Source organism: Pinus tabuliformis, chromosome 2_1, assembly GCF_031772625.1.
Source record: "Pinus tabuliformis cultivar Carrire ecotype Pingquan chromosome 2_1, CPIR1, whole genome shotgun sequence".
Lineage (NCBI taxonomy): Eukaryota > Viridiplantae > Streptophyta > Pinopsida > Pinales > Pinaceae > Pinus > Pinus tabuliformis.
This window is the reverse complement of record NC_142299.1, coordinates 246656549-246728637: the sequence shown is the minus strand read 5'-3', so window position 1 is coordinate 246728637 and position 72089 is coordinate 246656549. Positions and strand designations below refer to the sequence as shown.

General features: G+C 37.2%; 1 protein-coding gene across 1 annotated transcript; it reads left to right on the top strand.

Annotated features, from left to right (window-relative positions):
• Positions 1 to 13054: 13054 nt before the first annotated feature.
• On the top strand, positions 13055 to 16362 carry LOC149199608 (uncharacterized). Its single transcript, XM_089399419.1, is given in 2 exon segments — positions 13055 to 15297; positions 15300 to 16362. Coding segments are annotated over 2 exon segments (2877 nt in total). The 5' UTR covers positions 13055 to 13131; the 3' UTR covers positions 16011 to 16362.
• The last annotated feature ends 55727 nt before the right edge of the window (positions 16363 to 72089 follow it).

Here is a 72089-nt window from a genome sequence, read left to right as displayed (position 1 = left end):
TATATATAGAGCTCTTCTATGAGGTCTAAGGAGGCTGGAATTTTGTGCAAAGAAAGGAAGTGCTGTTGGTTTACAGTTAGAGCTATTGGGTGATTGCTTTTATAGAGGTGAAGAGGAGATTTCTTGCTGCTAGGGAGGTGCTGCTGGATTGGAGCCATTGATGGTTGTAACCTTCTCAGAACCCTTTTACTTCTATCAATAAAGCTTTGAATGTTCTCCTATATACTTGTATTGCATTGATGTATTGTATTTACTTGTATATCTGATTCACTCTAATCCATGCATCAGTTATGAGTACATGTTTCTTGTAGTTTCTCTCTTGTGTTTGTGCAGGATCTGTGTGTAGCTGGACCGGCAAAGGAAGCAGGGAGCTGGGAACAAGAGACAAAGAGAGAGGATAGGATCGACAAAAGCGAAAGACAACGGTTGGTCAATCTTTTCTTCCTTCTCTGTACTTTCATAAAGGAAAATAATCAAAGCTTTACTTTCAGTTGTTGCTAAGGACTGTCACCCTTAGAGTAGGGATAGGGTCATCCGAGTCGGATACTTTTCCCCACAACAGTCCCACTCTGTTAACTAAAGGAAAAATGCGGAGATGCCCACACTGTCTATGAAGAGAAAGTGCGGTCCCCTGAAAACTTTGAAAAAAACAGAAAATACTCCCAGATTTAAAAACTTCCCAAGCCAATCTACATCAATCAAAAACCAGAAATGAAAACAATTTTCTCAAATCAAAACAAAGGAAAACCAAAAAACCAAATTCATTCCCCAATGGAGTCGCCAATTTGTTGGCCGGATAAATCGATCTTGCGGACAAGGCCGATCTCCCTAGTATCAGAAGATAGTCTAGCAACAAACGGAGAAACAAACCTATCTTTGTCTAGACATATGCGATTTATAAATAAATACTACAGAGGTGTTAAGATCCTACCTTAGATCCAATGCTTGTTTGTAGTAGTCATCCTTCAATCATTCGAAAGAGTTAACCTCCAATCATTTGAAAGAGTTACCTTTAAAGACCTGCAATCAAAAACAAGCAAACATTAAATAGCACCTGCATAGCAAATATCATAAATCATGTCTATTATGGTGATTAAGGAATCCATAAAATAAACCATAAATAAACAACTTATTGAGAGAAACGAATTTATTTGTATTAACTTTGAAGTAGAAGAACCTTACAACCTTTTTAGCCTTGATGTTGTACAAGCTCTTCCTAGAGTTCGAAACAAGAATTTCCTTTACTCTGACAAGCCTTGCACTCTTCCAAATGAGATCTTAGATGTATGTAATCTCTCGTCATAAGAACTCAACTAAAGAAGACTAAGTTCCAGCAGCATTTCACCTCAAAAATATTCAGCTTTTCAACCTCTCAAGTAACCAGCGCAATGCTTCTTTTTATAGTGCAGAGGAGGAGTTGACAGGTCCACCTATGAAGGGATAGAATCCTCCTTCAAAGGGATAAGCTCCTCACATCAAGGGGTTAGCTCCTTAAGGTATGGGATGCATGAACCTTAAGAGAGCAAGCTTGCCACCTCAAGATTCCTTCCAGAAGCTTCTAGAAATGACTGAAAGTGAGTTTTTTAAAATGTACTCGCGCCTTTTTAAATTTTATAGGGGTCCGCACCCATAACACAAATTGGTGCACAGTGGACATGACCATTAGGTGTGGCACTGCAGGTAATGCAAAGAGAAAGTGCAGAACCAGAGTTTTAGAGACTTTTGAGGGCTTTCTCTTATTTTCAAGGCTTGATATGAGGAACTGAGGCTTAAGACTTGCAAAGGAGGAAAGTATGAGTGGTAATGGACTCACATAGATTTTAGGATGTCAAGGTGACAATTTTTAGTGCAACAAAAAGGCCATTGTAAACTCATCTGGACTTGGTGCCTTATCACGGCGGAGGTTCCACATAGCTTCTCTTACTTCTTCCTCAGTAATTTCTTTTTCTAATTCCCTGTTTTGTTGGTCGCTTATTTTTTTTTTATATGCTACAAAATTTCTTCGTTCGCTGCCTACTGGTCACTTGTTGAGAGGAGTTCTTTAAAGTGTTTATGGGCTGTGTTTTTTACTGCTTCAGCTCCTTTTATTTCTTGACCATTTACTTGAATCTGTTTTATCTGATTTTTTGACCTCCTTATTTTCATTGTATTATGAAAGAAGGTTGTATTTTTGTCTCCAGATTTTGGCCAAACACATCTTGATTTCAGTTTGTTTTCCTCTTCTTGTTGCCTATTTTGTTTATATATTTCCAGATATATTTCCTTTTCTTGTATTTGATCTTGCTTACTTTCTTCCTTGTTCTCTTTTTCCTTGCAAAGATTATCCTTTTTTTTTTGCAATTCGATCTTCCTAGCTTTGTCTCAGAGATCATTTTCTCTTGCCCATTTTTTTAAGTGCATCCTTAGGTTCTTTAGCTTAGTTTCCCAAACATACTCAAGAGATCTTGTGACACTTTTTTTCCAGCGGTCCTTTATTTGTTTGCCAAAATCTTCCTTGTCGTCCCAAATTGGATTATATCTGAAGGGAAGGGGTCCTTGATTTTCCAACTTTCCCAAGGTTAGCACCACCGGCTTGTGATCTGAAGCTGAGTTGTGAACAATTTTACTTTTCACAAGAGTGTAAGCAGCTTCTATGCTTTCATGAATAAGAATTCTGTCCAACCTTTCTTTTATGTTGTTTTTTCCAATTCTTTTGTTGTTCCAAGTGTATTTTCCATTGCTTGGCGGAATGTCTATTAATTTGTATTCTTCTATTATTCCTTCAAGAGCTTCTCTTGATAGATCGTTGTGGAAGGTTCTGCCAAAATTTTATTCTGTGTTCCTTATCAGATTTAAGTCCCCTCCAAGATTAAGTGCCCACTTTGTCTCTCTGTTATTTCTTCTTTAACTGATTTCCAACATTGTTCTTTCTCTCTATAGTGATTTGGAGAATACACATTTATAATGTTATACTGTTCTTTTGTATTGAGATTCCTCAACTCTGTTCGAATCCAGTGTCTACTGATTTTGTGGGTCATTAATTCCCATTTTCTTTTATGCCAAATGATGTTGATTCCTCTTGATGCTCCTGTGGCTTCTAATGCTACCTCTTCACAATTTTTTTATTTTTTGAATCATTTTTTGATTTTATTGCTTGTTTAGTTTGGTCTCTTGGATCATATATATGTCTGGTTGTTCCTTGGCTAAAATGTCTCTAGCTGCATTGACTTTAAAGGAGGTGCCAAGGCTGCAACAATTCCAAGAGACCATTATCATTATTTATTGTTGTGTTGGTGTAGTCCTCTCTTTCCTCTTTGCTGAGTTTTTTCATGACTTCCTGTTTGTTTCCCAAGGAATGAATCCATTGGCTATTGCGTTCCTAGCGCCATTTCTTTAGTTGCTACCTCATCTCTAATTTCTTTATTGGATTTCCTTCCCACTTTTTTTTTGTTGATCCCAGGTTTGGGGGATTTCTTTGGCTTTGTTTCTAGTTAGAATACGGTCCACTAAGGGAGGAGGTGGGGAGGATATAGGGTTGGGGTTGAATATGAGAGCTAAAAAGATAGGGTTTGAGGGTAGGGATATGGGAGAGGGTGGATCAAAGGAGTCGTCGAATAACTCAAGAAGGATTTGGAGTTGTGTGATCAGGAGGAGTAACCTTCGCTGGAGGCTGAGAGGTTGTTTCATTTGCTTCTTGGTACTAATAAATATTTGATGTAGTTTGCTTATTGGTAGGTTTTTTCCTTTTCACTTGTTCCCATGTAGGTTCTTGCTCTTCTACATTTTCGTGCTCTATTTTTTTAAGACACCTATTTGCAAAATGACCATACTCGTGACATACCTTGAATTTAAATGGTATTTTCTCATAGTCCAGCTACTGAATGTGTGTCCACTAGTTGACCTTGATCTTTATTGCCTCTGGGACACCTTTTCTGAGATCTACTTCCACACATATTATTGCACACGCATTCATGTTGTCTTTTAGCTTACATCTGTCAATATATTTTCCCACTACGTTTCCTATAGCCTTTACAGATTCGTCTCCCCAACAGAGAAGAGGAAGATGCAGGAGCCTGACCCACACAAGCACTGCATTTGGGACATCCATCTCTAGATCAAAATCTGGTGTCCACCTGTTCAGGTATAAACCTCTGGAGTGTTGGCATTATGATACAGATTTGGCACTATGACACAGGTGTTGTCCTTGATGGCAACTCACACAGATGACATATTACATGTCAGGCCTCACAGAATGAAGAAAGAGAGGTATATGCAAGTTCCCCATTGACAAAAATGCGTGTACACGTGGGTTCGAAGACCACAAGGTGTGTATAGGATACACACACACTTTCACAGAAGGAAAGGCGCGTACATGTTGGAGAACTTAGTTTTGGTCTGTGGTATTTGGTCCATGGTATTGGTCGATGGTATTTGGTCCAAAGTGTTGACCCCAGGTATTTGGTCCAAGGTATTGATTCTAAGTGGTTTTGGTCCATGGTATTGAGTAAGCCCTAAGACTATAAAAGGAGAAGAAGAGAGCATGATCACCAGCTCTGATTTCCCAGAAACTATTTTTTTGAACTAGGCTTCTGTTATCACAGGCTTTATTCCAGATGTGAGAGCCTTTTATGTTCCCTGACATTCTAATGAGATCGCTTGTTTGCCAGGAGCTGGCATATTTTTCTTTCCAGGTTTTAGCCCATTGTGCCTCTGGTTCTTTAACCCATCTCCACCAAAGTTTGGCTCCTAGAACCTTACTTAGAATCTCCTGATCATCTAAGCCAATGCCTCCATGATTTTTGGGCTTGCATATTTTCTCCCAGGAAATGAGGGTCCATTTCCTTTTTGTCTCCGCCTTGCCCCAGAGAAAGTATCTCTGAATGTTCTTGAGTTGCTGTAAAACTCCTTTGGGAGCTGGCAGGGTTGATAAAAAGAAAAGAGGGATGGATTGAAGAACTGCCTTCGTCAAAATCAATCTGCTAGCCAGGTTCAATGCTCTAAAATTCCATCTTTTGATCTTGTTGAGCATTGGTTCCCAAATACTCTTGCGCATTGGTCTTTCCATGAGGGGGATGCCCAGATACTTGGAAGGGAGGTCCTTCCTTTGGAAGCCGAGAATTCTGGAGATGTTCCTTTGTATAACAATGTTAGTATTAAAGAAAAAAAAAATTGATTTAGAAAGATTGACTTCCATACCTGAAGCCAAGGCGAAGTCATTTAAGATTTTTTTGTACTCTGTAGCTTCCTTGACTGTCTGGAAACATTAAAAATAATTAAAATAAACATTAAAAAAAAATACCAAAAAAAAAATTACAAATCCCAACCCCATGAGCCTTAGGTAGGCAAGCCCATTTCCGGGAAGCAGGCTTGGCTCGCCTAAGGCTCATTGGGCTGCAGACTTGGGTGGGGGGAGTGCTCCCCCCGGCCCACCGAGCCCCACGACCCACAAGTCATAGGTGGGTTAATCCTAATTCCCATAATCGGGTTTGGCTCGCCAAGGGTCCGTGGGATTACGGGCCTGGGCAACACGAAGTTGCATGCATCCCTTGCCTGCCTAGGGCCCGTGGGTCGCGGACCTTAGGCAAGTGAGGGCTTTGTCCAACCCCTGCACGCCCAAGGCTTGCGGCCCACTGGCAAGCGAGGGCTCCGTGCCTGCCTAGGGCCCGTGGGTCGCGGACCTTAGGCAAGCGAGGGCTTCGTGCAGCCCCTGCCTGCCTAAGGCCCATGGCCCACTGGCCTTGGTAGGCCAAGTCTAATTCTGGGAATCGAGCTTAGCTTGCCTAGGGTTCATGGGGTACGAGCTTGGGCATGTGGGAGTTGCAAGAATCCCCTGCTTGGCCAAACCCATGGCCCACGAGCTTGGGTGGGCGAGGGCTTTGTGTAAATCTCACCCACCCAGGGTCATGGGTTACGGGCCTAGGTGGGAAGGGGTTGCATGTAGCAATCGCCTGCCTAGTCCCGTGACCCATGTGCCCTGGGTAGGCCAAGCCCAATTCTCCTAGGGCCCGTGGGCTACAAGCTTGGGTAGGTGGGTGCTACAGGAAGTCCCCACTCACTTACGCGCTCGACCCACAGGGCCTACATGGGCACTACAAGAAGCCCCCACTCGCTTAGACGCTTGGCCCACGAGCCCTAGGCGGGCCAAATCCAATTCTAGGAATCAGATTTGGCCTACCCAAATTTGCGGCCCATGAGCCTTGGGCAGACTAAATCTTGATTTCCGGAATCGGGCTTGGCCCGCCAAGGGCTAGTGGAGTCGCAATTTTTAAATTTATTTATTTATTTTAATTTTATTTTACGTTTTTTTATTTAATGTTTCTTTTTAATTGTTTTTAATTTTTTTTGTATTTTTACTTTAACGTTTTCGCTGTTTTTAATTTTATTTTAATGTTTTTTTAATTGTTTTATATGTGTGTGTTTTTTTCTTTAAAATTTGTTTGAATGTTTTTCCTTTTTAGGTTTTTATTATTTTTCATATTTTTTATTTTTATTTTTAAGGATTTTATTTTGTTTTGTTCTCTCTTTTTTTTTTAATTGTATGTTTTATTTTTTATTTTGTTATTGTTAGTTAAAATTTTATTGATTTTTTTTTTTAAAAGTAATTCAAAGATCATCATTTTTAGATATAAAATTCATCAAAAATCTACAAAAATTTCTATTTTCCAACTTTTTTTATTCAATTTTATCATAAAGATCTTTTATTTGCCATGTAATTTTTTACGAAAAGGTTATGAAAAATGTGTATTTGTTGTCCAATGTTTAAAATTATTATTTTTTGGTGATAATTTTTGTAAATGCATTAAAGTATTAATTAATGATATATAAATATATAAAAAATCCTAACCTCAAAATATTAATGTTACTAATTTTTTTAAACTTTGCAAAAGAAATTAAAATTTTCATTATAAAAAAACATTGCAAAAAAAAAAACGAAAACACATGTTTGGAAAACCCTTAAAAAACAAACATCTTAGAACGAAAAACAAGATAAGGAATAATACAACTTGAAAAATAGTTAAATAATGAGTATTTAAAAAATAAATTGTGCATACGTAGGACATAAGAAAATTTAAAGTGTCAAAAAATATACCTTAATAAAAAATGTTGATGCTTTTCAAAATCCACATGAAAATCACCAACATTTAAAAAAATGATCTACACTTAATACATTAGAAAATTTAAAGTGTCAAAATAAGCCCTCTAAAAAATGAGGTTGATACTACATCAAAATTATTCAAAATCAACATGAAAATCGCTAACATTTAAAAAAAATGTTCATACTTGATACATAAGAAAATTTAAAGTGTCAAAAATATGCTCCCAAAAAAAGGCACTCGGTACAATTCCCGTTTGATAGTTTACTTTGTTAATTGCACTAATCAAATCAAAATAAAATTAATGAATGGAAGAAAGTCCCATTCAATATGGCGAATCTACTAAATTTCATATAGAATGAATGATTTTCCACACTTTTTTTCATGAGTACATACCAAAAAATTGAGCTACCAACAAAATTCAAGGTAAAGACAATTAGTTTCCTTAACTTGTTCACCTCTAAGTACTAGTCAATACCATAGCCAACCAATTTCTCGATAAAATTCATAAGTTTGCACAATTGTCTTCAGGAATATGCATCACTTGATATGAATCCCCACTAAATTTCAGTTAATGGGAATTAGTTTCCACAGAAATCAATCAAATGTCTCAATGAAGTGGTCAATTTCTTAGAAAATATTGGTACCAACCATTTTTTTTGTAGATAGAATCAATGAATTTGCATGACTTTCTTTACCATATGTCACATTGGACATACTTCCCACTAAATTTCATTTTGAATGAATGATTTTCCAGACTTTTTCAATGGTATATAGATTATACAATTGACTTACCAACTAACTTTGAACAATAAACAAATAATTTCCCTAAATTTCCTCAAATCTATTATCTTGTCAATATTTGCACTAATCAAATTCAAAATAAAATCAATGAGTAGAAGAAAGTCACATTCAATATGACTAACCCACTAAATTTCATATAGTGGGAATAAGTCCCCACAACATTCATCAAATGTCCCAATGAAGTGGTCAATTTCCTAGACAATATTGATATCAAACATTTTTTTGTAAATATAATCAATGATTTTGCAGGAATTTCTTCACTATATGTCACATCGGACCTAAATTTCCACTATATTTCATTTAGAATGAATGATTTTGCACATTTTTTCAATAATATACATATTATACAATTGACCTACCAACTAACTTTGAACTAGAAACAAATCATTTCCCTAAATTTCTTTAACTCTATTTTCTCATTAATAATTGAACTAATCAAATTCAAATTCAAATTAATGAGTGGAAGAAAACCCTATTCAATATGGCTAACCCACTATATTTCCAATAAATGAATAATTTCCCACACTTCTCTTTAATAGTACGTACCAAAAAAATAAGCTACCAGCATAATTCAAAGTAAAGGCAATTAGCTTCTTAACTTGTTCACCTCTATGCACTAGTCAATACCACTGCCAATGAAATTCCAGATAAAATCCATAAGTTTGCGCAATTGTCTTTGTGATTATGTGTCACTTGATATGTATCTCCACTAAATTTCATAGAGTGGGAATTAGTTCCAACAACATTCTTCAATTGTTGCAAAGAAATAGTCAATTTCCTAGACAATATTGATACGAACCATTATTTTGTAAATAGAATCAATAATTTTGCATGAATTTATTTACAATATGTCAGATTAAACATGACTTCCTAGTAGATTTCATTTAGAATGAATGATTTTCCACATTCTTTCAATACTACATATATATATATATATAATTGACCTACCAACAATCTTTAAACTAGAAACATAACATTTCCCCAAATTTCTTCAACTCTATTATCTCATCAATATTTGCAATAATCAAATTCAAAATAAAATTAATGAGTAGAATAAATTCCAATTCAAAATGGCCAACCCACTAAATTTCATATAGTGGGAATAAGTTCCCACAACATTCTTCAAATGTCCTAAAGCAATGGTCTATTTCCTAAACAATATTGGTACCAACAATTTTTTGTGATAGAATAAATTATTTTGCATGACTTTCTTCACTATATGTCACATTGGACATGACTTCCTACTAATTTCATTTAAAATGAATGAATTTTCACACTTATTTCAGCGAGATATATATATATATATATATATATATATATATAGATATATATATATATATATATAACCTACCAACTAACTTTAAACTATTGTATTTTTACTTTAACGTTTTCGTTGTTTTTAATTTTATTTTAATGTTTTTTTAATTGTTTTATATGTGTGTGTTTTTTTCTTTAAAATTTGTTTGAATGTTTTTCCTTTTTAGGTTTTTATTATTTTTCATATTTTTTATTTTTATTTTTAAGGATTTTATTTTGTTTCGTTCTCTCTTTTTTTTTAATTGTATGTTTTATTTTTTATTTTGTTATTGTTAGTTAAAATTTTATTGATTTTTTTTTTTAAAAGTAATTCAAAGATCATCATTTTTAGATATAAAATTCATCAAAAATCTACAAAAATTTCTATTTTCCAACTTTTTTTATTCAATTTTATCATAAAGATCTTTTATTTGCCATGTAATTTTTTACGAAAAGGTTATGAAAAATGTGTATTTGTTGTCCAATGTTTAAAATTATTATTTTTTGGTGATAATTTTTGTAAATGCATTAAAGTATTAATTAATGATATATAAAAAATCCTAACCTCAAAATATTAATGTTACTAATTTTTTTAAACTTTGCAAAAGAAATTAAAATTTTCATTATAAAAAAACATTGCAAAAAAAAAAACAAAAAAACACATGTTTGGAAAACCCTTAAAAAACAAACATCTTAGGACGAAAAACAAGAAAAGGAATAATACAACTTGAAAAATAGTTAAATAATAAATATTTCAAAAATAAATTGTGCATACTTAGTACATAAGAAAATTTAAAGTGTCAAAAAATATGCCTTAATAAAAAATGTTGATGCTTTTCAAAATCCACATGAAAATCACCAACATATAAAAAAAGGATTTACACTTAATACATTAGAAAATTTAAAGTGTAAAAAATAAGCCCTCTAAAAGAAGGGGTTGATACTACATCAACATTTTTCAAAATCAGCATGAAAATCACTAACATTTAAAAAAAAAATGTTCATACTTGATACATAAGAAAATTTAAAGTGTCAAAAATATGCTCCAAAAAAAAGGTGTATTCTAAATCATCAGTTTTCAAAATCGGATGATTTTTTGCTACCTCAAAAAAAAGGCACTCGGTACAATTCCCGTTTCATAGTGTACTTTGTTAATTGCACTAATCAAATCAAAATGAAATTAATGAGCGGAAGAAAGTCCCATTCAATATGGCTAATCTACTAAATTTCCTATAGAATGAATGATTTTCCACACTTTTTGTGAGTAGTACATACCAAAAAATTAAAGCTACCAACAAAATTCAAGGTAAAGACAATTAGTTTCCTTAACTTGTTCACCTCTAAGTACTAGTCAATATCATAGCCAACAAATTTCTCGATAAAATTCATAAGTTTGCACAATTGTCTTCAGGAATATGCATCACTTGATATGAATCCCCACTAAATTTCAGTTAATTGGAATTAGTTTCCGCAGAAATCAATCAAATGTCTCAATGAAGTGGTCAATTTCCTAGAAAATATTGGTACAACCATTTTTTTTGTAGATAGAATCAATGAATTTGCATGACTTTCTTTACCATATGTCACATTGTACATACTTCCCACTAAATTGCATTTTGAATGAATGATTTTCCAGACTTTTTCAATGGTATATAGATTATATAATTGACTTACCAACTAACTTTGAACAATAAACAAATAATTTCCCTAAATTTCCTCAAATCTATTATCTTGTCAATATTTGCACTAATCAAATTCAAAATAAAATCAATGAGTAGAAGAAAGTCACATTCAATATGACTAACCCACTAAATTTCATATAGTGGGAATAAGTCCCCACAACATTCATCAAATGTCCCAATGAAGTGGTCAATTTCCTAGACAATATTGATATCAAACATTTTTTTGTAAATATAATCAATGATTTTGCAGGAATTTCTTCACTATATGTCACATCGGACCTAAATTTCCACTATATTTCATTTAGAATGAATGATTTTGCACAATTTTTCAATAATATACATATTATACAATTGACCTACCAACTAACTTTGAACTAGAAACAAATCATTTCCCTAAATTTCTTTAACTCTATTTTCTCATTAATAATTGAACTAATCAAATTCAAATTCAAATTAATGAGTGGAAGAAAACCTTATTCAATATGGCTAACCCACTATATTTCAAATAAATGAATAATTTCCCACACTTCTCTTTAATAGTACGTACCAAAAAAATAAGCTACCAGCAAAATTCAAAGTAAAGGCAATTAGTTTCCTAACTTGTTCACCTCTATGCACTAGTCAATACCACTGCCAATGAAATTCCAGATAAAATTCATAAGTTTGCGCAATTGTCTTTGTGATTATGTGTCACTTGATATGTATCTCCACTAAATTTCATACAGTGGGAATTAGTTCCAACAACATTCTTCAATTGTTGCAAAGAAATAGTCAATTTCCTAGACAATATTGATACGAACCATTATTTTGTTAATAGAATCAATAATTTTGCATGAATTTATTTACAATATGTCAGATTAGACATGACTTCCTAGTAGATTTCATTTAGAATGAATGATTTTCCACATTTTTTCAATACTATATATATATTATACAATTGACCTACCAACAATCTTTAAACTAGAAGCATAACATTTCCCCAAATTTCTTCAACTCTATTATCTCATCAATATTTGCAATAATCAAATTCTAAATAAAATTAATGAGTAGAATAAATTCCAATTCAAAATGGCCAACCCACTAAATTTCATATAGTGGGAATAAGTTCCCACAACATTCTTCAAATGTCCTAAAGCAATGGTCTATTTCCTAAACAATATTGGTACCAACAATTTTTTGTGATAGAATAAATTATTTTGCATGACTTTCTTCACTATATGTCACATTGGACATGACTTCCTACTATATTTCATTTAAAATGAATGAATTTTCACACTTATTTCAGCGATATATATATATATATATATATATATATATATATATATATATATATATCACCTACCAACTAACTTTAAACTAAAAACAAATCATTTCTTTACATTTTTTCAATTTTATTTTCTGGTCAATATTTGCACTAATCAAATTCAAAATAAAATTAACCAATCTACATAAATTTCTTCATCAATATAACAACATATTCAATATAAATTTCCCATTAAATTTAATATAAAATAAAAATATATTGAATTAACGCATTTCTTCACAACTTTAACCTACAAACCAAATTCAAATAAAAATAATTAGTTTTCCGAACTTCACCTCTATTTCCCAGTGAATAACGGAAAAAAAAAAATTGCCAAATTCCCCACAACAAAAAAAAAAATTCCAAATTCCAAATTCCGAAAAAAAATTGCCAAATTCCAAATATATTAATGAATTTGGACATTTCTCTTCACCAATATAATATCCCCCTCAATAATTCTTGCCCACTTTCCACGTTTTTCTTTATTACGTATGAGATTGATGTAACTAATGCAGTAGTTACCAGAAGTTAAATTTGTGGTAACACACGAAAGCCACGTATAAAAGTGATTCTGTACGTTATGACCTATTTTCAAGATTTGTGCAATAACTTTCTCCAATAAAATATATGTCCAAGCATCATCAAGAATGCAACCGGTACGGTTGATTGTGTAACGTGCAGTAGTTGCAGCGACTTAAATGAGCCAAATACTGACTAATTTCGTGGAACCCAAAAAACGAAAGGGATGGTTTGACTGTTCACGATCCATTACCACACAACTCCGTTGGGATGTATTACTTCCTTGCACAACTTCTCCATGACTTTGTACCAGTGAATTCTATGATTTAGACGTTTCAACCTACTCTGCATCTTCAATGACTCTATAAGACCTCCAATATTTATATGTGTGCCTGCAAACAAGAGAACTCACAGGCAAGTCGTCGAAGTCGTTAGCTTTGGGATAAAGAGAGAAATGGAGAAAAGTGCTGTGTCCATGATGATACTAGTGTGGCTTCTTCTCCTGGCAACTATTAGTTATTCCATGAAGCCATATCATTACTCACATGTTCACAGGGGCCATGCTTTACACCATGATCATCTGTATGAGCGCATGGCTGGTGGAAGTGCTTCTCTTCAATCTCTTTTGAAGGACGATGAAGGCACTGTGGAGCAACCTGAATTTACATCATCATCATCATCCATGGACGCTGACGATAATAAGGACGTAGAAGCGCTTTTGTCATTCAGAAAGGCCCTCACATCGGATCCGGCTGGATCGTTGATCAACTGGACCGTAGCAAACTCTGATGACATGTGCTCCTGGAATGGCATTTTCTGCAGAAAGCGCACTAAGCGAGTGATTGCCATAATACTGCCTGGTTTGGGATTGCAAGGTACCATTTCATCCTCTCTTGGCAACCTCTCATTATTACGCACTCTAAACCTTTCTCAGAATAATTTGACAGGAAGAATTCCAACGGAGTTTGGGAAGTTAAAAGGGCTGGGAGTACTCGACCTCAGCGATAATTTGCTCGGTGGTTATATTCCAAAAACGCTGTGTAACTGTACAAAGCTGCAATGGATCCGACTGTCAATGAACAGCTTTATAGGGAGTATACCAACAGAATTCGGTCGTCTTGGCCAGTTGGAACAGCTCCGCTTGAGCAACAATAATCTGAGTGGAAGTATTCCAACTTCTCTGAGCAACTGCACTTCTCTCCAGGTGTTGTCCATTGGATACAACAATCTCACTGGTCCAATCCCTTCAGTTTTGGCTCTGATCAGGTATTTATCTGTTCTCTACTTTGAAGGCAATTCACTAAGTGGTCGCATCCCTCCAGATTTTGGTAATTGTACTCAGCTATTGTACATCGCTTTTTCTCACAACAACTTGAATGGAAAAATTCCTGCTGAACTGGGCTTGCTGCAAAATTTACAGTACCTGTATCTACAATCAAACAAGTTGGAGAGCACCATTCCTCCGTCTCTAGGAAACTGTTCCTCTCTTCAGGTTTTGTTTTTGGGAGACAATAAGGCATTGACAGGTAATATCCCACCTCAATTTGGTCATTTGAGAGAGCTTGTTCAGCTATCCATTTATGGCCCAGCTAATATTTCAGGTCTTATCCCTTATGAAATAGGAAACTGCAGCAATCTTGTATGGCTGGATTTAGAATACAATAGAATTCAAGGCTCCCTGCCTATGAGTATATTTGGGCTTCCCCTCTCCACCTTGAGCCTAGTTGGAAACAACATGACCAGTAACATACCTGAAGCCATTGGAAATTTGAGTCAGATTACCTACTTAAATATAGGTGAAAATAGCTTCACGGGTGACATACCTAAAGGGCTTGGAAAATTGAAGGAATTGACCTTCCTCAATCTTGGTACGAACAAGCTCAGTGGCAGAATCCCAGAGGAAATTGCTGGTTTGAACAATCTTCAACACCTTTATTTAGATACCAACTATTTTACAGGTACAATTCCAAAAAGCATAGGAAAGCTTCATTCTCTTACAAAATTCTTCTTGAATTCAAACAATATTTCTGGTGGCATTCCCGCAAGTATTGGTGGTTTGGTTTTGCTTCAACAATTAGATATATCTGAAAACAATTTGGAGGGACCGATCCCTGATCATATTGGCCAATGTGTGGAATTACAGGTGTTAGATTTGTCTAAAAACAAGTTGAATGGAAAGATTCCTTCATCCCTAGGCAATTGCAAATCTCTGCAGAATTTATTATTGCAGAGCAACTTCTTGTCAGGGAAAATACCACTTACTTTAAGCAAATGCACAGTCTTACATAGGTTGAAGGTGTCTGACAACAAACTTAGTGGAAATCTAGACATAGGATTTCCTGATTCTATGGAAGTTCTCTCTGCTTATTCTAATAACTTCTCTGGGACTTTCCCTGATTCTTTCGCCAAATGTACCAAGCTTCAACTATTAGACTTGAGCAAAAATGAAATAACCGGTCAACTACCTGATTACCTTGCAGCCCTTCATGAATTGAGAGTTTTAAGTGCTGGTCATAATAAGCTTCATGGTAGCATTCCTTCAAACATCACAAATCTCAACAAATTGCAAGTGTTGGATTTGTCCAACAATAGAATCAGTGGAAAGATACCATCCAATCTAGAAAGATACCATCCAATCTAGAAAGGCTCCAAGGATTCAAAAATCTTGGGTCTTCCAAACTCACTAGTAATACATTGTATGAGGATCTGGACATTGTCATCAAGGGATATGAGTATACTCTAACATATGTGTTGGCTACAAACACAATATTGGATTTGTCTAGCAATAATCTTATGGGAGAAATACCTCCAACTATAGGGAATTTGAGCAGCCTGAGATTGCTGAATTTATCAAGTAACAAACTGGAAGGGCACATACCTGCATCTCTTGGTGTTATATCTACTTTGGAACAATTGGACTTGGCCAAAAATGATTTAAGTGGAGAAATTCCTCAAAAACTCTCTATGCTATCCATGCTAGCATATTTAGATGTTTCATCCAACAAACTTTGTGGCAAAATCCCACTAGCAACACAGTTTGATACTTTCAATATTACTGCATTTCAAGGAAACCCGTGTTTATGTGGTTTTCCTCTACAGGCATGCAATGACAAGCAAAACAAGACTCACAATAACACAGGGGCAGGTGTTAGTCAAGGATGGTTGAACCATTTGGAAAAATATGTATCATTGAATGCAGTGGGTTTAGGAATGGGGATTGGATTTGCAGGAAGTATCATTATAATGATACTATGGAATAAAACTAGGGATTGGATAATGTTTCCCATAACAAAACCAAAACCATTTTATGGGCTGTACAAATTTCCTAAATAATTTGTATACCATTTTATGGGCTGTACAAATTTCCTAAATAATTTGTATTAATGTTACTGTCACATCATTCTGTAATGAACCAGTATTTATGTGGTTTTCCTCTATAAAAGAAAGCTAAGCTCGAAAGAGCACAGAGGGAGGTGTTAATCAAAGATGGTTGATCCACTTGGACAAATATATATCTTTGATTGCAGGGAGTTTATGAATGGAAAATGGATTGGGTGGAATTATCAGTGCAATAATACTATGGAATAAAGTTAGAAATTGGATGGTGCCTCCAATAAGAAAACCGTTTTATTGACTCTACAAATTTCCTAGATAATATGTGTTGATGACTTGCTGTAACCCCAATTTCTGAGATGAAAAATAAAGCATATATAGTTTCAAGTCGTTCAATCATATCCTTGATATTCTCGTGTTATTTGAATGTTTGATGAATACTTATCTATCGATATCCTTACATACCCGCTATGATGCAATTTTACTCACGGCCAACGTCTTGTTATAACCTGATGTCTGGGTATCTCTGCTCTGTGGTAAGATTTTGACAAACTATATGAATTTCAAAATGCAAAATTTTATTTTCTATCAAGGAAGACGCAATTCAGTTGAATAGCTTATACTTCATTTGAAATCGACCAGTTTCTCCCCTGACATGATTAGTTCTCATCAAAGCTTTGCTTCTACACAGATTTTGCATTCAGTTCTACCCAGTTAGTTGCTTGTGGTTGCTGTTATTATCCAGCTAATTTTTTGAAGGAATATTAATGGCCATATACAATTATTTATGGTTCTTTTTGGCAAAAGGAAAATATATGAAACTAAAAGGTGGTCTATATATTGATGGTATACTATTTTTATAATGATAATAATGATATTTTATAATAAAATTATAATTTAGTTAAATTTAGGTGCGTTTATTTTATTGTGAAATGTTTAATAAAATAATTGCTTTAATACTTATTATAAATTAATGTAATATTTATTGATATTTACTGATTATTTAATATTTTGTATAAATTAATGTAATATTGGTTGATTATTTAAATAATTTATTATATTAGTATAAAAATAAATATAAAATGGCAAATGAAATATACATATTATGAAAGGCTTACTATATGCTTATATTTTTATTTTACATTTTTGTAATTCTTTGGAATGTGAATTGTGTGTGCAAAAAAGTTTCTGGTTCTAAATTCCATGCTGAAGCACTATACAATGTTGAAAGAATCTAGCCAAAACTTAAATTATAATTCAAAAGATTAAAGGGAGATTGTAAATTATAGTAAAAAATTTATGTAATTGAGGTTATTATCAATTGTAATATTAACAAGTGTTGTAAGGCAGTTTACTTCCTTTCACTCTAGTTACAAATTATGTTTTCAAATAAATTGCAAATTGGTATATGAAGTGTAAAAATTAATGGTTTATTAAGGAATAATGACTTGTACTTTACATTTTTATTCATATTTAATAAAATGTTGAAGAACACATAAATAATGGTGGGAAGTAATTCTTGGTAAGTATATTTAATTTAATATTGTTCCTATTCATTTTTTATGCAAATATTTGCTTAAATTAAATTATGGTGGACACTATCTATTAGTAAATAATTATGAAAGAAAAATGTGAGGCAGTTATTCACATGGCATTGTATTGTGTTAAGTTGCAATAAGACCTTCAAATTATCATTCAATTAAATGTTTCAAAAATGTTTTTTTTAATAATATTGAAAATTAAATATTTATTTTTTAAAGTTAAACATTATAAATTGCATTGGTCAATGCTAAATTAATAGTGGTTAATTGTCAAGAGTCTTTGATAAAAACTTATTTTATTATCTAAATGGCTCTCTAGGTGAGATACTTGGAGAGTGCCCAAACACTCATACAATACTATTACATTACATACATACTCAATGGAGAACAACCTAGTAATATAGGCTTTCACACAATGAGGGTCGTTTCAACTACTCCCTCGATAGTAGGACTTGAGACCTAATCTTAGAGTCTCAATCCTATCCTTAACTAACTCTATCTTTCTTCATTAATTCTAACACTCCCCTTTAATGGAGAAAGGGTACTAAATAATAACATACGTCTGCTGGTCTCAGCCTCAGCTATGCTTACAATGGTAAAAGACAGAGCTTTCATTTTTGTCTTCTTGTAGTAGAGCCCATGCTTGTTCATTTGTGGATGAGGCTTCATCTTCACTTTCCTCGCCATGAGGTAGTGATATCTCTTCACCTCATTTCTTCCCTGTGAAGGAAAACTTGAATTCTAATTCTCGACCTTCTCAGAATTATGGCAGGATAGATAGGAGAATTTTATTTCTCACTATTTCTGGTGTCAATCATCTGAACCCCAACAATGATGTCTTCACCATTCATTACTGCAACTTCTGTGTTGACTTCATAAAGACATGGTGTTTCTAGCCATGCTTCAAGAAACTTCAATTCTTCTTCAAAATTCGTTGTTGTTTCTTGCCTCCCAATATCTGCACACAAAAAAAAAAATTGTTAGATTTATAAAGAGGACCACATTTACTTTCATCTTCATGTTCCTTTAGGAGAGCTTTCATTTCACCATCTCTCCCTACTTCATCCCTTTCTGCTATCATAATTATGCCTTCATCCTCTTCACCCAGTTCTATTGCTACAAGCATGTTCTGCATTTGATCTGTTTGTGAAGATAGGCCTTCCTTCTCACCAAATAGTAATTCATCAATAAGATGTTTTCCAATCATCAAATTGATCCACTCATCATGAGGTATATAAGTCTCATCAAGTTTGATTTTTGCATCTGGACAACTTTTAGGTTCTACAATAAAGGATGTGTTTTCATCATTACAAGTTTAAGTTACAAACACACATTCATCACCCATCATTACCTCTTCAGTTTCACAATCAAATATGGGATCATTTTCAAGAGCAATATCTTCAGCAACATTGCCATCATTCAAACAATATTTCATCTCTAAAACATCCCATAGAAATGTTGTACTAAGAATCTCTCCATATTCATATATTATGTTGGGTATGATGTTGTCATCTACTGTAGATGTTATAAGACTTAATGCTAATGCATCTCCACTATCATTAATAACGTCTTCAACATAATCCAATAAATTTACCTTCCATACTACTGTTTTCATTTCATTTGCCCATATTTCATAATTCATATCTGAAAAAGATAGTAAATCTGGCATTAACTATTTAATAATATCACCAAATTCCAAATCTACATCTTGATCAGCAGTTGGTCCATCACCGTCAACCTAAAACACATCACAAAATTCAGCAAAACAATATTTTGCAATTCTCCTTTGATGCTTTCTCCTAAATTTTCTTCGAGACTCTTTCAATTTACTTTGAAGACCCATTTTCTCCCCTATCAATTTCGGATCAGGAAATTGATCCACCACGCTCAAATTCTCCCCCTGCACTCAACTATCTCCACCGGCTCTATGACTCCACTGACAAGTCAAACAGTTTCCTCTTCAGGCAAATATGCCTCTTTAGAGGAAGTCTATACGCAGACACCACTCCACTCACACAAGGAGATTTCCTCACACTGCTGGCAGCATCCCATGGCTCTCACCAGCCCCACACAGATCACTTCACATGTAGTTCCACAACAACATCCACAGCTGCTTTAGAGCAATCCAGCAAGCACGTAGCTCGATCACCAGGTTACGCAGATCTCCACCAAGCACTCAGATCTTCACAGATCTGCACAATCTAGATACACAATGCACGTTGCTTCTCCACGCAGTGCACAAATCAAGCAGCACTCAAAACACACAGGTCCCACTTCCACCATTCCTAGCATATGTGAACCTGTTGTGTGGTTGAAATTGAATCACCGTCCTGAGATTTCTGCACATGGTGCACGTGTTCAAGTTCCCCTCGTTTTTAGTCATGCACTCATCGCAAACCCAACCGGATTCCTCCATCGCTCCCTTGCTTCTCCTGCACTACCATATGACCTCCAGGCCTAAATATAATTTCAACAATTTTCTGGATGTTACAAGAAATATTCGAAAAAATAAATTGGGTGTTCACAGGTTTTAATATCGTTCAAGCAGGAAGTTGTGTCATGACACCAAAAAATTCCACGCGGCCTCCTACAAGCCAGATAGCGAGTAACTCCTCCATGTGGCCTCCTGAATGAGGATCACACTACTCCAACCTCCAGCATGCATCCCTCACAGCTCAATTTCGCCACCACACAGTGAATTTCGCCATGCTCTTGAGTGATCATTGCCTCCTCACTACCGACTCCTCCTCGACTTCGATGCAAGCTCCTCTATGCAGACCTCAATACACGCCGCCACCACTATTGTTGATTTAGTAAACCTTGATATGTTGAGGGGAAGTAGAATCACCAAGAAGAATCACCACAACTAGCAACACGTCAATCGAAGCCATAAATTACTTAGGCATATTTTTAAGACAAGTCGTTAAATTCCTCGATCTCCTCTGCCTCATCCCAATTTTAGCAGTGATTTGGCCTCTAACATGGAAACCTCACAGATTCGTGGTCAGAGGTACCTATCAAATAGACTTCAAACAAATTCGCCTTTGCTATTGTGACCATGGGATTCACTTCCTCACAAGTTGCGCTCAATCCAACAGCCAACCTTGTTGTGCTCCACAACGACGGCTTCCTCTGGAGGCAACCTTCTATTCTCCACACTGGGCCACTGATCAGCCTTCAAAAAATGCAAGCAGATCCACGATCTCGATGTTAGGCAGCCTCCTCTACGCAGTTCCAGTTCTTAACTGATCAACAGATCGACACGCAGATCTGGGCCTGCCGATTTCTCCTCCACAATTGTTTGACCTCCACTCTATCAAATGATCGGGCCTCCCTCAGGCAGGTGCGAGCTCCTCTTTGCCTCTTCTTCTGTCTGTAAATCCATACAATCAGCCAATTTGGCCTCCATAGTTGCTCCTCCTGGTGCGAGCTCCTTTCACCCTAGCAGACTCATACAACACGCAGTGTTGTCCTCCATGCCCACCGGCTCCTTCACGTAGAACGGCTGGGCTCCTCGCGTGGCAAGGCTGGGGCAATCTCCCCCTTCTATAGGCAGCCTCCTCAAAAGAAAACGCAATCCATCATTTTCCACATAACTTCCAGGTACACACAGCCTTAAAAAAATGCAGTAGCACATTTGTTGCAACTACCTTTCCTCGGATCCACAACTCATCGCTAATGTACACCTGAATCTTGAGACGATTCATTGCCGAGGTGCACCAAAATCTTGCGACGATGCAACAAATTGAAAGTGCGTGAAGTTCACAAGAGACTCATCATGGCTACTCTTTTCGGCTCCCTGCGATGACGACGCGATTACTCTTCAGCTCCACAGCGACGATGTCGCGTTCCTCAACTCAGCGTACAGGTCTCTCCTTCCTGCAACTCCAATACCATGATAAAAACTTATTTTATTATCTAAATGGGTCTCCAAGTGAGATACATGGAGAGTGCCCAAACACTCATACAATACTATTACATTACGTACATACTCAATCAGAAGAACGACCTAGTAATATAGGCTTTCACACAATCATAGTGGTTTTAACCACTCCCTAGATAGTAGGACCTGAGATTAACTAACTATATCTTTCTCCATTAATTCTAACAGTGTTGCCTTGGCCAAATTGTTAGTTTTTATGGACTAGGAATTCATATTTAATATTCTTATTCAATTTATGAATTATTATTGGGTCATTAGAATATTATAGTATAGTAGAATTGAGATTATCTTTAAATTTTTTATTTTAGGTTTTTTTGAATATATATATATATATATATATATAATTAAATTAAAAGAAAATGTAAATTTGTGATTTTTGTTTATGAGAGTGTAAATATAATTTCAATGCAAATTCATGTAATGCTATTGCATACTTAACATTATTAATAACCAGTGCAGTCATATAAATTAAATGTTATTAATAACTAGGGAAATCATATAAATTAAATGATTGATAAATATCAAAATAAGTTTTTTAGAAGTATAACTTAATTAATAATATAATATTCTAGAATATTCTTAGTGGTATACACAAGTTAAAGATTTAGATTTATCTCCATGGTACTTACATCTTTTTTCTTTTCTTTCTACTTTTTCTTTTGCTTTTAGGCATATATTCATAAGCCATGATATTCCTCGCAATATTGTATGAAATCATAATTAATAATAATAAATAAAAAAATTAGTTAATTTTTATGTTTTTTTTAATTTTAGCAATATGATATATATCATGAAGTTTTTTTGTTGTTTATTATGAATGGATCACATCCACATTTATGAAGAAATAACCCTTTTACATAATTAATAATAATAATAATACTAATAATAATGATAATAATAATAAAATTTAGTTAGTTTTTATGATTTTTTTTAGTTTCAGCAATATGATATATATTATGAAGTGTTTTTGTTGTTTTTTATGAATGGATTACATCCGCATTTATGAAGAAATGACTTTTTTACAACTATTTTTCTGCTTAATTTTAATCAAAATATGACAGATATTTTTAAAAACTTGAGTTTAAATTGTTTAATTTACATAATTTGAGTGCCCAAAGATTTTCAAAAGTGTTACATCCATTTATACATTCAAAAATGTATTTTAAATAATAAAAAATCTTAAAATTATTTTACCAAATTCTAATAAATTACAATAAAAATATATATTTAAATAAACCAACCAAATTTTATATATTTCACACATTTATTAATTTACTTACTTTAAAATTTCTATATTATCTTAATATTTATTAAACTTATAGTAAATTTTATTTTAGGAAAAAAAACAGGTCATGAGAGACTAACATAATTACTTACCAACCATGCATATCTATATATAACAATAATGGCTTACCGACAATGCATATCTATATATAACAATAATGGCTTCTAACAAGGAAATGGTAAGTACACATTATCTTGTGTAACCTAAAAGTGTCATCTAGGAAAATACATTATTATTACTTAGTAATACAAATACTAAAAAATATTAAGGAATATGAAAAAGGAAAAAATTCTACCTAGGTTGGAAAAGTATTTGAAATGTAAAGGCATTAGGAATAAAGGTTAAGTTGATAACAATTTGAAATTAGTGAAAGGATAAGAAATTAACTTAAAATCTATGTTTAAATTGATAATTGCAATTTTATATGAATGCATATTCATAATCTTAATATATCATCATTTGTATTGGTAAAATATTAACCATGTAATAAGAGTAGTATAATAGATTTATAATTATTGAAAGATAATCAACTAATATTTAGTAAAGTACAGAGGATGTATACATCTACCAAAGTAAATTGAAAATTAAAATAACTGTATGGTAATTATTAATTAATTAATTAGGTTTATAATTATATTTTTAATATTATATTAAATTATAAATATTATATAAAAATATCTATATATTTTAAGAATAATATTATTTTTTTAAATTAAATTTTTTTATTTCAGAAAATAAGTTAAATAAAGATGTTATAAGTTTTAAAAAGTTTTTTTAGCATTTTTTGTGTCATACACAATAATTGTTAAGGGGTTTTCTCTTTTTCTTTTTTACATCTATCTAATCTATGGAGCTATCACTTACAATTGGAGATAAGGCTAAATTTTCATTTTTGTGAAAAAGCTCCACTGCTAATGGCTCAACAAAGCATGTGATCTCTTTATCACTATTGGAATGGTGAGACTAGTGAGAGCCCTTATGCCCATTCATTGCAGATACAATTAGAGTTGTTTCTCCTTCCTTCACCTTAGCCTGAGGATTCTCCTCAACAAAAGGATGAGGCAAACCCTCAGGGGGTTGTATTGGATCTTGAAAAGTCAAGGTGTCAGAATTTTTCTTTTGCTGTTGAGATTAATCCCTCTTTTGTTTTTCCACATTCATTTCATTAGATGTTTCCTTGTGATCCCTCCACGAAAGATTGGGTTTTCTCAACTTTGGGGAACTAGACAACCCTTTTGAGGCTAGACATGCATTCTGGAGATTCCCTAGCTACTGACAAACTCTGCATCTAAAAGCGGTGTTTTCATAGTCCAATGGTTAAAGGTACTCCTTTCTGTCCCTCCTAAGACTGATTTTATCTAGGAGTCCCATGCTTAAGTCCAATTGCACACAGATGTAGATGAATTAAATGAACCCATTTGCCAATATTTCACAAGCAATTGTGACAAGACATCCTAATGTGTTTCCAATAGCTTTGTGGAAGTCTGGCCTAATCTACTGTAGGGGTAAGTTTGGGAGTCGTAGTCATACCAGAGTAGCCAAAGACTTCATGGAAAGGGGGTTGAACTCTAGAAACCATGGTTGGATTGAAATACATGCATGACCTCACAACTAGGTTCCTTGCTCAAAAATCTTCTATCAATATTCAAGGTCCTTGAAGATAGTTACAAAATAGCAGATTCAAAGTTTGGGTCTAGTTCTGATGAACCCAAGCCTTGAGGGCAATAGCTAGGGGCCAAAATCCATTGAAATTGAAAACAATAGCACACCATTGATAACCCCAAATATTGATCTTGGTAAATAAATAATTCATCTAAAGCGTTGGGGTGATTGATGAATGATCCACCATAAAAGCATGTCTTGAAAGAGCCTTCAAGGGCTCAAATTTGGAACCTGGCTTAAGGGCATATTTGAACGAAAAGGGTTTTGATGTCAATGATGACCCATTTCCTTTGGAACCTTCACTCAGACTTTCATTGAGGGAAATAATGAAGTCCCTAATTCCATACTCTTTGAGTTCATCTATTCAAATTAATTGCCTCACCTATAAAGGGAGTCACATCTCCCCTGACAAGACTCTTGTTTAGTGATGAATATTGGTAGTGAGAAAGGAAATGACAACTCCCTCATTGACTAAGAAGCATAGGTTATTCGTATACAAAGTTTAAAAAAAAAATGGAATTTTTAGGAGTCCAAAACTCCCAAACCACCCAGATTTGGGAGGGGCTTAGAACCTAGAGACACAAAATCCATGTCAAAATAAAACCAAAAACAAACCCAAAAATCTGGCTTTAGAAAGGACTTGTTACACTAGAGCTAATCCTGATCCCAATCCACCACAAGTGTTTGAGAACCCCAATCTAATCCCCAGAATTCTTAGGAGACAAGAAAGTTCTGTTAGTCCTCGACCCACATTCAGATCCTCATCTTGTCCTGTTAGGTGGATTTATCTCGAAGATCTACCCTTTGATGAATACTTTGGAAACTCTTTGTTTAGGACTTCATCCGATTCTAAATTAGCAGACCTAGTCCAAGACCCAGAGTTCATCCGAGAATTAGAAATCCAAGCAGCCAATTTGTCAATTGATAGATATTTGTAGAACTCACCACAATCTGATCTTACCACTGAAGGAACCCCTAATCCCTCTGTAATCACTTCTATTTCTGCAAGCTCATTATCATTCCCTCATATCTCTCAACCTCAAACCACTCCACATCTGACCATCACCTCTAGCTCTCCATCCACAACTCAAACATCCACTGTTATTCCAACCCCAGCTTTTGTTTCACCATTACCAACAACAATGGCCAACAAATATGCCCCCCTGGTACTACCAACAAACTTAGGTGCCATGCCCCAGGACTACCAAAGTAAGATCACTACTTTTGATGGCACTAGAACCTATACAGCCCAACAACACACCAAGAAGATGACTGATTATTTTGAAATTTATGAAATAGATATTGTTGATGTGCAAATGAGAATATTCGTTCAAAGTTTATCTAGGGAAGTTAGAACCTGGTTCAGAGCCTTAACAACAAATAGTATAGACAACCTAAGAACTCTCTATCAGCAATTCCTGAACAGGTGGGAGAAAAGGAAAGACCCCCTTCAGATTCTATCTGAATACGAAAACCTAAGAAGAGGACCACAAGAAACTGTGCAGGACTATTGCACTAGATTCAACAGTGTGTATAATGCCATCCCACTAGATCTTAGACCCCCACCTGGTTTAGCCTTAATCAAATTCCCAGATGGATTTGATTCTGATATGGCTTTCCAGCTAAGAGAATGAAACCCCCCTACTTTGGAAGATATGCAAAGCATAGCAGTCAGTGTTGAAGCCAACCTGCTATCTAAAAGAGCCAAGGCCAGGAGTGAAAGGAGGATACCATTAAAGGAAGAAAGCTCACCCTTTGAACAAAAGCTAGATGCCATAATTAAAGGAATGGATAGACTAGGAGACAGAGTGGAGACAATTGAAAGGAAATCTCCTTGGGATAGCCAGCAAACCAATACAGGGAGAAATCCTAATTTCAGGAAAAATCAAAACCTGAACACTAGAAAGAATGGTCTTGACCAAAACATTAAACCCCCTTTCCAGGAGAACTATGCCGAAGCTTCCCACTCTGAAGGCCCGAAAGAAGATACTCAAATTAATTTGATGGGGCTTGATGATGAAGGAGAAGTTTTCTTAACCCAAGATGATCAAGAGGCCCATGTACTTAAATAGTTCCAAACCTAATTAGGGGAATCGTTCGACTTTAGGGAAGGATATGACACAACCATCTTTGAGGTGCACAAGTAATACAATCTAAGAAGTAGGAGAATTGATGTCCCTGAAACGAACAAGCAAATGGTTCCAAATTAGCCCAAAAAAGGTAAGACAGTAATCAAACATGTACAAATTCTTTCTAGATTAAACACTAATCCTTCTACCCCATAATTGGAGATGTCTCTAATAATCAACCAAACAATAAACAACCCTCCACTTCCCTTCCTTCCAAGGGAACTATGGAAGAACCTCTAGAGGTTGATCTAGGAGAATTAGTAAATCATGATTCTACTCCTGAAAAGGAGAAAAACATAGAAAACACTGAAAATAGAGAGAATACTGTTGTTCGAAATCCAAAGGCCCAAATAGAAAAACCCTTTAATCTAGAAACAGAAGTAGGTAAGCTAAAAATTTCTGTCCCATTATCTGAATTAGCTAAACATGATGCCTACCAAACTCAAATCAATAGATCACTGAAAATTACTAGAACTGAAGACTCAGTTAATCTTTTTGATGACCAACCCGAATTAATCTTTGGCCCAGAAGTGAATGGAAAACCATTGGAAGGAGGAATTCCTCCCTTCTATGTGAGCTTAAACATACATGATAAGATTCTTCACAATGCCATGTTTGACTCTGGGGCATCTCATAATCTCATGCCCAAGTCTGTAATGGAAAAGCTAGACCTAGACATCACTAGACCATACAAAGATTTGTTTTCTTTTGATTCTAGTCAGGTGAGATGTTTAGGACTGATAAAAGACTTGTGTGTTTCATTGGTTCAATACCCTGCAAAAAAAAATTTAATGGACATAGTGGTAGCAGATATACCACCCAAATATGGCATGTTATTTTCCAGATCCTGGGGTGTTAAGCTTCAAGGATCTCTTCAATTGGATATGTCATATGCCACTATATCGGACAACCAAAGAAACTATACAAAGAAGCATTGTAAGTAGTCAGGAAAGACCCCAAAATTTCCCCATCTACTTAGTACACTCTGATATGGATTTGTTCATTCTTTACAATGCAGAAACCAGTCCTTCCAATACTTTGGAGGTTGTGGTAGCAGAACCAAAAGAAATTGAAAAAGAAAAATCAAGGGTTCATATTCAAGAAATATCAGATAACAAAGAAAATTCAGAAGAAAACGAAAACCCAGATCCCACGGTTAAACAAGTTCCTACTACCCCAGACAAAAATTATGAGCATGAAATCCTTTAACATTTAGAATTTGATGGCTCAATCAATAAACTAGGAGAAAGAGCAGGAGTTTGGGTTTACAATTTGGAAAATGATCATGTTGAAGGCCATGCCTACAGATGAAATTTTAGATGCACCAATAATATGGTAGAATATGAGGCTCTCGTGTTGGGTCTTAAACTTGTTAAAAGATTATGAGCAATTAGGGTGTCTGCCATAGGAGATTCAGAATTAATAATTAAACAGATTAAAGGAACATACTTAAGTAGGGATCCTAGGCTAGGATATTATAGAGGAACAATCATAGAAATTCTCAACACTCTTTTGGAAACCTAACTTGCAACTATCCTTAGAAAACACAACATGCAAGCCCACAGCCTGGCCATTTTTGCCAGCACCTGCAAATTACCTTTTCAACCTAATCATCAATATACTGCTGATATTAGGCACATACCAGCCATCCCTGATAATCTGAAGAACTGGCAGGTTTTTGATAGTGATAAGCAGATCAATAATTTTTTAACTTTAGATGAAGAATTTTCTAATATTAACATAGATGTTGATACAATTATTAGTTCTAATCAAATAAATGAGGTAGAAATTAACATTTCAGAAAAAAATTCAATAAATATGCTTCATCCCACAAAATTCACACAAAAAGAAATTCAAGACCTGAAACGAATGGACCGAGATGAAATAATTGAAGAAGAAACATAGGTTATCAACCTAAAGGACAATCATTTACCCAAAGGATTAACTCCTCTAGAAGATTTGTTTGACTCCATTGACATTCCCAAGAAACCCAAAATGGAGCCATTAAAAGCAGATATCGAAGAGTACAACTTAGGAACACAGGATAATCCAAAAATGATAAAATTGTCAAAATCTTTACCTCCTAATCAAAAGCTAAAGTATGTTGAACTTATGAGGGAATTCCAGGATGTCTTTGCCTGGAGTTATGAAGATTTGAAGTCCTATGACACCTCTATCATTTAGCACATTATATCTCTAAAAGAAAATCAAAAGCCCTTTAAACAGAAACTCGGAAGAATTAACCCTGTGCTATTACCATCAATTGAGAAAGAAATCAAACACATGTATGAAGCAGGGATTATTGCCCCTATTAGATTTTTAGAGTGGGTGTATAACTTGGTACATAATAGTAAGAGAACTGGGGAAATAAAGTTATGTGTTGATCTGAGAAATGTAAATAAGGTCTCTCTTAAAGGTAACTATCATTTACCTAAAATGGATCATATTTTGCAAAGGGTAGTGGGTTCTTCTAGAATTTCACTTTTAGATGGGTTTTCAAGATATAACCAAATCTTGGTTCATCCTGATGATCAAGAGAAAACTGCTTTTATAACACCATGGGGTACTTTCATATTCATCAAAATGCCATTTGGACTAAAAATTTTTAGGAGAATTTTCCTTCTCACTATTTCTGGTGTCAATCATCTGAACCCCAACGATGATGTCTTCACCATTCATTACTGCAACTTCTGTGTTGACTTCCTAAAGACATGGTGTTTCTAGCCATGCTTCAAGAAACTTCAATTCTTCTTCAAAATTTGTTGTTGTTTCTTGCCTCCCAATATCTGCACACAAAAAAAATGTTAGATTTATAAAGAGGGCCACATTTACTTTCATCTTCCTATTCCTTTAGGAGAACTTTCATTTCACCATCTCTCCCTACTTCATCCCTTTCTGCTGACATAATTATGCCTTCATCCTCTTCACCCAATTCTATTTCTACAAGCATGTTCTGCATTTGATCTGTTTGTGAAGATAGGCCTTCCTTCTCATCAAACGGTAATTCATCAATAAGATGTTTTTCAATCATCAATTTGATCCACTCATTATGAGGTATATAAGTCTCATCAAATTTGATTTCTGCATCTGGACAAATTTCAGGTTATGCAATAAACGATGTGTTTTCATCATTACAAGTTTAAGTTACAGACACACATTCATCACCCATCATTACCTCTTCAGTTTCACAATCAAATATGGGATCATTTTCAAGAGCAATATCTTCAGCACCATTTCCCTCATTCAAACAATATTTCATCTCTAAAACATCCCATAAAAATTTTGTACTAAGAATCTCTCCATATTCATATATTATGTTGAGTATGATGTTGTCATATACTGTAGATGTTATAATACTTAATGCTAATGCATCTCCACTATCATTAATAACATATTCAACATAATTCAATAAATTTACCTTCCATAGTACTGTTTTCATTTCATTTGCCCATTTTCATAATTCATACCTGAAAAAGATGGTAAATCTGGCATTAACCATTTAATAATCTCACCAAATTCCAAATTTGCATCTTGATCAGCAATTGGTCCATCATCGTCAACCTGAAACACATCACAAAATTCAGCAAAATAATATTTTGCAATTCTCCTTTGATTCTTTCTCCTAAATTTTCTTCGAGACTCTTTCAATTTACTTTGAAGACCCATTTTCTCCCCTATCAATTTTGGATCAGGAAATCGATCCACCATGCTCAAATTCTCCACCTGCACTCAACTATCTCCACCGGCTCTGTGACTCCACTGACAAGTCAAACAGTTTCCTCTTCAGGAAAATATGCCTCTCTAGAGGAAGTTTGTACACAAACACCATTCCACTCACACAGGGAGATTTCCTCACACTGCTGGTAGCATCCCATGGCTCTCACCAGCCCCACGCAGATCACTTCACATGTAGTTCCACAATAGCATCCACAACTACTTTAGAGCAATCCAGCAAGCACGTAACTCGATCACTAGGTTACGTAGATCTCCACCAAGCACTCAGATCTTCACAAATCTGCAAAATTTGGATACACAATACACGTTGCTTCTCCACGTAGTGCACAAATCAAGCAGCACCCAAAACACACAGGCCTCCCTTCCACCATTCCTAGCAGATGTGACCCTGTTGTGCGGCTTGAATTGAATCATCATCCTAAGATTTCCGCACATGGTGCATGTGTTCAGGTTCCCCTCGTTTTCAATCATGCATGCATCACAAACCCAACTAGATTCCTCCATCGCTCCTTTGCTTCTCCCGCACTACCATATGGCCTCCAGGCCTAAATATAATTTCAACAATTTTCTAGATGTTAAAAGAAATATTCGAAAAAATAAATTGGGTGTTCACACGTTTTAATATCGTTCAAGCAAGAAGCTGTGTCATGACACCAAAAAATTCCATGCGGCCTCCTACACACTAGATAGTGGGTGACTCGTCCACGTGGCCTCCTGAATGAGGATCATGCTGCTCCAACCTCCAGTACGCATCCCTCACAGCTCAATTTCGCCACCACGCAGTCAATTTCGCCAAAGTCTTGAGTGATCTTGGCCTCCTCACTACCGACTCCTCCTCGGCTTCAACGTAGGCTCCTCTATGCAGACCTCAATACACGCCACCACCATGATTGTTGATTTAGGAAACCCTGATATGTTGAGGGGAAGCAAAATCACCAAGAAGAATCACAACAACCAGCAACACGTCAATCAGAGCCACAAATTACTTAGGCATATTTTTAAGACAAGTCCTTCAATTCCTCGATCTCCTCTGCCTCATCCCAGTTTTAGCAGTGATTTGGCCTCTAACACAGAAACCTCACAGATTGGTGGTCAGAGGTACCTATCAAACAGACTTCAAACAAATTCGCATTTGCTATTGAAACCATGGGATTCACTTCCTCACAAGTTGTGCTCAATCCAACAGCCAACCTTGTTGCGCTCCACAATGACGGCTTCCTCTAGAGGCAACCTTCTATTCTCCACACTGGGCCAATGATCAGCCTTCAAAAAACGCAAGCAGATCCATGATATCAATGTTAGGCAACCTCCTCTACGCAGTTGCAGTTCTCAACTGATCAGCAAATCGACATGCAGATCTGGGCCTACCGATTTCTCCTCCACAATTGTTCAACCTCCACTCTATCAAATGATAGAGCCTCCCTCAGGCAGGTGTGAGCTCCTCTCTGCCTCTTCTTCTGTCTGTAGATCCATCCAATCAGCCAATTCGAACTCCACAGCTGCTCCTCCTGGTGCGAGCTCCTTTCACCCTAGCAGACTCACACAACATGCAGTACCGTCCTCCATGTCCACTGGCTCCTTCATGTAGAAAGGCTGGGCTCCTCGCGTGGCAAGGCTAGGGCAATATTTGTTATGAAACCAGCTCAAGAAAAAGATAGATCAACGCCTTAGAATTCGGCCTCTTCGAGGGGTTCAAATGACAAAACCTCCTTTCTATATATAGGAGTCTAAGGAGTCACAATATAACCCAACCAACCTAACAATAATAATATAAATCCACAAAAATAACAATAGAGGGATTCTATGGGGCACAATAATAACAATATGGGGATAATAGGGGCACAACAATATTAATAAGGAATACAACTACAATAGTAATGGGGCAATCACTAGTATTATAGGGACCCAACATGCCCCTCTCCTTCAAAAAAGTGTTGTCCTCAACGCTTGAGTAGTTCTGGATGCTTCCGTTTAAAATTCTCATCCTCCCATGTGGAATTTTCAACGGATAAGTTCTTCCACTTGATAAGATACTCCGAAATTGATCGATTTCGTAGCTATCGAGTTCTTGTTTCTGTGACTGCTTTTGGTTCCAATATAATTTTTGCTTCCCCTTCAAGTTCTAGCAATATTGTTTGAACTGGGAGCTTGTCGCCTATAACCTTCTTTAAACATGAAACATGGAAAACTGGGTGCAATCGAGAAGTTGCAGGAAGCTCCAATTTGTATACCATGGTACCAATCTTTTGCAACACTTTGTACGGACCATAATACTTTGGTGATAATTTATTATCCTTCTTAGCTTGCTTGAGGGACATTTTCTTATGTGGTTGTAGTCGTAGGAATACCCAATCACCTACATAAAAACTTCTTTCGCTGCGATGTTGATCTACCTGTTGTTTCATTATATTCTATGCCAACACGAGGTTATCCTTTAAGAGTTGGAGGATTTGTTGTTGATGTTCGATGTGATGTTCCACTGCTTGAACCTTAGAATTTTCTCTTAAATATGATGTGATGGATGGTGGCTGATATCCATAAATTGCCATAAATGGGGTCATTTTTTTTGCTGTATGGAAGGAAGTGTTATACCACCTTTCAGCCAGAGGCAACCATTTGACCCATTGTGTCTATTTATCAAATACAAAGTAACGAAGATATCCTTCCAAACATTTGTTTACTATCTCAGTTTGCCCATCAGATTGAGGATGATAAGATGAGCTATGAGCTAACTGAGTACCAAGACAAGAAAATATTCCTGTCCAAAAATTTCCAACGAAAATGGGATCTCTGTCACTTACACTAATCTTTGGGTTTCCATGTAGCTTTTGAATTGTTTCCATAAATGCAGTAGAAACTGTATTGGCTTTAAATGGATGTGATAATGCACAAAAGTGTGCATACTTGGTAAGTCTATCAACTACCACCATGATGACACTCTTTCCCTCAGACTTGGGTAAACCTGTGATAAAATCCATTGAAGCCTCCTCCCAATGTTGGCTTGGAATGGATAAAGGTTGTAATAGACCCGGTGTCTTAATTGTTTCAACTTTATTTTGTTGGCAAACCAAACATTCCGCCACAAACTTTTAAATATCTGATTTAAGGCCATCCCAAAAAAATTCCTTCTTAACCCTGTGGTAAGTTTTTAAAAATCTTGAGTTCCCTCCTAAGGAAGAAGTGTGCAATTCCATAAGAATCTTTTTTTTTAGCTGGTAATTCTTATAGAGGTATAAGCAATCTTTGTACCATAACAAATCATTTTTCCAGCTATCATACGTACTGGAATCTTGTTGTAACTTTTGAATAAGTGCCCACACTTCTTCGTCATTCTTCCATTCCTCCCTTGCTTCATTTATCCAATCTAGTTGGATAATAGAAATGGTGCACAACAATGCTTCCACATCCTCATCCTTTCTTGAGAGTGCATCTGGCACCACATTTTGCTTTGTGTAAAAACTTTCCCTTGATTGGATGACTTTCAAAAGATATGGGTCTTTCATCTTGCAGTAAAACAACAACAATTCCATTTCCTGAAGCATCACATTCCACAATAAAGGTTTTTGTGAAGTCCGGTGTAGCTAAGACCGGTGCTTGGCACATTTCCTCTTTAAGATGTTCGAAGGCCTTTGTTGCTTCAGGAGTCCATGAAAATGCATCTTTCTTCAATAATGTTGTTAGAGGTGTTGCTATTCTCCCATAATTCTTAACAAAGTTGCGATAATACCCTGTCAACCCAAGAAATCCTTGCAGATGCTTTATGGATGTGGGGATTTCCATTCCTTAATGGCTTTAATTTTGCTAGGGTCTACCTTAACTCCTTCATGAGATACAATATGACCCAGATATTCCACCTCTTGTACTCCAAAGAAACATTTGGATCTTTTTGCATATAATTGTTTCTCCTCCAATAGTTGTAGCACCCTGTCAACATGTTCAAAATGATCCTTCCAAGACTTGCTATAGATTAGTATATCATCAAAAAATACTAACACAAATTTTCTAAAGAATGGTTTGAAAATGGAATTCATCAAACCTTGAAATGTTGAAGGTGCATTGGTAAGGCCAAAAGGCATGACCAAAAATTCATAATGACCCTCATGAGTTCTAAATGTTGTTTTCAGAATGTCTTTAGTCTTCATTCTGATTTGATGATATCTTGAACGAAGATCCAACTTGGTGAAGTAAATTGATCCATGCAATGCATCCAGTAATTCATCAATGATAGGAATGGGAAACTTATCTTTAATAGTGAGCTCCCTATAATCCAAACACATGCACCATGATCCATTCTTCTTGTGCACCAATACTACTGGAGCAGAGAAAGAGCTTTGACTCGGTTGAATTATACCATCCTCTAGCATTTCTGCAACCATACGTTCATTTTCACTCTTTTGGGCATAGGGATATCTGTATGGCCGGATGTTTGGAGGAACACTTTCTGGAATCAAATGAATAGCATGATCATGATTACAAATAGGTGGGAGACCTTTGAGAGTCTCAAATACCTTGGAATGATTGTCCAAGACTTTTTGGAGATATGGAGAAATGGATGATTCCAATGTGGAAACATCTAGCGAACATAATTATGCAATTACACCTCTTTGTTCCTTTTTTAGAAGCTTTGTCATACCGTTAGGGCTGATTATTTTTTCTGGTTTCCCTGCACTATCCCTTAATGCAACTTCCTTTCCTTCCACAGAAAATTTCATGAAAAGTTCTTGAAAATTAAAAGCTATTGTAGCCATTGGACTCCTACTACAACATCAAGACCTCCCATTGGAATGGAAAGCATTGGGCTAGTCAATACATATTCGCCCATGGATAGCTTGATATTATGGAACTTTCTAGAGAAATTTATTGTTCCTCTGTTTGCAACCATCACTTGACACTCTGGTGCTGGATATAAGAAGCAATTCAATTCTTTTGCTACCTTACAATGAATAAAATTGTGGGTACTTCCTGAATCAATCAACACTATTACCTTTTTCTTCTTGATTTGTCCTTCTATCTTGATGGTTTGATGAGTGGTAATTCCCACCAATGCATTATAAGATATGGTTGAATTAATTTCTTCTTTATCTAGGCTTTGTTCCTGGAGTATATCCTCTTCTTTTGACCTTTCTTGCTCTTTTTCTTCTTCCTCTTCACAATCTATGTAGAATAATTTCTTCTCAGTACACTTATGACCTTTAGTATATTTGCTATCACAACTGTAACAAAGCCCTTTTGCTCATTTTTCTTCCAATTTTTGTGGTGTCAACCTTATAGGTTGTGGAAGACTAGGGGCAACAACACTTCCATCTTTATAGTTGTGAGTGGTATGCTTCTTGGTTGCCATAATTTTTCTTTCCATTTTTCTTGCTAACCTGAATGCCTTCTCTAATGAATCAGGTTCCCAAAGGTGAACATCATGTTGGATATTATCCTTTAAATTCCCTATGAACACATCAATTCTATGATCCTCTAGAATATTTTTTACGCTTATGTTCAATTTTTGGAACTCCTCAATGTGCTCCATTATTGGACCCTTTTGTTTGAGACTTATCAATTGGATAAAAAAATTGTTTCTTTTTTTATCCTCATAATGCGCTGTCAATTCTTCCGTAAAAATTGCCCAAGTGATAATTTGTTCACGAGAGCAAAGCCATTGATACCATACAAACTGATTTGGTTCCAAATATAAAGTTGCAATACGTACTTTTTGTGTGTTTTTCACATTATTGAGATCGAAAAATGTCTCCATCTATAATATCCATGTTGCGGGATCCTTGCCATCAAACTTCCTCATATCGATTTTTGGAATATGGTGGGTCTTCGATCCCACATTAGAGTCTATGAAATCATGATTAACATTTCTTTTGTTCGCATTGTGAGTTTCCTTTACTACCTTTTCACCATTAGTAAGTATTTCTTGTAGAAAATTTATCAAATCTGTCTTCATATCTGCCATGTCTCTCTTCAAATCTGTCTTCAAATCTATCTTCAAATCATCCATCTTAGCTTCCATGCCCTTTATCTTAGTTTCTATTAGCTTTTGTGAGAGTGACATTTGTTGCACTTGGTCTTGTAATTTTGATATATCATGTAGCATTTCTTCCTCTTCTTCATGAGTCATGCTAGAGCTTTCAGGTTGCTTACTAGGTGTTTGCATTTTCTTTCCTCGGGGCATCATTTAGCGATAATAATTCTCTACTATGCCCTTTGAATTCCTTCAAAATAAATTTTCAAACCAAGCTTAAGCAAAAATTTAAAAAAATCTACGCACCTTTTTTCACTTTGTAGGAGCTCGATATTGCCTTTGATGTATCTTCGTACTTTCGGATCATCCAGTTCTGAAATTATGACCTACAGTAGCCCTCTGTGTCCTCTTTCTAATGCCACCAGTGTGATCCAAATTGGATTCTCAAAGGAAGAGTTTTGTGAAATCTCCCACAGTGACCTAATTATAGACTAGTTCAGTAGAGCAAACTTGTACGACGTGCCACGAGTCACTGTTTCAATCTTTGGCTCTGAAAAATATATGCAAGAAACTACAGTCTGTCCTATTTCTATACCTTCTTACGAAATTTCAATTCGATGCCTAGAGAGAAAGTTATGACGATTTTCCCCAGGTCACATGTTTGGAATGTAATTCAGGAGTCTGCAAAAAGACCAACTTCCTCAGATCATATCTCCGCATATATAACGTGAAAATATCTGAAATTTGGACCTGAGATTCAACGCAATCTCTTCTCAAATGGGTTTTTTCTTTTAGCCTCTGAAACACTGCAGAAAAAAGTTATAGTGAACATGCCACGATGACCTGTTTGGAGCAGCGAAACCCTCAGATCTAAAGCTCTGATACCAAATGTTATGAAACCAGCTCAAGAAAAAGATAGAAAAGATAGATCAACGCCTTAGAATTCAGCCTCTTCGAGGGGGCAACCTCCTTTACATTACATAAATGAACAATTCTTGGATGATTCAAATGACAAAACCTCCTTTCTATATATAGGAGTCTAAGGAGTCACAATATAACCCAGCTGACCTAACAATAATAATATAAAGCCACAAAAATAACAATAGAGGGATTCTACGAGGCACAGTAATAATAATATGGGGACAACAGGGGCACAACAATATTAATAAGGGATACAACTACAATAGTAATTGGGTAATCACTAGTATTATAGGGATCCCAACAGTCTCCCCCTTCTATAGGCAGCCTCCTCAAAAGAAAACACAATCCACTGTTTTCCACACAATTTCCAAGTACACACAGCCTTTAAAAAAATGCAGCTAGCACATTCGTTGCAACTACCTTTCCTCGGATCTGCGACTCATCGCTGATGTACACCTGAATCCTGCGATGATTCGTCGTCGAGGTGCACCAAAATCCTGCGACAATGCAACAAATTGAAAGTGCGTGAAGTTCACAAGAGACTCATCATGGCTACTCTTTTCGGCTCCCTGCGATGACGACGTGATTACTCTTTAGATCCACAGCGGCAATGTCATGTTCCTCAACTCAGCGTACAGGCCTCTCCTTCCTGCAACTCTGATACCATGATAAAAACTTATTTTATTATCTAAATGGCTCTTCAGATGAGATACATGGAGAGTGCCCAAACACTCATACAATAATATGACATTACGTACATACTCAATCAAGAGAACATCCTAGTAATATAGGCTTTCACACAATCATGGTGGTTTCAACCACTCCCTAGATAGTAGGACCTGAGATTAACTAACTATATCTTTTTCCATTAATTCTAACAGTGTTGCCTTGGCAGGACTATTAGTTTTTATGGACTAGGAATTCATATTTAATATTCTTATTCAATTTATGAATTATTATTGGGTCATTAGAATATTATAGTATAGTAGATTTGAGATTATCTTTAAATTTTTTATTTTAGATTTTTTTGAATATATATATATATATATATATATATATATATATAATATTTTTTAATTAAATTAAAAAAAAAAAATGTAAATTTGTGATTTTTTTATGAGAGTGTAAATATAATTTCAATGCAAATTCATGTAATCCGATTGCATACTTAACATTATTAATAACTAGCACAGTCATATAAATTAAATGTTATTAATAACTAGGGAAGTCATATAAATTAAATGATTGATAAATATCGAAATAAGCTTTTTAGAATTACAACTTAATTAATAAAATAGTATTCTAGAATATTCTTAGTGGTATACACAAGTTAAAGATTTAGATTTATCTCTAAGGTACTTACGTCTTTTTTCTTTTCTTTCTACCCTTTTTTTTGCTTTTAGGCATGTGATATTCATAAGCCATGATATTCGTGGCAATATTGTAAGAAATCATAACTAATAATAATAATAATAAATTTTAGTTAGTTTTTATGATTTTTTTAAGTTTTAGCAATATGATATATATCATGAAGTTTTTTTGTTGTTTATTATGAATGGTTCACATCCACATTTATGAAGAAATAACCCTTTTACATAATTAATAATAATAATAATAAAATTTAGTTAGTTTTTATGATTTTTTTTAGTTTTAGCAATATGACATATATCATGAAGTGTTTTTGTTGTTTTTTATGAATGGATCACATCGGCATTTATGAAGAAATGACTTTTTTACAACTATTTTAATCAAAATATGACAGATATTTTAAAAAACTTGAGTTTAAATTGTTTAATTTGCATAATTTGAGTGCCCATGGATTTTCAAAAATGTTATATCCATTTATACATTCAAAAATGTATTTTAAATAATAAAAAATCTTAAAATTATTTTACCAAATTCTAATAAATTACAATAAAAAAATCTATTTAAATAAATCAACCAAATTTTATAGATTTCACATATTTATTAATTTACTCACTTTAAAAATTTTATATTATCTTAAAATTTATTAAAATTATCATAAAATTTATTTTATAAAAAACAATAGGTTATGAGAGAACAATAGGTTATGAGAGACTAACATAATTACTTACCAACCATGCATATCTATATATAACAATAATGGCTTACCAACCACGCATATCTATATATAACAATAATGGCTTCTTAACGAGGAAATAGTAAGTATACATTATCTTGTGTAACCTAAAAGTGTCATCTAGGAAAATACATTAATGACACTAGGAAAATACATTATTATTACTTAGTAATACAAATACTAAGAAATATTAAGGAATATGAAAAAGAAAAAATTCTACCTAGGTTGGAAAAGTATTTGAAATCTAAAGGCATTACGAATGAAGGTTAATTTGATAACAATTTGAAATTAGTGAAATGATAAGAAATTAAGTTAAAATTTATGTTTAAATTGATAATTACAATTTTATATGAATGCATATTCATAATCTTAATATATCATCATTTGTATTGGTAAAATATTAACCATGTAATAAGAGTAATATAATAGATTTTAATTATTGAGAGATAATCAAATAATATTTAGTTACTTATAACGTATAGAGAATGTATGGATCTGCTAGAGTAAATTGAAAATTGAAATAACTGTATGGTTATTATTAATTAATTAATTAATTAGGCTTATAATTATATTTTTAATATTATAGATATATATAGAGAGAGAATAATATTATTATTTTTTAATTAAATTTTTTTATTTTAAAAAATAAGTTTTTTTTCCACTGGAAAAATCAATATATATTTCATTAATGAGCAGATTACATATGTGTCTGTTAGAAATAGAGTTCTTTAAAAGCTGTCTGTGCAATACCTCGCAGGGCATGCTTATCAGTTCATTCTATATATGCTATACATCTTAACAAAAAACCAAAAATTGCAGTATTGTCTGTAGAGAGCTGTCAAAAAACATAAAAATATTTAGTTGTCTATTTGCTGATCCAGGGTTGGGTATCCTGGATCTATGTAAGGCCGATGATAGTATTTTTGCTCCCGCTGATCAATAGCCTCTGTAATCTCCCATAATCCATGATCCATCAGCGCTGCCTCCTTGGAAAGTTTGTCGGCACCTTTATTGTGCTCCCTGTAAATATGAGAGATAGAAATATGGTTAAAAGCTGCCTTGAGATCGAGAGCTTCTTGTAGAATAGTGCTGAGAGAGTGCATGTGACATATAGCTGTGCCATTCAACCAATTAACAATGATCTGAGAATCTCCATAAATGTTGATTTTTATGCAATGGTGACTTAAAGCAAAGTGTAGAAGATGTCGAAGTGTAATCAATTCAGCGAAGTTGTTTGTGCCAACTCCCAGGCCAGCCTTGATGTTATAATGATGTGTCTCTGATACATAGAGAATGATTCCACCTCCGCAGCTTTGTTGGTTTGCCGCTCCGTCGAAAAAAGCCCAAGGCGTGCTTGTGTCGATGAGGGGAGGCGGGGCAGGCTGTCGAGGAGGCGGAGGGGAGGGATCAGGCAGCTCCTTCAGGGCAGCTACAATGCTAGCTTCTAGTAAGGGCCAGTGGATGGGCTTTTCATCAAAGATGGCTCGATTTCGGGCTTTCCAAATAGCCCAGTTGATTATGATGGGAAGGTTTATCAATTTGGATCCTTTGTTTTTCTTTTCCCATTCATTCCAAGCCTTGATGACATCTTGTCCCTCCCATTCTCCATTGTAATTTATATGCGCACGGAGGTTCCGCCACAGGTCTGTTGTAGCTCGGCATCTCATGAAAATGTGATATGTAGATTCTGAATCCTCTTTGCAGAGCACACACCTAGTGGGTCCGTGTATAGCTCTCTTCGCCAGCTGTTCACCTATGGGGACTTTGTGCCTTAGTATGCACCAACTAAACATTTTCGATCGGGGGGAGGCTGTACATTTCCATATATTTTGCCACCAGTTTGAGATTTCTCCAGGTTTTCGGTGTTCAATGAGGTATATATAACCTTCCTTTGGAGTGTATACCCCGTGCTCTGCGCGGTGCCATATCAATTCATCCGGTCCCTCCAAGATGCGGATGTGTGCTTCCATCAAGGCATCTCTGAACTCATCCCATATGGTGTGCCATCTTCTCGGAATGTTTAATTGATCTGCCGATTTCCATGCTTGGTGAAAAATATCAGTTTGAGCTGGGTCTGCTATCTGCGAGATAACCTTTATGTTTTGTGCTGCTAGATGTGCGATTAAATCTTGTGGGAGTGTATGTCTGCCCCCACTGCCGGACCAAGGATCCATCCCAATTCTTGCACTGTTACCGTCCCTGATGCGCCAGACAAGGTTATCCCTGATGAGTGGTAAGGAGTGCAGAAGAGCTTTCCAGATCGATGATATGCCTACTTTGTTCCAAGAAGGCAATCTTGCCCAGTCTAAGATGCTGTGAGGCCATATATACTTATGGAAGGTGATGTTGGTCCATAGGCTGTGGGAAGTAAGGAGAGCCCATCCCATTTTACCAGCCAGAGCTTTTGCAAATATCGGTAGGTCCTTCAGCCCCCACCCTCCCCACTTTTTGGGCAGGGTAATCTTGTGCCATCCGATCCAAGCGAAGATTCGTTTATCTTGATTCCCTGCCCATAGATATCGATTGCATAACTGTTGAAGTTTAGCCAATATGTTTCGGGGGATCCAAGCCATAGCCATCCAGAATACCAGGGTGGCTTCCAGAACAGCTTTTATCAGGATTAATCTCCCTGCCCTAGAGAGATACCTGTGACACCAGCATGATAATCTTTTTTCGATCTTCACCACGAGCCATACCCAATCAGCAATCCTCTGACTTGTTGGTTTGAGCCAGTACCCAAGATATTTTAGTCCTCTATCCAGAGGCTGATGGGCATAAGGAAAAGCCCTTCTAGCAGCGAGTGATTCATTTACAGATGTGTCAACCATGGTGATGGTGGATTTTGCTCGGTTTACTTCCATCCCTGTTGCTGTTGAGAACAGATCGAGCAGGCGAGAGAATGTCGTCGTGTCCTGTATACTTCCATCCAATAATATCAAGACATCATCTACAAATAGAAGATGTGTAATATAGCAGATGTCTGATATTTTAAGGCCTCGAATAGAATTCTCCCTGCTAGCAGTAATCAGAAGCCTACTAAGAGCTTCAATTACCAAGAGAAAGAGTAATGGCGAGAGTGGGCATCCCTGACGGAGACCTCTTTCAGAGTGAAAGAAGTGGGAAGCCGATCCATTGATCAATATACTGAAGGTGGGGGAGGTGATGCATGCCATTATCCAGGTTATTAGAGAGTGAGGAAAACCGACTTGAATGAGGATCATTTTGATGTACAGCCAACTAACACAGTCAAAAGCCTTGGAGAGATCAATTTTCAGCAGGATGCATTTGAGGTGTTTTGTCCAGATGGAGTGGATTGCTTCCTGAGCGGATCCAATGGCTTCATGAATCTGTCGATTTTCGAGAAAGGCAAATTGTTGAGGAGATATATGCCTGGAGAGTATGGGCTTAATCCGGTTAGCTATGATCTTCGATATGATCTTGTAGAGCACATTACAGAGAGATATGGGACGGAAGTCATCGAAAGATGATGGGTTGTCAGATTTAGGGACGAGGGCAATAAATGTGGAGTTTATGGCATGATAGATGCTTCCTAAAGATCTGCTCTCCTCAACAACTTTGAGAATATCATCTCCCAGGAGTTCAAAAAAAGCAGAGTAAAATTCTATGGTCCATCCATCCGGGCCCGGGCTCTTCTCCTTTTTGAAACATTTAATGGTGCTTTCCAATTCTGCCATGGTGACAGGAGCTTCCAGATCCTCTAGATCTTCGTCTTCTACAAATCTTGGGAATTTGGTGGCCACATTAATGATTTCCGCCAGATTTGCACCCCCAGGGCTCTTGTATAGATTTCTGAAATGAGTGGTGCCCAAGTTGGAAAGCTTATTGAATGTATCAGCTTGACCTCCCTCAGGGAGGGGGAGGTTCCAGATGGTATTTTCCACTTTTGTCCCCTTGGAAAAATTGTAGAAAAATATGGAATTCTCATCTCCAGCCTTCAGCCAAATAGCTCTGCTACGGAGTCTGATAGATTCCTCCCTGCCCTTAAGTATTGTATTCTTCTAATTTTCCAAATCCACCAGTCGGGCCTTGTCATTCTGTGTAAGGAAACCAAGGTTTCTCTCGTCTAGTAGGCTTTTCAATTCATCTTCCACCTTGGTAATCTTCTCGTCTTCAGTCTTCTTTTTCGCTTTTTCCCAATTGATCACTAAATGTTTTAATTCTGTAAGGTTTTTAACGAATCCCCTTGCCATTGTAGACTCTCTATCAATGGGATGATCCCTCCAGAAAGATGTGATCAGAGCGATGAAACTGGGATCATGTAACCACAGATGGTTAAATTTATATGGCGCTTTTGGCTTCTGTTCTGGTCCTCGAATTTCCAGTGCTATAGGAGAGTGATCTGAGATGCCATCGGTACTAACCCACTGTTTGAATGAGTGTAGCCGGTGGATCAGGGGTTCTTTCATGAGGAATCTATCCAATCTTCTGGCCAAAGCAACCTCCCCTGTTCTTCTATTTCTCCAAGTAGGCTGCAACTTCTGAACAGGGGTATCAATGAAGTCATGCTGATCCAATAATTGGCTCATGTAGTTTGTAATGGGATCGATCTGGGCCGCCTCTCCCCAAGATTCATTAAAGCCCAGGGAGAAGTTCAGGTCTCCCCCGATGATGGTGTGCTCGAGTGATAGAAGATTGCAGCTGAGCAGTTTCCTCCAGAATTCTTCCCTCTGTTGACAAGGTCCGTATATATTGATTATGCGGAGAGGAAGCACTAAATCGATGGAGATGATGTCTGCTCCTAGGAATCCCTGTCCGCCCCAGGATGATATCACTTTGATCGAGCTAGGGTTTAAACCGAGCTCCAGACCCCCCGATCTACCCATGGCATCCATAGCTATGAAATGCCATTTAGCCCCTACAGAGGCTAGTGTGCGAGAGCATTGCTCTGCTGGTCCAAGGGTTTCCTGAAGCATAATGATATCCGGATTCTCGACCTCAAAAAGTCGTTTAAGGGCGAGATTTTTTGGGGCGCTTGCCATCCCCCTACAATTGAAGGAGATGATCTACATGGAGGCCCATCCTTGGGGGGGTTCGTCGCTCTAAGGACACCTAAAATGGTGGCTTGACGCCCAGCAGCAACTTCTGCGCCCGCATGTCTAATGGATTTATTGAGGTTTGATTTACGGCCCCGGGAGGAGTGATATCCAACATCAAGTGGAACAATACCCAGTCCAGCAATGGATTCTGATGCCCCCGGGCGAGGTGCCCGAGGACGAAGGGAGTAGGGGTGTGATAAATTTGACCGGGGAGATCTGGGCGTGAGAGGGGAAGAGGAGAGTGGCAGGGAAGGTGGAGCAGATGAGATCGAAAGGGGAGGAGGAGGGATATCACAATGAGCCATAGAACATGCAATCGAATCAATGAACACATGAGAGGTAGATGAGATAGGATGAGAGATAGTATTATTACCCGAATCCTTTGCTGCTGCTGCCGCTGCCCGCGCCCGAGTCAGTGGAGGTGCAATCGGGTCAATAGAAAGCTCAGTCACTTTTGCAGAAGTTCCTCGGGACTCCATACTTGACTTTGGCGAACGATGAGTTGTTGGTGGAGCAGGATTCCTTGGAGGAAGCGGCGAAGTTGGGTATGCCCTGACCGAGTCTGGTTGAGTTTGATGAGATTCTCTATTCTGACTGATGATTGATGGGCAATCCTTATAAACATGACCAACTTGGTGACAGTAGTTGCATCTGAAAGGAACGCCTTCATAGTCCAGAATCTGCGATCGGCTGCAATTCCCCCATCTCAGGTTCATTTTACCCACGAGTCCTTCCCTGGTATCCAAATGTACCAAAATTCTGGCCATGAGCTGGTCATTAGTCTCCTTGTATGATCGGTCATGGTCAAGGTATGTTCCCAGAGCATTTCCAATCTTGATGAATGCCTCCTCCTTCCAGTATTGAAGAGGTAGCCCAGGCAAACGAACCCAGATAGGTCCTGCACCGATCTGCTCCCGCTCCGGGTCGAAGAGAGGGTTCCATCTTTTTAGAAGTACTGGTGCTAGTTCGATGTGCCAATACTGAGCCAGGACAGTGTTCGTATGCTCCTCTTTCGTGAAATGGAGAGAACCAGCCCCTGGGATGCCTCTGTACCTCGGGCAACTCCGGGAACATATTGCCCCAAATCTCCTTTACCCACGATTTCAGACGTTCAGCCGTGAAAATTCATCCCCTCACGTGACCTACCAGGGTCGTTTGGGCCAGTGCCATGGACTCTTCAAAATTGGAGGGATCACCGATTGTAACCGAAATGTCCTTTGAAACTTCTCTGATACACTTAGTATTTTTTGAACGCGGAGCAGTAGGGTGATCTACTAGCGGATTTGATGACCCGGCCCCCACTGAGGGTTTATATGGATGGGGGTGGATGGCTGGAGTGCCGAAACTGCCCGAGGGCCTGATATCCGCAGTACTCAAGGGAGTTTGCCCCGTCTGCCTGCTATCCCGAGGGAGACTTGTTTGATCGGCTTCAGAGGGGATCGATGCATGAGCAGCAGGATTGAGTTGATCGGCCCGAACCCCCGCGGTATCGACGACAGGAATGCTATCAATTGAAGTGATAGAGGGATTAACCTCTGCCCGGGTAATCAATGGAGCGGAGGGTTCAATGCTGTGGGGCGGAGAGGGGAAGTTGATAGCGAAATCATCGGGCAGGTAGGATGATATGAGGAGAGCGGTACCTGGAGAGAGGGGTGGAGCCTCCAATGCGTGCGATGAGGGCGGTTCTTGCAGGGAAACTACCGGATGAGCTTGCTGAACGGCGGGGCTTGGAACAGTATATGCAGGAAGAAGTTTAGGGTTTCCAAAAATGGTGAAATCTTCGAGTGGGTCCGCTGAGTAATCGACCAGCTCCATTTCCTCGGTATTCTCCATGCCAGTCAACTATTGGATAACCGCCGTCCCTGTCAGCTGTCGGGTGCTCAGACTTCCAGATCGCCGCTTCCTCCTGTCCAGTTCTTGTGCTGTCCGGTGGTGGGACTTTCGTGAGCCTGTGTTCCCTGCGACGGGTATCTAAACCCAAACCAGAAGCCCTAAGTCTAGTCGACAATGTGTCTGGTAGCCTGCTCCTCCTGCGGTCAAGATCGCGCCTGTGGCTATGCTAACCAAACCCTCGACCTTAAAAAAAATAAGTTAAATAAAGATGTTATAAGTTTTAATTTTTTTTTTTTTAGCATTTTTCATGTCATACACAATAATTATTCAGGGTTTTTCTATTTTTCTTTTTTTACATCTATCTAATTTATAGAGCTATTAGTTACAATTGGAGATAAGGCCAAATTTTCATTTTCGTGAGAAAGCTTCATTGCTAATGGCTCAATAGAGCATGTGATCTCTTTATCACTATCAGAATGGTGAGACTAGTGAGAGCCCTTATGCCCATTGGTTGTAGACATAATTAGAGTTGTTGCTCCTTCCTTCACCTTAGCCTAAGGATTCTCCTCAACAAAAGGATGAGGCAAACCCTCAGGGGGTTGTATTGGATCTTGAAAAGTCGAGGTGTCAAAATTTTTCTTTGTTGCTGAGATTAGTCCCTCTTTTGTTTTGCCACATTCATTTCATTAGATGTTTCCTTGTGATCCCTCCATGAAAGATTGGGTTTTCTCAACTTCGGGGAACTAGACAACCCTTTTGAGGCTAGACATGCATTTTGGAGATTCCCTAGCTGCTGACAAATTTTGCATCTAAAAGTGGTGTTTTCATAGTCCAATGGTTAAAGGTACTCCTTTATGTCCCTTCTAAGACTAATTTTATCTAGAATTCCCATGCTTAAATCCAATTCCACACAGATGTAGTTGAATTAAATGAACCCATCTGCCAATCTTTCATAGGCAATCGTGATAAGACATCCTAATGTGTTTCCAATAGCTTTGTGGAAGTTTGGCCTAATCCACTGTAGGGGTAAGTTTGGGAGTCGTAGTCATACCAGAGTAGCCAAAGAATTCATGGAAAGGGGTTTGAACTCTAGAAACCATGGTTGGATTGAAATACATGCATGACCTCACAATCAGGTTCCTTGGTCAAAAATCTTCTATCAATATTCAAGGTCCTTGAAGATAGTTACAAAAGAGCAGATTCAAATTTTGGGTCTAGTTCTGATGAACCCAAGCCTTGAGGGAAATAGTTAGGGGCCAAAATCCATTGAACTTGAAAATAATAGCACATCGTTGATAACCCCAAATATTGATCTTGGTAAAGAAATCATTCATCTGAAGCGTTGGGGTGATCGATGAATGATCCACCACAAAAGCATGTCTTGAAAGAGCCTTCAAGGGCTCGGATTTGGAACCTGGCTTAAGGGCATCTTTGAATGACAAGGGTTTTGATGTCAATGATTCCCCATTTCCTTTAGCACCTTCACTCAAACTTGCATTGAGGGAAATAATGAAGTCCTTAATTCCATACTCTTTGAGTTCATCTTTTCAAATTAATTGCCTCACTTATAAAGGGAGTCACATCACCCCTGACAAGACTCTTGTCTAGTGATGAATATTACCAGTGAGAGAGGAAATGAAAACTCCCTCATTGATTATGAAGCATAAGTTCTTCATGGATAGAGTTTTAAAAACAATTGGAATTTTTTTCAGAGTCCAAAACTCCCAAACCACCCTGATTTGGGAGGGGTTTAGAACCTAGAGACACAAAATCCATGTCAGAAGAATAGCTTGAAAGTTTTGAACCAAACCTAGGTGTTATTGCTTGGGATTTATGCCAAATAGGTTGCATATAAACCCGCACTGCTCATGAAAAACTCAAGCAACATTTTTGATAAACACTTAATTTGAGTACTTCCCATAAAAGTGTTCATCACTCTTGGGAATATTTGCAAGCATAATATCTTCATTCAAATACAAACCATGTGGGACCCCCTAAGCTGCCCTGGTACTTGCGTAGTTTCCCTTTTGAAACAACACCAAGGACCATGGCAGAATCGAATCCCAAATAAAATAGCATGATTTGATGCGAGTCTATGTCTCAAGATTAAGGATAAAATACTCATTGTGATGACATGTTAATCGGATCTCTAACAATTGAGATGACTAGTGGCCAACACCAAGGGAGAAAATGCATATTGAGGTTGTGGACTTGAGCCTATTTGGATTTTAAAGAGCACAAGCAATGGCGATGACTTCAAAATATGACCTGCAATAGATAAAAACCCTATCGTCTCTCACTAGCTCCATCATACTCAATGAATAATATTAGTAAAATGCCCCAAAAGGTGGAAAGAGAGGCCGATAGGATTGTTAAATTGGAATTGTTGAATTAGAAAAAATATACTTTGGTTTGAAATAATAATTTTTGTATTAAATTTAGGTTATTTAGTGTTTTTCTGTTAAGTTGGTAATACATAATTAAAATAACAATTGAAATATTGAGATGATGAAAGTTCACTGAGATATAATTTAGCACTTATTTTACCAATGAAAAATTTAAAAATATTGTGAAGAAATATTGATTTTTTAGAATTGGCAATTTCTACTAAGATGAAACGTTAGATACAAGTTATGTTTGCCTCATTTTATGTGTCTATGTAGTTTGATGAAGGGAATTTAATAAAAAAATTATCGTTGTCTAATATGGTGGCATTCCAAATGTATGATGTATTCCTATTCCCATTTGTATTCCCTGTTATTCGTGATTATCCCATTTAGGAAATTATCTATAATTGTTGTAAGAAAATGTATTATTAATCTACATCAAGTTGAACTTGGCCCAAAGGATGACAAATTAGAAGATTCTTACTATTGTTGTATATTGGTTGCTTCAATAGTAGGTTTTGGATGACACTATTTCCTTAAAGTGATCTCTGCTTAATGTACCACAAATAGTTTCCATAATTTCTTTCATAGAGCATCACAATCTACATATACATGTGTGGGGTAACTCAAAAACAATATAGTGCCCCATCTCCATGGAGTCTCATAGTTTGTCTATACATATCAAACATGCCATGGTGCCATATGCACACTTGTGTGGAGTAACTTAGAAACAATATAGTGCCCCATCTCAATGGAGTCTCATAGTTTGTCTATACATATCAAACATACCATGGTTCCATATGCACACTTTTCTTGGCAATGAGAAATGTGGTCTTCTTGTCACCTACAAAATAATATGTGGCAGTTATTCAAAGGATGGTTCTTATATTGCCAACAATGGAAAGTTAAATAATTCTACATAATCTAATGGACCCTCAGATGCATGGAGCTTTTGAATGTACTCTCTCATATGGTATTCTCCTAATGTTACATTTACATATACTCTCTAGTATGGACATCATTTGGAAACCTTTTACCTAGGTTTTATCTTTTCATCATTATTTAATAATAAACCAAAAAACATAGTCAATGACCCAAAAAACAAATTAAATATTTTTAATATTCAACCAAAAAAATTAAGCCCACAACCTATTTTTTTTAATTGAAATTAAACATTTTTGGAAGAACACCGGTGGGACTACTACAAATCGATTCCAAACACCAAAATATTTTCCACAAATCAAAGAGTGTTTTTTAGTGGAATTCAGATAGCTGGGATTTGAAAAAACATTTAATTCATTAGAAATATAATTAATATTATAATAGTAATTTTCACAATTTAATTAAATTCAAATGTAAAAACAGAGTATCTCATTACAAACATTTTTTTTTTTCCAATTTTTATGTAATATAATAAAATAATAAATTATAGAAAACAATTATATTTTTCCATAAAAACATGTGAGTAAACAAGAATACCTTGATGGCTTGTCCTTCACATTTTCTTCCCCACTATGACATTGTAAGCCATGGTTGAGTTGGTCCTCTTGCAGAAGCTAGATGCTCCGTCTACATATCTCGCAGTTCTGGTATTGTGCCGATTATCCATCGACACAGAGCTTCCAATTTTTTTCTCTTTATGATGATGATGCTTGTGCTCATGATTCACACTATTAATTTTCTCCACAGGTCTTAGGATTGAACATCTTTTTATTTACCTCTTATTCCTCTCGCTTTTCTTATACAAATACTTAAATTATGATGAAAAGTAGCTAATGGAAAATATATTATTTACCAAAGTATCAAATATTTTTAAATATTTTAATTTTAAATGATTTAAAAATATATAAAAATCACTACACCTATTTTAAAATCATGTATGAATATAACAACAATATCTAGCAATAATAACATAAAATATACCAAGCAATTATACATATTGAAATAATTATTTTTGCAACGTAAATATTATAATTGGTTGGTCAATGCTATGACAAAGTTGTTTTAAAAACATTTAATGAAATGAATAATTTTATCAATAATGTTTGTGTGAGTTTGTTGTGTTGTTGGTACATAAAGCAACAACCATTGAACTATCTAAATGTGATACGTATTCATGTGTCTCGTAGCCCTTAAGAAAGTCTAAGCATTTTCAGCTTGCGGAAAAGCAAAAAATGGAGTTGTTGAAGATCCCACCACAAATTGGAATATTAAAAGAGAAATATTATATATATTTTTCAAATTTTAATTTATGATGTAATCATGGTTGTTATCTAAAGTTTTGATATGGCTTTGATGACTAGACAAGAAAACCATACAATGATATGATAGATCGAACTATTACTTTGTAAATCAACTTAAGTAAATTAATTATTGAAAATAAATCATTAAATAAACCCAAAATTATTACTAATTATGTTAATAGACGTTTAAATATTTTAATAGGCTTTCAGAATTATAAAAAATTATTAGGTGGATGGTATGGATTTAAACTCCATAGAATAATGTAGAATATTATTAGTAGTATGCACAAATAAAAAGTTTAGATTTACCTCCAAAATAGCTATGTTTCTTTTCTTCCTTTCAATTAAAGAAAATGCCACATTAACAAGTGGTATGTTTTTCTAGTACATATGTTATTGATAAACCATGGTATTGTAACAAAGCCTATTTTCAAACATGGTAAAGTGTTGGTGGATTTCCATGCTTAAGAATCTTATTACATGATTTTGTAAATGTATAATAATAATTTTTATTTAAAATTAATTTATAATTAATGAAATGTTATGTCTAGTTGAGGTTTATGACCCAAATAAAATTGTTCCATGGTAAGAAAACTTCCAATGGAAAATACATAAAAAAAAAATGAGTTGACTACAAAATTTGAGTGGAACCCTAGCAACGTTTTACTAATATGTCTTAAACACAAGCTTCTTCTAAAACATTACCTTCATGACAAGTATATTTGGTTGCATTGAGAGAAGTGAAGTGCACTCTACCACTGAATATGAGTGAGTTATATAACATAACATAACACTAATAAACAAAAATAAAGATTGATAATCGTACACCTGACGGTCTTCGGGGTCTTCCCCAAAAGTGTCTGCGAATGTTTCATTAACCTCTAGCCACTTCAGTTTGATGTCCTTGTCTAGATATAGCTTCTAAAATTGGATAAAACACTACCACAAAAATGAAGAAAGAAAAAAGTATAAAAAAATCCATAATAATAAAAGAATATCTCAACATGGATCTTTCAAGCATTGAGAAGTTTTCATTTTGTATTTTTTAATCCAATTTTATGGTTAATACATCCAAAGTTAATATGGATCTATGTTGGTGCCAAAACAAGTGCTCCATCACCATTTAAATAAAGGAAGAAAAAAAGATGCATGACAAAATTTATGGTTGTTTTGTCAATAGAAGATAAAATATTTTTCTTTCTCGAGATGCAATCATCACTTGGAACTCTTTTCTCACTTCTTTTTAAACCTAAAAATAAAATGTTAAAAAAAATTAATTAATCTTACCTTCTAAAAAACCTTACCTTTTTAAAAGCCAACAAACCATATAAATATTATTGAACGTAAATAATCATTATTACCATCACTTAACATTCATCTGGCTAAAATTTAAATTAAATTATTTCTTATTTCATTTCACATGTTCATAAATTATTTTCCCTCATTGGTGTCCCACTAAGTCTATGGGAAAATGTGCTACAAATCAACCGACTAATCTATTCTTTAAAAGAATTCAAACTCCTCGAGAAATTCCAATCTGAAATCTAAAACTCCGCATGATGGTGCATAGGTGTCGCCTACACGAAAATATTAGACATAAAAATATGAGGTCAACTGTAAAGTGTTAGATCATATGCACATATGTCAGAGTTAAAATGTGAGGTCATATGGTGCTAGATGTCGAGTGTAGAATAAAAAGTAGGAAAAAGGTATAAGGTGAAATAATTAAAAAAGGAGGCATATCGACCTAATTAATATCATATAAATTGAAATTTGACTAATAAATATATATATGTATATATAATGCATTTTTTAATAATGGTAAATATTATATAAAATTTTCCTAGGGGTACGGGTGGAGGATTCAAGAGGTTTGGGCTTTTGTGTCCACTACCCTCGAGATTGCTAACATGGATCTCATTAAATTTGGGAGCTAATGTGGCCTAATTCATGTATATGCATGCATACATTTTGGTTCTGGAAACATCTACGCGGGGTTAACCCTTTTTGCAAAGAATTGTTGGGAAGTTTTTGCGTTCAACCAAGTTGGGGGCACCTTGACTCCTCGCCACGATAGGTAAACCAACAATGTTTCTCTGGGAACTTGACACAACTAGTTACAGGGGAGAGCGTGTGCCCTGGAGGAAGTTATTTGTGCATAAAATAGTTGGGTTATTTAGGGTAATTGAATATTTAGACAGGGAGGAACTCCTAGCTCACTAGCATAATCTTTTTGTAAGGAGATTGTAGTTGGTTTTCACAACAACTACGTGGCAGAAAAAAAAGAACGGATCCTAGCTAGAAGTTGTATTTAAGCATGGTAATTTCATGCCTTTCCTAGCTATCTAATTCATTGTGGGTTATTATCACTCCTACTTATAGAATCTTTTTTGTTGCATCTAGTTTTGTAAAATTGTTCATTGTATGGATTTATTATTGTGAAAGTGGAAATAAATTATGTGAGTTGAAGAGAAGGTTTGAGAGAGGGCCTTATCTTGTTCTGACCAAGACCTTGGCATTTTTATGGAGTCCGTTTGTGGGGTATTGTTGTGTTTCATTTAATATCCTCATCAAGTTGTTGAGCTATTACGACGAACTTGAAGTTTGGTTTAAATATTAGTGTCCAAAGTATGGTGTTGTGTTTATTAGCTGGTGCTTTGATTGGGGTTGTGCGTAGGGTGTTCCAAGGAAATATTTCCCTATTTTTATTTGTCACAAGTTAGTATTTATAATTCCATAGACATGTGTTGTGTATTATGTTAATACTTTCACTGTAATATGGTTTGTAATTGCTAATAGTACAAACACAGTTTGGCTCATAGCTTGGGATTCCTCTTACACAAGAATCTTCTACAAGGTTGGTATATTTGTTTACAAACCTTGGAGAGGGCTTCCCTCTCACTTAGTTAACATGTGGACACCCTTTAGGACTTGTATAGTGGCACATTTGTTTGTTAATTTCTTTAGTTAGAAGACTCCTTCAACAGACGCTAGGTTGAAGACCTAGGCGTGGGGCACCAAGTGCACTGCAAGTTGGGAATCCAAGTGTGATTCTTATATGGTTTTTATTAAATGGTTTTTAACTCATGACAATACCTTTTCTAGCATTAGAAGTTACTTTCGTTGGATAATTAGTATGGAGAGGCAGAAAATGAGGAGTCGTAGAGGTGGGGGCGGGTATACGAGGCCCTGAAGTCTAGAACCAAGATCAATAACATGTTACAGAGGCAACAAAATCCATCCTTGAAGATATTAGAGATTATATGCAACACTTGGAAGCAATGATAGCCAAAGATCATCATGATATATCATATTATGAGATTTTAGAGGAATTTGGACAATTTATTATAGATTTCAGGCATCTTAGGGGTTGTCTGAAGCAATATCTTCAAGCCTTATTCTTGTACTGGAAAATCAAGACCATGATGGGAAAAAATTAAATGGAAAGATAGGCAGATCATTATAGCATATGTTCTCATTTGGTTGACACTACAAGGAAAATACCATATAGTAGAGGTTATAATGGAGGTTTTTAGTGTTATAAAAATGGCAAAATTTGTAAAAAAAATTCGGCTAAAACAACTATTTGTGGTAACAGATGTTTCAACATAGTTCTTTTAGTGAAGAAAATCTGGGTGGCCGAAGGTTTTAGCAGATGTTTTTGTAGCAGTGCGCTTCATGGAACAAGTAGCACCTGTGCACTACATATATAAAAGTGATGCAGGTGCATCTAACCTAGGGTTGAATGTTTACTAAGGCGTTAGTTTCTTAATATAGGATTTAATTAATTATTGTATTTTCCTATAATTTTGAGAGAGAATGAGAAATAATGTGAATAGGAGAAGGTTTGAGTGTATTTTGGAAGGTTTGAGAGTATTGTGGATTAGTTAGCTCTTATCTAGAGATAAGGGATTGGATGAGAGATTTTATGGATCATAAGAGATATTGTGGGAGTTAGTTTAAGATCTAGAACCTACTTTGGGTTCAGATCCATTTGTATAAATCTAGGTGAGCACATGAGGCATGTAAGTATGTAGAAGTAGAAGTAGGTGTGATTGTGAGGAATGAGAGGCCAATGAATAGGCCATGAGTTCTCTTGTAAATATTCTATTTATTTAATGAGTTATTTGAGAGTTTGTGTGTACTTGATATTGTGTGAATTTCAGTTAGTTTTATGTGGTGTGTTTAATTATTAATTGCACACCCTATGGTTAGTTGCTGCATCGAAAAGCATCAAGGCTGCATACATAACTAATAGCACTGAGGCATTGAATGAAAATAACATCAATGCCTGAAATGTATACTTCCCTGGTGAATATATATAAAAAAACGCCTTGGGGCGTTCTTTTAAGGAACAACACTAGGGCAAGCAAAAGAATATTGTAGACCTAGTGCTTTTATTTAAACTCGCAACACCGACACATATGATTTGTATAGATGCACGTGTGCTACAAATATAAAAGAACCAATGTTATTAATTTTAATAATGCATTGGGGCTGGAAATAATATTTTGTAGCACCGGGCCATTATTTCTATGAAAGTGCTAGTGCTTTAAGAATTACAATGCACCAAGGCATGAATTACAAAAAATACCAGTGCTTGAAGAGCTAAATGCCCTGGTGTTGTGATGAGCCCCCAAATTGGGTAACCTATTGGGCTCATTTTGCCTAATTGTCCTTGTTCAATCCTCCATTTTTCATAGATTATGCCTGTTTTTCTAGTATGTTTATGTTATTTGAATGAATAAGGGCGGTCACTCTACCTAGGAGGCTAATACGTGGTTATTTCAGGATTTTTGGATAAATTTTGGAGCAAAACCAAGCAATCATGGGTCAGCTAAAAGCCAAGCTTGAGGTGAGGATTTGTAGGGAGGTTGTATCTTGCATTAAATGGCCTTCCTCGAAATCTCCACCCTCAACACTGAGCTCCACAGGCCACCAAAACGAGTTTTAAAGGCAACCAAGCAGTTTTTGGAGGAGTGACTGTTCACTAGCAGTTGGGATAGCCGAATCCCTTGAATCTAGGAGGGCATCTAGCCCCCTCGTATTGTACAAATAGGAAGGCCTCAGCCTTCGTAGTTTACTTTTGGAACTATTATTATTTTTGCACTATAGTTATGTCATTTTGCTCAGCCTGTTTTATTGTAGCTACTGCTGTACAACTTTTATATGATGGTTATTTTTGAATAATAAGAAGCAGCTTTACTTGGCATCAGATCTGAGTTCTTTATAGGAGCCTGCAGCTCTTGGGGTTGGGCCCAACCCGAGTGCTAAGGCCTCCTCTATGTATTGTTAGTTGTTCTTCATGCATTTGCAAAAACATTTCTATTAAGTAGATTAAAGTTTGTTGATTAACTAGGTCACTGTTAATGGTTAGAAAGTATTTTTGAATGCTCAGATTTAGTTGATAGGTTGTTAACAGAAAAAGCTTCAAGAAAAGGGCCATCAAACATCTCTGGTTTCACCTCTCCTTCAGTAGGATCTAGAGCTGGGATCAGGATAACTTTGCTGCCCACAAAAACACTGATTTTGCTTTGCCATGCAATCACTAGTGTTTGATTTTCATGCGTAGAAGTTGGTTACAAGTTCAGACTTTCGTTTGCTTAGTTGCATGAGTTCAAATACACGGTTTCATTGCAGGTCACACTTCTGTTCATTCTCTTCACTAGCAGCTAGCAGATTAGGTCATTGTAGTTAGGTTTTTGAATTTACAAGTCTTCGTTGGATTAGTTGGAAAATGCCTTGCAGATCACTTGTACCACTCCTTCATCTGTTTATGCTCCATCAACACCATCCACTCCACCCTCTACTTAGAATCCTTGCCTCTCGTTCGCCATTTGCTCCCATAACCCTAGTTTTGTGTGTAACATTGCTTCAGTCTTCTTTGAACCAAATCCAGCCATCTACACTTGTCCACAACTCCATCCACCGAGTCCTAGACCATCTCCAGCCCTCACCCTACCTCCACACTCACTCCTTCACCTTTCCCTCTCCATTCATCCACCAAAAGCCTCATTTTTGAACCTCCTGTAGAAAGTTACAAACATCCTGTAGAAAATCGCAAACATCCTGTAGAACCCCTGCAAACTTCCTGTAGAGGCTCCCAAATGAGGTTTCTTGATAGCCAAACTCAGTGAAACTCTATGGAAGGGTGTTAGGGACCCCTTAGGCCCTCTCTGAACCTTCTTGACCTCCTCCAAGCATTTCCTCTTGCCCATCCACCTCTGCACAGCCAAAAACAGTCAAATCATATGCATAATAACTTTGGCAACTTATTCAAAAACACAAAAAGATGTTTTTTCAGATGTTACTATAGAAGTAGCTTAGATACATGTATTTACCTTCCTAGAAGTCAATGGCATTTCTTTCAGTAGCTTGCATCCTCTTTCTTGCATCAGTAGGGTTAGCTGGTAGAATTAGGGTTTGCTAGGGTTTGTGTTTTCTTTTAGCTTTTCAATGTCTTTCTGCAAGTAGATCAGCCTTCTTTAAATTAGCTTTCATCCATCGGTTAAAAAGCTTCTTCTCAAAGCTCATAGAAGTTGGCTTGAGCCCCTAGCGGACTTGTGCTAGCTGACCAAGTGACAGCTGCGGCAAGAGCTAGTACTTGTGCATACAGCATCGTCGCTTCCAAGTTTGTTACGAACTACCGGGTTGATAAAAGTAAAGAAGGGAGTCCCAGGAGTTGTAGCATTATTGTTGCAATACTGGAGCTCACCACCTCTTTTTGGCGTCTTTGCCGGGGAAGCGTCAGAGTATTTGTGATTGCTACTTTTCTTCTATTTTCCTACTCTCGCCTTCTGCTAAGTAGTTTATTTCATTACCATTCTACAAAAGTAAATTAGACATTTCCTGCTTTCATAGATTAACCTTTCAATTCTGCAAGTGTAAAATAGAATTTCAATTTTGCAAGCGTAGTCTAGTATTTCCTTCTCGCAATTTGATTTCAGCAACATAGATTAGTCTTTCCCTGCTTTCATTTCAATTCCGTATTTTCATTTCTGCAAGATAGATTTTAGTTAGTTGCAATCCCATCTTTTTCAGTTTTGCAGGTACAAGCAAAGAAAAAAAGCAAAAACAACCAAAAATCCTTTCATGCCTCGTAGGAACAGAGATAATACCGGAAAACTCCTACCCAACACCCCCACCACTTCACTGAGTCACCCTTCTCTCTTCTTCGGGGGCAGTGATCCAGAAGAACCTATAGGCGAACCTCCTGAGATATACGAATATCCTATAACAGAAGAAGAGCAAGAAAACATTCCTTTTGAGACTATGGCTGACAACAGAAATGGTAGAGACGATGATGAGAGAATAGAAGGTACCTTCCCCATCCAAGAGACTAACGGGGACATGAAAATGAAGAACATAAGTCCCTCAGCCTTACCTCATTTCCATGGATTGACCACTGAAGACCTTGATACCTTATTGTTTTAGTTTGATGTCCTTTTTCGAACTTATGACTATACAGAAGATGAACAAAAGTTGAAACTCTTTCCCTCTACCCTCAAGGATGCAGCATTACGCTGGTTCATGGGGTTACCTAGAAACAGTATCACTACTTGGGCTTAGATGAAGCAAGCCTTTAACAAAAAATACCGGGATTATTGTAGGTCAAAGGAAACCAAGGGAGAAATCTTTCGGATGACCATGGGAAATGATGAGTCTTTAGAGGACTACGAGGAAAGGTTCCAACTCAGCTATAAAAGGGCCAGGTGCACACTTGACCCTGAATCTCTAAAATTGGTTCTGCTCCGAGGAGTCCCTGAAGACTTTCTAGATACCCTTCACATGCTAGCTGGAGGAGATATTTACCAACTACCTTATGAGGACATAAAGACTGTGTTTAGAATCCACTCTAGGGTAGCCCGGAAAAGAGGTAGGGGGAATCCACTTTCAGCTAGTACTACCTTCTCCAAGCATGAGTTTGCTAATCAGATGGAAGACCTCAAAAGTGAGATGAGACAGACCATTTCCATGCAACTTGATACTTTCCGAATCCAATAAAAGAAAGAAGAAGCTGATAGGGCTTTGGCCATTATTTGTCCCAGATGTACGAGGAAACACCCTAAGAACGAGTGTCCATTGCACTTAGTGGAGGTATGTTTCATTTGTGAGGAGAACCGCCCTACAAACCAATGCTCAACCTTGCCCGGATTCAAAGCCATGTACCAGGGGACTGAGGCACCCACTGAACCTCCCTACTTCCTCAACCAAAGGAGACCGCATGGACCCAGACCTTACCAGCAGGGGATGCAAGGGACATCCCAAGCTTATTATAGCCCCAACCAATCTGCTCAAATGCCTTCGTGGGGTCCCCCTGCTCATCCTTCTTGGTCTGCACCTCCTCCGTGGTCTTATCCATCTCAATAACATACTCAACCCACTGCTCATTCGTTTCACTCACATGTCCAGCCACAGCCTCAGTGGAATGCACCTTAACCGAGGTGGAGGCCCCAATACAACTCTCCTCCCGCCATTCTGCCTCCACCACCAGCTCAACCACAACCATTACCTCCTACTCCTCCAAGACAACCCTAGATGCCTGCCCAACCAAACTCGAACACCAACAACCGACAAGCCCAACAGGTATACACTAGGGAGACAACATGTCCTACCTATGCTGTGGAGATCCAGGAGATCAACTTGCGATCCAGAAAGACCCTTCCAAATCGCCAACCTCCTCCCCCAGAGGACGAGGAAGACAAACAAGAAAGTGAACCCAAAGCCATTCCACCCTTTCCTGAGCGACTAACAGTAACCATGCAACCAAACCCAGAGGAGGCTGAACTTATGGGAGAACTGAAACAATTGTGTGTGAAAATACCCCTTCTCCAGGACATCAAAGATGTACCGATATACAACAAATTGATTAATGAGAAGTGTTTAAGGCACCCAGGCAGGAGAAAGAGAGATGCCTCGACTATCAATGTCATAGGGCAACTGTCTGATCTAATGTTGGGGCAAGTAATCTGTCCAAAGTATTTGGACCCTGGGAGTCCTATAGTTGATGTCCACATCAATGGCACCATTATCCCCCATACCTTGATTGATCTAGGGGCTGCCATTAATGTGATGACCAGGGACACCATGCTTAAACTCAACCTTCAAAGTTCCTTAAGGAAGACTTCGACAGTCCTGCAGTTGGCAGACCGCTCCACTGTGACTCCCGAAGGGATTGTGGAGGATGTCTTGGTCTTTGTTGACTCTTGGGAGTATCCTGCGGACTTCTTGGTCCTTCAACCAAAGGAAAAGCTTACTGGATACCCCCTCATTTTGGGAAGGCCTTGGTTAGCCATTGCGGATGCTTACATCAGTTGCCGAGCTGGAAACTTGCCCATAAAAAATGGTCCTATGTCCAAGCAGCTAGTCCTATACCCTCCTGCCCAGCCTCTGCTAGAACATGACTTACCGCTCTGGTTGGAAGAAGGAGATGAAGATGAGGTCTACTCTGCACCCTTGTGCACAATAGAAACCACTAGGGGAGGTCCTCAAACCGAGGATGATTTGATTGAGACTTTGATTCGAAATCCACCAACAACACACCAAGAAGATGACTGATTATTTTGAAATTTATGAAATAGATATTGCTGAAGTGCAAATGAGAATATTCGTTCAAAGTTTATCTAGGGAAGTTCAAACCTGGTTCAGAGCCTTAACAACAAATAGTATGGACAACCTAAGAACTCTCTATCAGCAATTCCTGAACAGGTGGGAGAAAAGGAAATACCCCCTTCATATTCTATCTGAATACGAAAACCTAAGAAGAGGACCACAAGAAACTCTGCAGGAATATTGCACTAGATTCAACAGTGTGTATAATGCCATCCCACTAGATCTTAGACCCCCACCTGGTTTAGCCTTAATCAAATTCCCAAATGGATTTGATTCTGATATGGCTTTCCAGCTAAGAGAATGAAACCCCCCTACTTTGGAAGATATGCAAAGCATAGCAATCAGTTTTGAAGCCAACCTGCTATCTAAAAGAGCCAAGGCCAGGAGTGAAAGGAGGATACCATTAAAGGAATAAAGCTCACCCTTTGAACAAAAACTAGATGCCATAATTAAAGGAATGGATAGACTAGGAGACATAGTGGAGACAATTGAAAGGAAATCTCCTTGGGATAGCCAGCAAACCAATACATGGAGAAATCCTAATTTCAGGAAAAATCAAAACCTGAACACTAGAAAGAAGGGTCTGGACCAAAACATTAAACCCCCTTTCCAGGAGAACTATGCCGAAGCTTCCCACTCTGAAGGCCCGAAAGAAGATACTCAAATTAATTTGATGGGGCTTGATGATGAAGGAGAAGTTTTCTTAACCCAAGATGATCAAGAGGCCCATGTACTTAAATAGTTCCAAACCTAATTAGGGGAATCGTTCGACTTTAGGGAAGGATATGACACAACCATCTTTGAGGTGCACAAGTAATACAATCTAAGAAGTAGGAGAATTGATGTCCCTGAAACGAACAAGCAAATGGTTCCAAATTAGCCCAAAAAAGGTAAGACAGTAATCAAACATGTACAAATTCTTTCTAGATCAAACACTAATCCTTCTAACCCCATAATTGAAGATGTCTCTGATAATCAACCAAACAATAAACAACCCTCCACTTCCCTTCCTTCCAAGGGAACTATGGAAGAACCTCTAGAGGTTGATCTAGGAGAACTAGTAAACCATGATTCTACTCCTGAAAAAGTGAAAAACATAGAAAACACTGAAAATAGAGAGAATACTGTTGTTCGAAATCCAAAGGCCCAAATAGAAAAACCCTTTAATCTAGAAACAGAAGTAGGTAAGCTAAAAAATTATGTCCCATTATCTGAATTAGCTAAACATGATGCCTACCAAACTCAAATCAATAGATCACTGAAAATTACTAGAACCGAAGACTCAGTTAATCTTTTTGATGACCAACCCGAATTAATCTTTGGCCCAGAAGTGAATGGAAAACCATTGGAAGGAGGAATTCCTCCCTTCTATGTGAGCTTAAACATACATGATAAGATTCTTCACAATGCCATGTTTGACTCTGGGGCATCTCATAATCTCATGCCCAAGTCTGTAATGGAAAAGCTAGACCTAGACATCACTAGACCATACAAAGATTTGTTTCCTTTTGATTCTAGTCAGGTGAGATGTTTACGACTGATAAAAGACTTGTGTGTTTCATTGGTTCAGTACCCTGCAAAAAAAAAATTAATGGACATAGTGGTGGCAGATATACCACCCAAATATGGCATGTTATTGTCCAGATCCTGGGGTGTTAAGCTTCAAGGATCTCTTCAATTGGATATGTCATATGCCACTATATCGGACAACCAAAGAAACTATACAAAGAAGCATTGTAAGTAGTCAGGAAAGACCCCAAAATTTCCCCATCTACTTAGTACACTCTGATATGGATTTGTTCATTCTTTACAATGCAGAAACCAGTCCTTCCAATACTTTGGAGGTTGTGGTAGCAGAACCAAAAGAAATTGAAAAAGAAAAATCAAGGGTTCATATTCAAGAAATATCAGATAACAAAGAAAAGTCAGAAGAAAACGAAAACCCAGATCCCACGGTTAAACAAGTTCCTACTACCGCAGACAAAAATTATGAGCATGAAATCCTTTAACATTTAGAATTTGATGGCTCAATCAATAAACTAGGAGCAAGAGCAGGAGTTTGGGTTTACAATTTGGAAAATGATCATGTTGAAGGCCATGCCTACAGATGAAATTTTAGATGCACCAATAATATGGTAGAATATGAGGCTCTCGTGTTGGGTCTTAAACTTGTTAAAAATTATGAGCAATTAGGGTGTCTGCCATAGGAGATTCAGAATTAATAATTAAACAGATTAAAGGAACATACTTAAGTAGGGATCCTAGGCTAGGATATTATAGAGGAACAATCATAGAAATTCTCAACACTCTTTTGGAAACCTAACTTGCAACTATCCTTAGAAAACACAACATGCAAGCCCACAGCCTGGCCATTTTTGCCAGCACCTGCAAATTACCTTTTCAACCTAATCATCAATATACTGCTGATATTAGGCACATACCAGCCATCCCTGATAATCTGAAGAACTGGCAGGTTTTTGATAGTGATAAGCAGATCAATAATTTCTTAACTTTAGATGAAGAATTTTCTAATATTAACATAGATGTTGATACAATTATTAGTTATAATCAAATAAATGAGGTAGAAATTAACATTTCAGCAAAAAATTCAATAAATATGCTTCATCCCACAAAATTCACACAAAAAGAAATTCAAGACCTGAAACGAATGGACCGAGATGAAATAATTGAAGAAGAAACATAGGTTATCAACCTAAAGGACAATCATTTACCCAAAGGATTAACTCCTCTAGAAGATTTGTTTGACTCCATTGACATTCCCAAGAAACCCAAAATGGAGCCATTAAAAGCAGATATCGAAGAGTACAAGTTAGGAACACAGGATAATCCAAAAATGATAAAATTGTCAAAATTTTTACCTCCTAATCATAAGCTAAAGTATGTTGAACTTATGAGGGAATTCCAGGATGTCTTTGCCTGGAGTTATGAAGATTTGAAGTCCTATGACACCTCTATCATTTAGCACATTATATCTCTAAAAGAAAATCAAAAGCCCTTTAAACAGAAACTCGGAAGAATTAACCCTGTGCTATTACCATCAATTGAGAAAGAAATCAAACACATGTATGAAGCAGGGATTATTGCCCCTATTAGATTTTTAGAGTGGGTGTATAACTTGGTACATAATAGTAAGAGAACTGGGGAAATAAGGTTATGTGTTGATCTGAGAAATGTAAATAAGGTCTCTCTTAAAGATAACTATCATTTACCTAAAATGGATCATATTTTGCAGAGGGTAGTGGGTTCTTCTAGAATTTCACTTTTAGATGGGTTTTCAAGATATAACCAAATCTTGGTTCATCCTGATGATCAAGAGAAAACTGCTTTTATAACACCATGGGGTACTTTCATATTCATCAAAATGCCATTTGGACTAAAATTTTTTAGGAGAATTTTCCTTCTCACTATTTCTGGTGTCAATCATCTGAACCCCAACGATGATGTCTTCACCATTCATTACTGCAACTTCTGTGTTGACTTCATAAAGACATGGTGTTTCTAGCCATGCTTCAAGAAACTTCAATTCTTCTTCAAAATTTGTTGTTGTTTCTTGCCTCCCAATATCTGCACAAAAAAAAATGTTAGATTTATAAAGAGGGCCACATTTACTTTCATCTTCCTATTCCTTTAGGAGAACTTTCATTTCACCATCTCTCCCTACTTCATCCCTTTCTGCTGACATAATTATGCCTTCATCCTCTTCACCCAATTCTATTTCTACAAGCATGTTCTGCATTTGATCTGTTTGTGAAGATAGGCCTTCCTTCTCATCAAACGGTAATTCATCAATAAGATGTTTTTCAATCATCAATTTGATCCACTCATTATGAGGTATATAAGTCTCATCAAATTTGATTTCTGCATCTGGACAAATTTCAGGTTATGCAACAAACGATGTGTTTTCATCATTACAAGTTTAAGTTACAGACACACATTCATCACCCATCATTACCTCTTCAGTTTCACAATCAAATATGGGATCATTTTCAAGAGCAATATCTTCAGCACCATTGTTGTAGGGAAAAGTATCCGACTCGGATGACCCTAACCCACTCTAAGGGTGACAGTTCCTTAGCAACAACTGTAAAGCAAACTACTGAAAGTTTTCTTCTTTATGAAAGCAAAAGAGAATGGAGAAAGCACTAACCGTTGCCTTGCGCTTAATGTCGAATCCAAACTCTCCTCTTTGGCCGCTTGCTCCTAGCTCTTTGTCCTTCTGCTCGCCCCAGCTACAATGAGATCCTGCAAAACAACAAAGAAGGAAACTACAAGAGGCATGCAATCATAACTGGTTCATGGATTAGTGTAAACCAAATATGCAATCATCACAATATACAATTGAAACAAAAGCACATAGAAGAACCTCAATAGCTTTTATTAATGAAGAAATAAAGGTTCTGAGAGGATTACAACCATTGCAGGCTCCAACACAGCAACACCTCCCAGCAGAAAGAATTGCTCTTCTTCACCTCTCTCAAACAATCACCCAATAACTCAAGAATGAAACCAACAGCATATCATTACTTTGCACAAAATTCCAGCCTCTTGAGCTCATGGGAGAGAGCTCAATATATAGATGAATTGAGAAAGGATGAGTCAGCTTGCAACTGATGTGTAGCTGCCTTGTGTCCTCTCTCTCTTCAGTTAATCTTTAGTTGATCTTTAGTTCTTGAGTCCACTTGGTGAACCTTGCTTCCACTTGGAGAAACAAAGCCTCTGACTCATCACAAGGCGAAATACCTGATCCAAGTGTCATTTTTGGAAGATTCCAAAGCTATGACTCACTCTGCCACATGTCCAAACTCGCCCAACGCAGGTGGGCTTTGTTCTGCCTGCTTTGCAACGCAGGTGCACCATGGAGCAGTTGTGTTTCAGCGCAGAAACCCAGTGGAGCACCTGCTTTGATTTCAGGATTGCTTGTTTTTGAGTGTTTTCAGGTGGAGAACTGATCTGAGAGCTGTTGGTTTGCTGACCTTGTTCCTCTAGGGGTAGGAACATCATGTTTAGGGAACTTTGGATCCCTTGGATTATTGACAATTCATGCTTGTTTCTGTAAGGCACAAAATTGTCTATAACAGATGCCCCCTAAAGTATGAGGTCGTTTATCGGGTGAAATGCTTTATTGAGAGGATCCGAAGTTCATTCGATCTGCTGAGAAGTGTCCTATAATAAGATACAATACAATACATTATTTTTCATACATTTTTCATGATCTAGCTGAGGCGGGCATTCCCATGCTCAGCTTTATAAATACATTTTGGTACATAGAGCAGACGATTGTCTGATGCTAGACTGATAATTCTCTGCCGAATTTATCATCCTTTGGAAAGGATGATCATCTGCTGCAATGCTGTACATATCAAATGTCTTTATGTCCTGAATATATATCGCAGCCCGGATGGATGAAACTAGATCCGGGGTCTTCAATCTCTTCCGATCTTCACTCGATGTACAAGTCGATCCATGTGAGAATTTCTTGAAGTCGAACATGGAAAGACATCGCTTGATTACCGGTCAATAATGTAAACCGTTAACAAGCGCGAGAGGAATCACCGATAAGGATGATGACCCTCAAGGTACGACAGTACAATCTACATGGTGGGAATAAAGGACTTGGCGTCGACCACCATGCAAAATCTTCTCGTCGAAGGTCATTGATGTATACCTGTCGCCGGAAGTGAGAAACTTGCTATTGAGGCATGCAAGCTTCAAAGTACTGAGGGGGGTGTTCCTAGATCAACTCCTTGGATAATGAGCTGATGTCGACAAGGAGCGATCCGTCAAAGGAGGGCCTTAATGAATCCCACATCAGTGACACGGAACGGAGCTAGTGATTATGATGAGGTGAAAACAAACTGTGATGTATGATTCAGGGTGGCGGCCATGAAGTGGATGAAGGATAATGTATGGCAGTGGGTGGAACAGGGTTGAATCTTTATAGAACCACATCTCTTGAACATATAACGACACTGATGTGATGGATTGGTAGCATTACCCCAATTGTGGACGGTGTGGCGAGGACCATGGTTCTGGGACCGGTGAATGAAACAACCCAACCCGATATGGACGGAGGACAAAGTGTCATGTTCAAGAGCGACTTGCTACCATTAATACTGTGAGGTTCTCCCAATTTTTCCCGAGTCATTGCTGACCAGTACCTCTTTATTTTTGTCAAGCTTGAGGAGGATAACATATGCTTGTTCTATAACCTGCCCTTTGGGCAAGCCCATCGCTATGTTTTAACGAGCCTAGCGATAGGGAAACTCGTTCTCGTCTAAAGACAAGTTTGTCGCTATTTAATCATTTTAACGAGTCTAACGACAAGGAAAACTCGGTCCTTTTCATTTTTAGAGAGTCTGAAAAGGTACGAAAAGTTAACTCCAAAATTCCTTTTTTGTCTTCTAATCCCTTAAGTCCGAAAAAGTATAAAACAATACAGAAGGGATGAATTTTCGGTTGCTTTAACGAGCCGAACAAAACAAGCGCTCGATCTTTTTGTGCAATAATCCCTCAGGTCCAAAAAGATTAAAATCTAGAGGAGGGATAGCGTTCCGGTCGCTTTAACGAGCTGGAAGGCCAAAACTCGACAAACTTTTCATATTTTACGAGTCAGTGAAAAGAGCTCAAAGAAGACTCGTCTTTTGAGGAACGAGTGATGAACAGGGATAGCAGCAGATTCCAGGTACAGGTTGGAATTCTCCAATCACGGCAGTGTCACAAGGATGGCTAAGTGAAATCACTCTTCGCAGCTGTTCCTCAAAATGGGTAAACAAACATATGGAGGTGAACGATTGGCCAAATGAACAGATGGAGGTGATGGAATATAAACATGACCAAGGGCTTTTAATATGGCTTTCAAAGGTTACATTTCTCGAGGTTGTTTACCGGTTCATTTTTTTTGGATGAGCTTGAACTGCTAGGGAAAGATTGCTCACAATCTACGTTTATTTTTTAACGAGCATGAACTTCTGCACAAAAACTGCTCGATTCTCGCGTTTATTTTTTTAACGAGCATGAACATTGCCAAAACTGCTCGATTTATACCAGTCTTAATACAAAGAATGCTTTAGGTGAGGTAATCTTATTTAAGGAGCGATACCTCACTAATTACTCCAATTTTGGCAGGTTTTAACTTTTGCCCTTCATCCTTTCTTTATGCAAGCTAGAAACGGCTAATCCTATGAGTTTAACGGGTTAGAAGGACCTAAAAATTTAAAAAAATAAATAGTCGTCCCATGCTTGCACTCCAAAAGGTTTGCATGCCCCCAGGTATAAAGTATAATTTCGAGATTCTGCCATCTCTTACTTATTATCCGAAAAATGGTTTTGTTTGCTGCCGCAAACTAAACTCTCTTTTCGGCGATGTCTATCATGAGGTTGCTAAGGATGGTGACTACTTGTTGCAGCAATTTCATCTCTTTCTTTGAAGACTGCCCCTACTTATCCTTCAAAACAGCTTGTTTTAATGGGTGAGGCTTGACATTCAAAGATGGTGGCTTCTTGCTGCCACAAATAGACCCCCTCCTTAGGAGAGCCCACCTCTTTAGACAAAGGGAGCGACCGCTTCGCTCACATAACTTTGACAAAAGAATTTTATCCTAGAACAACCCTCCCTTCCACTGCCGGACGGGGTACGGACTAGTCCATTCTTCTGCGGAAATTAACTTTATACCCAAGGTTTTCTCTGCCCAAGGCAGGCCAGGGTGCATGCCCCCTGGGTCCCAGTTCTTTCTTTCCGAATTACTCGCATTCATCGGGAAGTAGAACCGGAGGCGGTGGCATTCCTTGAGCGAATAAACCGTTAAGGGATGGTATATGACTATTTGCAATGCGTGATCCTGGAAATGAAAGTTGGTCTACGAGCTAGACCATTCTTCCTTCGTGCGGAAAACACATGACTCTAAAGAGCGAGGACACTATTGCCTCCATGCAATATATATAGTCTCGTCCAAGGAGTAAGTTATATGCCAAGGGTCCCTGGACGACCATGATGTTCATGCGAACTGACTTCCCTTTCAATGTAAGCGGAACATTGGGGAGAATCCCTAACGGGTGACTGGTTCCTTTATCAAAACCTGATAGATTTCTCATCTCAGGCAAAAGCGCCGGGCAACCCAGTGCTTTCCAAGCAACAGAGGAAAGGATACTCACAGATGCCCCTTCATCAATGATAGTTCCAGCCATCACCATTCTGTAGATTTGGACTATGATTCTGAATGGGATACTGGCTGGTAACCGGGGTCTGCCTAGTTGATTCCAATCAAAGGATACAACTAGGTTGCTTGGTGGTGGGACCGAATATACGGCCGGATACGACCCTGACGATGTTCCTTCCTGCGATAAAGGAATGGGCGCATTGCCCTGATGCTCATCAGAGTCTGTGTTAATGAAAAGAATATGGACGGTGTCATCCTTATCCTCTTCAGTGAGGGTGTCATTTGAAGATGGGTCTTCAATGACGGAGTCATTGGACGTTGAAACCTCTGAAGGAAGAACCGGGTCAACTGCCGTTTTGACCTTTAGACTTTCGTCTGGTCTGGATTCAGTAGGTTCATTCTCAATGATTGACACTTCAGCTGACCACTTGGGCGGGTCAGCTGGATTTTCAACTATCGGGGGATTAGGCGCGAGTTTTTGGTATCCAGGAGGAAGTCGTAACGGTGAAACCGGACGATCTTCCAAAACTCTCTTTGCCTCATCTAAGAATGGACATTTGTGGATGGCATGCTCGCCTTCACACAATACACAGGGTGATCTTGGTCTCCCTCTTCGTCCTTCACTCTCGCTAGTTGACGGACTGCAATCAACATGACTATCAGAGGTTGATGCTACCAGATTGTGCAACCTTGGGGACCGGTCCCTTAGTATCCGGGGAATACAAGGACAATCACGATGGAAGTGGGTCCCTTCGCAAATGACACATGGCGATTTAGGCCCGGTCGGTGCAGTGTGTGGGTTTTTGTCAACTGTCTTTTGCTTGCCCCCAGTCGCCTTCGCCATAGGCTCCTTCTGCTTCTTTTCTTTCTTCTTCTTTTCCTTCTTCTCCATGGGAGGCTGACCTCTGTCGGCTCTACCTCGTGAAGATGAAGGATCAGAGGAAGAATTGTAAGAAGTGGAAGGCTGGTGGGTAGCTCTAGACTGGTCTGACTGTTGATTCGACTGCTCAGGATTAGTGGCGATCTGGACTACATTAGTTGAAAAGAGCCATACAGGTAGGCCAATTGTCAATCCTGGAAGTGACAATGTTGCCATATGAGGCGCACCAACATCTCCCCAAGAGGAGAAGGGATTTGGACTTCCGCCAAGGTTGCCTCCTTGGTTGGTGGGCTCCATACTTTTCAACTGAAAGATCAACGTGGGAATAACAGGTGATTTTGTTCTGCTTAAAATAAATTTTATTAACGACGCTTTTAGACACAAACTTGCTTTTTCATGTTTTAAGAGTCGAGAAAAAGCTAAAGATGACTCTAGTCGCCTTCGATGTTTTAACGAGCCCGAAGTGACAAATGCTCGGATGGACTTTTTCAGTTATAGAGTTTGAAAAAGGCCAAAAGAAACTGCTCTGGAGATCTAGGCAGAGGGTGTGCCAAACCTTTCGCGAAACCACAGAATACGTTTTACGGTACGGGTGGTCGATCTTCGTGAATGTTGTGTTCACTGCATCGCGATCAGTAGGGCGGTCGACACGGCTTCCTATGGATAAAGGATAATTTCCTATAGGGGTCTCCCAATATATACACGACGGTACGTGGGAGCACAAGTCCGTATTAATGCCACCGACTCTCAGGAGGAATCACCCACCTTCGTAGAGATCGACAGTCACTATGTTTAACGACGCCGGAACACGTCTCTACCTAGACCTCTAGATGTTTGCGTTATGTTACAAAGCGTTGTTATGTAAATTGGATTTATTTTAATGTTGATCTTGCTTATCAGTTTGCCTTTAAGGATCACCACGAGATGTATGCAACAAATTCCTGAATGCAGTCTAAGATGAGAAGCAAACTTTTCAATCTTTCAACTTTGAAAACCTTAACTACTGAGGGAAAAGAAAGGCAAATCGTTTCACACAGATCATAGAGCACACACTAAAATGCAAATTTTTCCTAAATCGTCAAGCACACAGTCAAATGCAAAATGCACAATGCATGTATTTTCTTTTCCCTTTCTTAATGTGGATGGATACAAAAAGAAAGTGGTTATATAACTTTGATTTCGATTTAAAGCGAAAGTAAACAAGCTTGTCCAAAATCAAAAGACACCTTAAGATTCACTTTGTTTAATCACTAGAAATACATGAAATCAAACCATACGAACGAAAGTAAAATGACTAACCAGCTATGGACAGCAAACAAGCTAACTCTTTAGACCAGCAAAACGCCTAACACAGGTTCAGATCTAAGAGGCCAAAAGCATGACTAGTTTACTTTTCGTTATGGGAAATTGTAAATGAGCAAGAAATACAAAGAACAAGTACAATTTCGTTATATAACAGAGGCTGAATGATGGCAAGTAATATTGGTTTCAAAACAGGTACAAGACTGACACTTAGCAGCAAAACTAAGTGAAAACAGGCAAGAGAAAGGAGGAAACCCCAAATGCACTAAGAAAATTTGGGTCAACGCAGGCTCTGCACAGTCAAATTGGCTCTCAGCGCAGGTAGCCAGTTCGGGACCTGCGTTGCAAAGCAGGTAGCCTGTGTACTACCTGCTCTGGAAAACGAGAGTTGCGTTTTCACAGTTTCCGGGTCATAATTTTCTCAAAAATGCACGGTTTTTGCTCAAATCAGAAGCATTCAGTCAAGCATACTCAAGGGGATGATTTAGAAGGTGCAAAGCTATCACTAAGATCTTACAAGGATCTTTGTAGATCAGCTCTTCAAATCATGAATCTGCTCAGAAAATGAGCAAGAGTAGCAGCCCCTCTACTTCGCTTTTGATATAGTCAAAAGCTTTTCGATTCGGTACTCTTTTCTTCAAGAAATGAATAGCAAAGATACTACAAACACAATCAAACGGATACGTTCCCCAGTGGAGTCGCCAGTTTGTTGTAGGGAAAAGTATCCGACTCGGATGACCCTAACCCACTCTAAGGGTGACAGTTCCTTAGAAACAACTGTAAAGCAAACTACTGAAAGTTTTCTTCTTTATGAAAGCAAAAGAGAATGGAGAAAGCACTAACCATTGCCTTGCGCTTAATGTCGAATCCAAACTCTCCTCTTTGGCCGCTTGCTCCTAGCTCTTTGTCCTTCTGCTCGCCCCAGCTACAATGAGATCCTGCAAAACAACAAAGAAGGAAACTACAAGAGGCATGCAATCATAACTGGTTCATGGATTAGTGTAAACCAAATATGCAATCATCACAATATACAATTGAAACAAAAGCACATAGAAGAACCTCAATAGCTTTTATTAATGAAGAAATAAAGGTTCTGAGAGGATTACAACCATTGCAGGCTCCAACCCAGCAACACCTCCCAGCAGAAAGAATTGCTCTTCTTCACCTCTCTCAAACAATCACCCAATAACTCAAGAATGAAACCAACAACATATCATTACTTTGCACAAAATTCCAGCCTCTTGAGCTCATGGGAGAGAGCTCAATATATAGATGAATTGAGAAAGGATGAGTCAGCTTGCAACTGATG